The 71,117-nt window shown below is 45.7% G+C and overlaps 6 protein-coding genes across 6 annotated transcripts; 4 read left to right on the forward strand and 2 right to left on the reverse strand.

Annotated features, from left to right (window-relative positions):
• The first annotated feature begins 27,404 nt into the window (after window positions 1–27,404).
• On the forward strand, window positions 27,405–34,276 carry LOC136459019 (uncharacterized). Its single transcript, XM_066458920.1, has 8 exons — window positions 27,405–27,587; window positions 27,743–27,844; window positions 28,584–28,673; window positions 29,637–29,729; window positions 29,824–29,967; window positions 30,462–30,569; window positions 34,111–34,162; window positions 34,242–34,276. Exons 1-8 carry the CDS (start codon window positions 27,405–27,407, stop codon window positions 34,274–34,276), a joined length of 807 nt encoding a protein of 268 aa, XP_066315017.1.
• Window positions 30,863–31,852, reverse strand: LOC136487538 (beta-amylase 2, chloroplastic-like). The gene is given in 3 exon segments (XM_066484661.1): window positions 30,863–30,962; window positions 30,964–31,655; window positions 31,742–31,852. Coding segments are annotated over 3 exon segments (888 nt in total). The 5' UTR covers window positions 31,838–31,852.
• A 2,278-nt stretch (window positions 34,277–36,554) lies between the features above and the next one.
• LOC136487547 (uncharacterized) lies at window positions 36,555–41,675 on the forward strand. The gene is made up of 4 exons (XM_066484674.1): window positions 36,555–37,253; window positions 37,673–39,565; window positions 39,660–40,543; window positions 40,678–41,675. Exons 1-4 carry the CDS (start codon window positions 36,615–36,617, stop codon window positions 41,354–41,356), a joined length of 4,095 nt encoding a protein of 1,364 aa, XP_066340771.1. The 5' UTR covers window positions 36,555–36,614; the 3' UTR covers window positions 41,357–41,675.
• An 8,379-nt stretch (window positions 41,676–50,054) lies between these two features.
• LOC136487555 (uncharacterized) lies at window positions 50,055–51,330 on the forward strand. Its single transcript, XM_066484685.1, has 6 exons — window positions 50,055–50,114; window positions 50,231–50,261; window positions 50,360–50,500; window positions 50,969–50,994; window positions 51,074–51,147; window positions 51,270–51,330. The coding sequence occupies exons 1-6, from the start codon at window positions 50,067–50,069 to the stop codon at window positions 51,328–51,330; spliced, it is 381 nt and encodes a 126-aa protein (XP_066340782.1). The 5' UTR covers window positions 50,055–50,066.
• Window positions 51,331–52,171: 841 nt separating this feature from the next.
• On the forward strand, window positions 52,172–53,692 carry LOC136487566 (xyloglucan galactosyltransferase KATAMARI1 homolog). The gene has a single exon (XM_066484693.1). It carries the CDS (start codon window positions 52,172–52,174, stop codon window positions 53,690–53,692), a length of 1,521 nt encoding a protein of 506 aa, XP_066340790.1.
• Window positions 53,693–56,558: 2,866 nt separating this feature from the next.
• On the reverse strand, window positions 56,559–58,510 carry LOC136487576 (xyloglucan galactosyltransferase KATAMARI1 homolog). Its single transcript, XM_066484704.1, has one exon. It carries the CDS (start codon window positions 58,383–58,385, stop codon window positions 56,904–56,906), a length of 1,482 nt encoding a protein of 493 aa, XP_066340801.1. The 5' UTR covers window positions 58,386–58,510; the 3' UTR covers window positions 56,559–56,903.
• Between the last annotated feature and the right edge of the window lie 12,607 nt (window positions 58,511–71,117).

Below are 71,117 nucleotides of genomic sequence, written 5' to 3' on the forward strand. Positions count from 1 at the left end.
GATTGGAAATCCCAATCTCGTAATACAAGCAGAGACCCTGAAGGAAAGGGTGCACTGGAACCCCAAAACCCCGCTTGAAGAAATCCTTGAAAACCACAATCTCACCTGGTTGTGGATCGAGGAAGCTTTCTCCTTCCGGCGCACGCCATCCCGCGAGTGCCTTGTTGTGGAGCACTCCCATGGCGACGATGTCTTCGATGGTCTGCTCATTGCTCCTTGACTTCCACCACTCCTTCACCATGACTCCGCCTTTCTTCTGGGCGTCTCTCTTCGCCATTAGTCTGTCCTTACTAAGGGGGTGGATGCGGTGGCAAGGGGATTGGTGATGATTTTTAGAGGAATAGGGTTTGGCAAGAGGAAGAAGAAGGTTGCAGCGGCGAATGACAATGGGGATCGGTAAAAGTAACTTACCAGATCTATATTATAAATAACAAAGAGCTCCGTCGTTTCGTCCGCCCGAGATTCTTGGGAGACGTGCGCACACGCCGCAGACGGTTGTTCACACAACCTCGAGATCTATGCCAATAAACGCGCCCCATCGTTACCAGTGTACGCGCCTCTTCATTGATAGTGTAAGAGGGCCCACACTGACGCACCTCCATACAGGTGCCAAGCGACTGTTTGCCAGAAAAGAGCAAGAAGACAGAGTGACGTACTATACTCGTCTGCTTTTTTTGACCTGACGTATCAGACTGGACTTGATAGAGAAAGGAGATAAATAAATACACCAAATAATATTACAAGCGGCGTTCGTATTTTCGCTGCATGTCTTGTGCTCAAGGATAGATCAGACCACTACAATGCTCGGGGACTGCCCAGACCACTGCCATGCTCGGGGACTGCCCAGACCACTGCCGTTATCGTGGACTGCCCAGACCACTACCGTGCTCAGGGATTGCTCCGACCACTGCCGTGCTCGGGGACTGCTCCGACAATTTATGTGCTCGGGGACTGTCCCGACCACTGCTCGGAGAATGGTTTTCCTCGGCTACATGTGATTTGTACTCACATATAGTTGAGAGACATTTATTTAGACCTTGCTACAAGGCTCATACCTCGCCTTCCAGCAAGCTTGGGGACTACGTCGCAACGATGCACCTGCCGGTGCATCTCGTTCTTGTCTGTACAACGATAGGATTCTTAACTTCAGTGGAAATTCTTTTTTTAGACCCTGGCACCATGTGCCTGCGTCACCTACTACCAGGCTCGGGGACTAAGTGGGCACACTTCACCTTGCGGTGAATGTGTTTTAATCGACCCCTGTGCTTTGAATGATTGTAAGGATTATTAATGTGCTCGGGGACTGTCCCGACCACTGCTCAGAGAATGGTTCTCCTCGGCTACATGTGATTTGTACTCACATACAGTTGAGAGACATTTATTTAGACCTTGCTACAAGGCTCATACCTCGCCTTCCAGCAAGCTCGGGGACTACGTCGGTACGATGCACCTGCCGGTGCATCTCGTTTTTGTTTGTACGACAATTGGGTTCTCAACTTAACTGGGAATTCTTTTTAGACCCTGGCAGCACGTGCCTGTGTCACCTACTACCAAGCTCGGGGACTAAGTGGGCACACTTCACCTTGCAGTGAATGTGTTTGTTTTTCGACCCCTACGCCTCTGACGTTCAAGGACGCTATGCTTCAAGACCACTTACATTTCTTTTCAGAAATACAAGTGGGCACACTTCTCAGGACGGAAATCTTTTTCTTTTTTCTTAAGAGCACCATTGTTAACACCGGATTTTGGTCGACTCTGGAGGATGACAGGTGGACCCGCATGCGGGAAGAAGGATATTCGGCAAACAAAACGAGCGGTCGGCTAAATGCTTGTGCAGTCGGTTACTTCAGAAGGTGGTGACTCCATTCGGGAAAGCAGAAGATGGCAGGCAAAGCCAATCAAAAAGATGAAAGTTGTAATAATAAAGGACTCTAAGAGTTTAGGGCAAGGAATCGTAGTTTCCAAGTTTATTTAAGAATTCCTTTGTAAGTCATAGTCTTTTAGGACTCGGGTTTTGTCTAGGGTATAAATATTGACCCTCGACCATTGTAATAGGGGTTCACAACCAAATCAATACAACCGGCCCCGTGCCAACTTTCGAGTCCTTTTGTTGTGTCGTCGAGTTCTTCGAGAGGAGTCATCGATCCGTCGACCTCCATAAGTTCCGACAACCTTGTTATCATGTTTAGTATCATGCGGTGGATTTAGATGTGATGCAAGTAGTCTTGTTTGTTTTCAATGGTCGTGCGGCAGATCTTTGCTTGACAATCAAGAAGTCTTTGCTTATGCTTTGTTTATGAGTAGATACCGTGCGGCAGGCGTTTGCTCAATATGCTTAGTGAAAGTAAGACAGTTATCGGCTCTATTAGATACGGCAAAATCTAAATAGATTCATTAAGTTATCCTGTGTTGCATGTTTTAAATATTTTATATATTTGCAACACACTTCTGCCCAATCTAGATTGATATTGTTCAGCCTTCTCTTATGGTCTTATTCGCGCTTCAATGATCATTGCTTTTTCATATTACTTTTGCAAATAGATAACATGCTCATAATGGCTGAATTATTTTAATCTAGATTGTCACATGTCGTGGGTTCATGCATGTTAATTACGTTTAAGCTTTAACGAAACTAGGTGTCATGCGGCAGATGCAGGTTTTAGATTAGTTTAATCGTGTTTATTTGCATGTTCCTTCTTCATGGACCCCAACTCGGCTGGACTGCTGAGCTTGGTTATGCATTAACTCATAATTAATTTCACTTGTTCAAACATGTCTTCCCATGCACATGCATTCGGCAATCGGATCTTTACGTGTGTTTATCTTACGATCAGCTGAATGGTTTATAAACTTGCTGGCAGACAGCTTTCTATAGCTGTATGTCATTGTAAGTGGCTTCAGGGCCATATATATGGAACTGTCTGGTCTCACCCGACATGTTCCGGTTTGGCATTTAACTGTTTTATCCCTTGTTAGTTTTTTCAGGTCAAACTGACTGGCACGTTTCTGGATCACGAAGCACCCGAGGACCCGATTGAAGCCACGCTTTCCGGCTTGCTGTGTGTGAGGCATAGTGTGTCACATTTTGTGTTAACACACTTTTTGGCATGCCTGGTGGGACAATCTGTTAGTTCAAGATGGCGTCTGAGATCAACAATGATCATGTTCTGGATGTGAGCATGGCAGAATTGCTAGATAATTACAGGAATTTAGTGCTACAAGCATGTGAGCAATACCAACGGAAGTATTTGATGTCTTTTTCCAAAAACAAGAGCAACAAAGTGTTTCAAAAGCAGTCAATGCCAAGGGTTCTTCTTCCACATCAAACTGATTACACTGAAGAGAAGGATGCTCAGAAGATGGCAGCCCTGGTCTATAAAGCTATGGGAGAAACCATGACAAACCATCACACAGCTTTTCTGAATACCTTTCGGGCAATCATGATCAGTACTTTTGGTCCAATGATTGATAAATACTTTGAAGAAAATGTTGGCCCACTCAGTGGACCGACACTTTTCAATGTTCCAAAGCATCAAGAGAAGCCTATTGGAAAAGAAGTAGCATCGACTTCAAATATAGATGGATTGACTCACACTGAAAAGCAATCACATCCCACCTATGGCCAGGTGACATTTGGTACCACAGGAGAAGTGCCACCTTCAGCTTATAGAGTTTCTCCAGCATCAAACAGATTGCAGAAGAATATGTATGGAGATGGGTATCAAGAATTTACTGATTACAGTGCTATCAATGCTGTGCCAAATCCAGGGTATAGGAGTGTTTTAGGATTGCCTTCTGGAGTGCAAGTACAAGGAAATCAGGATTCAAGCATTGATGTTTTGATGCACAGGATGGCTGATATGATGCAGAATCAGTTCGGCTTGAAGCCAAAAAATCAATCCTATTCATACAAGTCTCCTTATCCAGAGTGGTACAACAGAGTGGCGTTACCTCCAAGGGTGAAGCCTCCAACAGATTTGACCAAGTTTTCTGGTCAAGATGATACTAGTACCATAGAGCACGTCAGTCGGTACTTAATGCAGCTTGGAGAAGCTGCTTTAGATGAAGCTTGGAGGATTCGATATTTTCCTTTGTCTCTTACAGGACCAGCTTTCACGTGGTTCACGTCTTTACCAGCTCATTCCATTGGTACGTGGGCAGAGCTAGAGCAGAAGTTTCATTCATATTTCTACACGGGTACTAATGAGAAGAAGTTGGTCGATCTCATGAGTCTGAGGATGAGAACAAATGAGACACCATTGGAATATCTTCGCAGGTTTAGGGAGACCAAGAATATGTGTTATTCTCTAAATTTACCAGATGATTAACTACCTAGAATAGCTATAGCAGGAATGTTGTCGAATATCAGGGAGAAGTTGTTCGGTATGGAGTTTGATGATCTTGGCCAACTTGCACAGCGTTTAGCAGCTATGAGTAATCAGGCCTAAGGATTCAGGAGAGATAATCGCTTTCAGAAGAACAATGCCACAAATGAGGTGTATCAAGGTTTTCTGGAGGAAGCGACTGAGTATATTGATGAAGATGAGATAGCTACAGCTGAGTTGAATTGGGCAAAGGAGCCTACTCAAGTTAGTCAACGCTGGTTGAAACAACAAAAGGGAACCTATGATTTTGATGTTACTAAGGCAGACAGGCTTTTTGCATTATTGATAAAAGAAGGACGCATCAAGCTGCCGAAGGACATCCTATGCTACGTCCTGAAGGAGTGAAAGACAAAAAGTATTGTGGCTTCCATAACACTAATTCTCACTCTATCAATGATTGCCGAGTGTTCAGAATACGAATCCAGAAAGCTATCCAAGAGGGACATTTGAAGTTTGATGGCAAGATGAGAATTGATGATCAGCCTTTTCCACAAAATATGATTTCTTTCTCTGTGAATATGGTCTCTGCCAATGATCTCAAAGGTAAAGGCAAGGTGAAGGTGTTGACTTCTGATAGAGCAAAGGAAAGTGGTGCTGTTGACCCGGATCGGCAAGTCACCAGTAGAGAGCTGCAGCAACGAGTTCGGTTTCAGAATAGCCGAACCGAGAAAGGTCAAACTTCCAAACCCAGAGTTACATCATGTATTTTGCTAAACAAGTGGCAGAGAGAGCAAGAGAAGGAATACTATAAGAAGCAATGGTTTATGGAAGAATGCTGGAGGTATGAGGAAGAGGTATACCGAAGGGAGCAAGAAGAATACATGACAGAACAAGAGTAGTCTCATTGGGGTTGTTCATTCTTTAGGCATTGTTGGAATGAAGGCTTGAGGTTGCCTGCTAGAAATAATTGTCCGGAGTGTAGTGTTCAGTACTCCGAGTATAGGCAATCTCGGGTCAACCGCCGTCCCGTCTATGAAAGACTTGGAACGAAGGTTCCTGAAGATGATCGGCGCTTAAAAATAGATGATTTTGAGAATCAGCAAAGGAAAAGATTTGCAGGTCAAGGTTGGATTCATGATAGGGTGCATGATGAAGAAGCTGATTCCTATAGATACGTATGGCAAAAAGGACAGTGGTGTCCTCCAGGTCTGAGGAAAAGTCAGAAAAGAAGAGTTCAACGGTTGAGGAATAGGGAGTTGGAACAGGAAGTTACCGAAACAAAGCAAATATGGCGTCCTAAGAAGAAGCTTGATGGATGTGGTCCTTCGGCTGATGCTTGCATGGCTTTCTTCCTCCCATCAGAGTTTATAGCTCCCGAAAGCCAAGATGTCCAAGAAGAGGTGTACTCTGATTTTGATGAAAGTGAATGTCAGGATTTGATGGCTCAGCTTGTATTAACACAGCAGGCTGTTTTTGACAAACCAATCAAGAATCGTCACTTGAGACCACTCTATTTAAAGGGATATGTCAATGGCAAGCCTTTAACCAAGATGTTTGTTGATGGAGGGGCTGCTATCAATATCATGCCTTATACTACCTTCAGAAAGCTTGGGATGACTAATGAAGAATTGTTGAAAACTGACATGGTGCTTAGGGACTTTGCTGGCAACCCTTCCGATACCCGAGGTGCTATCCATGTCGAGCTGACTATTGGGTCGAAAACTCTGATTACTACCTTTTTTGTCATTGATGGCAAGGGGGCATATAGTCTACTCTTGGGCAGAGATTGGATCCATGCTAATTGCTGCATTCCTTCAACCATGCATCAAATTCTCATTCAATGGATTGGAGATGACGTTGAAGTTGTACATGCTGATGATTCGGTAAGTGTTGCTGCCACAGAATCTACCTACTGGGAATATGAAGGCGTCGATTGTTTCTCTGGAAAAGTGTGGAAAGAAGGTCCTGTAAATGTTTTCAGCGAGGGCCAACAGCCGATCCAAGCAGTCGGCTCTCATAGTAATTTTTAATGGGAAATCCTGTCGATGGCAACAAAGGAAAGTTGAGACGTGGTTTTATGTCGGCTGATAAGTTGGAAGAAATTGATGTTGGTGATGGTTCTAAGCCAAGGCCGATGTATATTAGTGCAAAGTTAGACCCAGAATATAAATCAAAGTTGATAGATCTGTTGAAAGAGTTTAAAGATTGTTTTGCTTGGGATTACACGGAAATGCCTGGATTGGATGGTTCCATTGTTGAGCATTGATTACCCATTAAACCTGGATTTCGTCCTTACAAACAACCTCCACGGAAGATATACAAAGAGGAGGTATTGGCCGATGTGAAGAAGGAGGTTGAAAGATTAATAGAAGCAAACTTCATTCGGCCATGCAAGTATGCAGAGTGGATTTCAAATATAGTACCGGTATACAAGAAAAATGGAAAAATGAGGGTTTGCATAGATTTCAGAAATCTTAATAAGGCCACTCCCATGGATGGTTACCCAATGCCAGTTGCCGATTTACTAGTAGATGCAGCAGCAGGTTATGAAGTCATTAGTTTTATGGATGGTAATGCTGGCTATAATCAAATTTTTATGGCAATGGAAGATATTTCAAAAATAGCCTTCAGATGTCCTGGTCATATTGGTTTGTTTGAATGGATAGTCATGACATTTGGGTTAAAGAATGCCGGTGCAACTTATCAAAGAGCTATGAATTATATTTTTCATGAGCTGATCGGCAAGATTATAGAGATCTACATCGATGATGTAGTGGTCAAGTCTAGAAATCATGAAGGACATTTAGCCGATTTAAGAAAGACTCTGGAGTGCACAAGGAAGCATGGCTTGAAGATGAATCCAAACAAATGTGCCTTTGGAGTTTCGGCTGGTGAGTTTTTGGGATTTTTAGTTCATAAAGGAGGAATTGAAGTTGGGAAAAAGAGCATGGAAGCAATAGACAAAGTTGTGCCGCCAACCAATCTCATAGAATTACAATCATTGTTAGGCAAAATCAACTTTATAAGAAGATTCATATCCAATCTATTAGAAAGAGTTTTACCCTTTTCTCCTTTATTAAAGATCAAGAAGGATCAAAAATTTGTATGGAGTGACATACAACAAAAGGCTTTTGATGAGATCAAGCAATATATGAAGGCACCACCTGTGCTGGTACCTCCACAACTTGACAAGCCTTTTAAGTTGTATGTGGCGGCCGATAGCCTAACGATAGGATTGGCCCTTATGCAAGAATTTGAAGGAAAAGAAAGAGTCATAGCTTATCTTAGTCGAAAGCTGCTAGACCCGGAAACAAGGTATTCGGCTACAGAAAAACTTTGCTTGTGTGTGTATTACTCATGTACCAAATTTCGGCACTATTTGTTGAATGCCGAATGCGTGGTAGTTTCTAGTTTTGATGTAATCAAACATATGCTATCAATGCCAATTTTGAATGGAAGAATTGGCAAATGGATTTTAGCATTGTCAGAATTTAATTTAAGGTACGAATCGGCAAAGGCGGTAAAGGGTCAAATTATTGCCGATTTTATTACCCAACATCGGGATCTTTCTGTTGAGGCAATAAGCATTGTGCCTTGGGCCTTGTTCTTCGATGGATCATCTTGTAACAAAGGTGGTGGTGCTGGTATTCTCTTGATTTCCCCACAAGGAAAAACTTTTGAGTATGCGGTTCCTATTGAATTTCATGTTACTAATAATCAGGCAGAGTATGAAGCGTTGCTTAGAGGACTTCAGCTTCTTATAGAAGTAAAGGCCGTTGCTGTTGAAATCTTTGGGGATTCTGAGTTGGTGATTAATCAACTGAGTGGTCAGTATGAATGCAAGAACAATGTGTTAAGAGAATATTATGAGGAGTGTAGAGAACTTTTGAAGAATTTTCTGGTAGTAACCTTGCATCATATCCCTAGAGAGTACAATGAAGAAGCAAATAAGTTAGCTCAAGCTGCTTCTGGATATCGAGAGAGTCGGGAAGTTTTTGCTATAGAAGAAGGTGTTTTAAATACTGATCAAGTAGATGGTGATTGGAGATACGAAATTACCAATTATCTAAAAGGTCCATCTCAAAAAGTTTCCCAAAAACTTAGGTACAAAGCTCTCAAATTTGTGTTCCTTGATGATCAGTTATATTACAAGTCCATCGATGGAGTATTGCACAAATGTTTAAGTCAAGAAGAGGCCAAGAAAGTGATATATGAGGTTCACGAAGGATTGTGTGGTGCACACCAGTCAGCTTATCGGATGAAGTGGACAATTAGGAGAACTGGTTATTTTTGGCCGACTATGTTGGAGGATTGTTTTGAATATTACAAAGGGTGTCACAATTGTCAAAAATTTGGCAATATTCAAAAAGTTCCAGCATCTGCTATGAATCCCATAATCCAGCCTTGGTCGTTCAGAGGATGGGGTATAGATTTAATTGGTCAGATCAATCCTCCTTCTAGTAAGGGACACAAATTTGTACTCTTGGCCACGGATTATTTCACCAAGTGGGTTGAAGCTATCCCTTTGAAGAAGGTAACATCAGAGAATATGATTAGTTTTGTTAAGGAACATATAATTCACAGATTCGGGATTCCTCAAATTATAACAACTGATCAAGGAACTCAGTTTACTTCTTTAGAATTCTGTGACTTTGCCAAAGATATGGGGATTAAGTTGTATAATTCTTCTCCTTATTATGCACAAGCTAATGGTCAGGCAGAAGCATCAAATAAGATTATGATTAAAATCATCCAGAAGAAGATTGATGAAAAACCAAGGAGATGGCACTTGGTTCTTAATGAAGCATTGTGGGCTTACCGAATGGCTTGTCATGGGTCCACTCAAACGTCTCCCTATGAACTGGTTTATGGGCATCATGCTGTATTACCATGGGAATTACGGTCAGGTTCAAGGCGAGTTGTGTTACAGAAAGAATTGGTAGAAGAAGATTATAAGAATCTGATGATGGATGAATTGGAAGATTTACATTTGATTCGTCTCAAGGCATTGGAAAATATTGAGAAAAATAAAATACGCGTTGCCAAGTATTATAACAAAAGGGTTAGGCTGAAGCAATTCGCAGAAGGAGACTTGGTTTGGAAAACTATATTGCCAGTTGGAACAAAGAATAGAGCGTTCAGCAAATGGTCTCCAAATTGGGAAGGTCCTTTCCGAATAGTAGAATGTGTACCTAGCAATGCATACATATTGAAGACTTTATTTGGAGAGGAGTTTACCAGAGCTATCAATGGAAGATTTCTTAAGAAATATTACCCCAGTGTTGAGGTTGGTTCATGAATGTAGATCAGAAAAGCCGATAAAGGGAAAATAGCCTTTAGCCTAAAAAAAAGACTGAGAATAGCCGATATTGTTCATATCGCCTTTAGCACAAAATAGCCGATGCAGTTTGCATCGCCTCTAGCACAAGAATGTTTATGCAAGACCGGGGGTTTTTAGCATTTTTCTGACGGTCGCGGGCAGAATTTTGCTGAAAAGAATCAAAGAAATAAGTATTCTTCCAAAAGACAAGATTATTTATAGAAGTCCATCCTAATACAAACTACTCCTCAAATAACTTATTGAGGATGGACTGGGGGTTTGTGGATTCGGCAAGGGCGGCGGCATGATCATCGTAGACCTCCAGGCACTCATCGATGTCGTCGATCTCGTCCGGGCGTCCTCCAGCGAAGCCGACTGGCTAGAAGGAGTAGTCTTCGTTGGTTCGGGAGGTCATTGCCGCCAGCCCGAGAGAAACGCCAAGGTGCACACCTTGGATGATGGCCTGATCAATATGGCCGTCCACAGCATCAAGGCGTGCCTCGGATGTCTCCCCCTGGGCATTCACCTTGTCGGCAACCTTGTTCGCCGCTGCCTTTAGGCGGTCATTCTCCACAGAAAGAGCTGGGCAGAAAAAAAAAGATGGGTCAGCAAGCGGGGGAAGCCAGAATGATAAAACCAAATGAAGATATCAAACCGGTGATGGCGTCGCAGAGTTGCTTCCGCTGGTCCTCCCATTCGGCTTGATCGATGCCGAATTTCTTGGAGACATCGCCTAGCTCCTCCCGGGCCTCGTCCCTCTCCTGGCGAAACTTGAGCGCCTCCTCATGAGAGTACGGATGGTGTGCATCTGCTGGTTCCACTGGGCCCCAAGGATTGGAATGATAGGAGCTTGAAGAGCTGGAGGATCCGGAAGAGCCGGATGATGGAGTTCCCGGTTGAGCTGCTGTCACCGGAGGAAGGAGATGATATTGGCTGGAGCTGATGACCCTTATCCTGATGAATGAGGAAGAAAAAATCGAAACTAAGAGATGAACAAGAAAATCGCAAGGGGGCAAAAAGCCGAATCATACCCACGGCGCCGGCAGCGCGATGCTCTGCTTCCTTCTGCCTCTCCGTCAGCAGGACGCTTGCCACGGTCGCCACTGTTCGCCATTTGCTTTGGTGGAGGTTAGGGTTTTCTTCTGGAATGAATCGAACAAAGGAAGTGGAGGAGACAGATGTGAGAACGCTAAAACGGAGATAGCGATGAAGGCTAACGGAAGGGTCTATTTATAAGCCGAAGCGAAGAGTCGTGGCGAATTACACGGAGTCGTGGGGCGAGAATGCCGAACGATGGAGTAGGGTTTTTTCCTTTCAGCTGGGCCGCTACTGGGCTAGGCCAGGTATGGATTAAGTCGGACATCGTTCGACTATCTCCCTGATTTGTTGGAACCAGCATTGTTCGGCTATACCCTCACAATATTTAAATTGGATTCGTTCGGCTATCGGAAGAATGGAGACAATCGGCTACATTCTAATTGAGTAATTTAAGGGAAAATGGCCGATTGCTTTTTCAAACGAATAAAAAAATGTAAACATAAAGTTGATTGATCAAAGGACAAAGGATATCACACTTAAGTTTATTACAAGCCTAATGTCTACTTGTTCAGAAGCTGGTTGATTGCCTCTATGGCTTCTGTCCTGATTCGGCTAACATTATCTAGCACTTTCTGATCCTCATCTTCAGAACTCTGGATGCTGGATAACTTAGTTTTGATTTGCTGATCTTCTTTGATGGTCGAAGTTATCTTTAGTGAAGCTGCTTCTATGTTCTTCGACAAATTAGCTATATGGGCCCTGTGAGACTGAATTGTGGCATTCAGTTCGGCTAGTTGAGCTTCTAGTCTGCTTTTTTCATCCTCCATGGCTTTCAGTTCAGGCTCCAAGGTTGTCAAGGAATTTCTTGTAGTCTGGATATGAGAGTGAAGATCTTTAATCTCCAGCTTCTTCAAAGATCTATCCTTCTGCAAAGCAGCCCTCGAAGATATGTTCTTGGTTGCCCTTCTCACCATGGCAAAGTGGTCATCAAGATGGGCTGCAGATTCTAGGGGGACCTTGAGAGCAGAAGGGATATCTTGATCAATGAGTTAAAGGAGGTCTCTTATCTGGTCTGCATCCTGAACCAGACTAATGGTATCCTTGTTCAGCAGAATGATCACCTCTTTTAGACGAGCCTGATTTTCCAGCGATAAGGATTGTTGAGAAGTAATCTCTTCACCTTTCTCAATGATGTAGTCCTCAATAGAGAAGGAGTAGCTGGTGGTCGGTTTAGTGATGTTCTTCTAAAGAAGAAAGGAGGTGTTAGCCGATTGGGTGAATTTGCTAAAATATAGTGTAAGATAAGGCATTACCTGCTGAACTGATTGATCATCAGGATGGGTTATACCCTGGCTTGCTGGAGGACTTGGCTGAAGGTTCAGAAGGGACGGGTTTGGAGCTTGATCAGGAGAAGTTTCCCTTACTAGTTCATCTAAGATTTCATCTATTCTCAATAAAGTAAATGATAATGAGCATAAGAGATAGATGTTATTTAAAAAAAAAGAGAAAAAAGAGAATTGGTTGAACGATGTTACCTATAGTCTCATCAGATTTATGAGCCTTTGAACCTTCAGCTTCATGAGTCTCTGAAGTTTCACTGTCATGGATTTCTTCATTTTCGGTAGAAACTTCAGGGGTTGGTTCTACAGGTGCTGAGGTATTGCCTAGTATGGGAATTTCGACTTGTGGCTGCAATGGAAGTAATGAATGTAGAGGTGGTCAGGTTTACTGCTAAGTGGGGTTGTTAACCTGATAGAGAATAAAAGGTTCATACCTTAAGAGATAATTTGGCTTTCTTGGTCCTTGGTTTCTTGGGTAAGAGAAAATTTTCAGGTGTTTTCCTTTTGCTTTTTCCTCTTGAAGATGCAGCAGCTGAAGTAGCAGGAGTTCTCATGAGTGCCTTTAAAGGTACTGAATCCAAAGTTGCAGGAGTTTTCATGAATTCCTTTAATTTTGGAGCATCAAACCCCAGGGCAGGCTTGGGACTAGCCGAATAGTACTGGATTGCTTTGGTTGGGAGAGTAGACTCAAGATCCTGTGCATAACCAGATGTTAAAATAAGAAGTGAATTCAAGAGCAGGAAATGATGAGTATAATGAAATTACCTCACTATCAGAAGTAAAATCGGGCTGTAAGTTTTTGCATAAAGGATGAACTGATATATTGAAGATATGAGCATGCCATTCTTGCCACCAAGAGACAAAGAAGGGATGAGCAGCATCTATTAGCCCAAATGGAGATGGTTTGTATGTTGGCAATTCCCATCCTAATTCAAAGATTTTCTTGGCTTCCATTCTTTCTATTATTACTTCCCTTGACTTTATGATTATTGAGAAGAGGAATCTTGGGGGCAGCTGGCCACATCCTAATTGTCTGGCCACCATATTTGGATAGTAGAATTCATAGGTGGACTGCACTAACCTCCCATGATGAAATTTGGCTGGCAGAGTGCAAGGTTTGATAAAGGAGTTGAAGATCTCCGTGGATTCTTGACCTGAACAACCAATTTCATAGCTAAACTTGCAGGGCAAAGTCAAATTTTCATTTTCTCTATAAGGAAACCAGAGCACATTGCCGAATCCTTTGAAAAACAGCTTGAAGGAATGACCGATGTCTATGTCAATACTGATAGATGATGCTGCTTCCCCATAAGTCTGACAAGCCTTAACCTTTGCTGTACTGCCTTCAGCATAGTTAACTGAAGGAAAACTTAGATTGAAGAGGTTCACAGAGGTTATCTGATGCATGTATAGCTGGAGCCACATTTGAATTAGCCACCAGGGACCATTCACACAAGAGATTTCTCCACCTTGGCGCATCTGAAGAGTAATCTGATGCATCATATGATAAACAGACCCTAAGAGATATTTGCCTAGTGGGATCTGAGTGCCTGCAGCTAAGTCTTTAGCCATCACCATGTGATTCAGGGTTGGTTCATTGGATTTTCCACAGAAGATGAATCTGCATAGCCACATATTCATGAAGGCTTTCAACTCTTTGTCAGAGATGGTGCCAGATGCATTCATGTAGTTCTGGATGTATTTGACCCATCCACATCCAGAGCTGATGGCTCTTTGATTACTTTTGCTCTTATACTTATAAGGGTATACTGGTAGTGACACGTTCAAGCCAGTCATCATGAACACGTCGGCTAGAGTGATGGTCATCATACCATGGCCGAAAATGAAGGCGTTAATGGTGTCAGACCAAAAATGGGATGCTGCTATCAAAAGGGAATCGTTTCTAGGTGTTTCTGCTAAGGATAATTCCAGACAATGACTGATGTCTTGACTTTCCCAGTGGCTGCTGCTTTTCTCCAGCATTCTCCTGTACCAATTCCGCCATCTAGCGATTGGGGGAAATGGCCAATTCTTGAACGTGTTTGGCCATCGGTTTGGCAAGGTGATCCCAGATTTGAAAGGGATTCTTTGGGTTTCCTTCTCGATAATTTCAAAAGGGTCAGGATTTCCCATTGGACCGAGTAAATAGGAATCGGGGTTGGCAGCATAGGGGATCAAAATCTGATTCTTGTATTCCTTTAAAGGGTGATTGAAATCAAAAAGGAATAAGCCAAAAGAAGAACGAGAAGATCAAGTGGAAATTGCTGAATATAAGTGAAGTTTACCTCTGGAATTTCATCCTAGGTCGCCATTGAAGATTCGAAGTGGGTCCGAGGTTGCGCTGAAAGCTTGAAATTTTGGACAGCGGCTGCGGTGCTGAACGGTGCTGACCTAGGAGGAAGAAGGAGCTTGTGGTCAATTTCAGAATAAAACAACTTTTATCCCGAAATTGAGGGGGCATGTGTTAACACCGGATTTTGGTCGACTCTGGAGGATGACAGGTGGACCCGCATGCGGGAAGAAGGATATTCGACAAACAAAACGAGCGGTCAGCTAAATGCTTGTGCAGTCGGTTACTTCAGAAGGTGGTGACTCCATTCGGGAAAGTAGAAGATGGCAGGCAAAGCCGATCGAAAAGATGAAAGTTGTAATAATAAAGGACTCTGAGAGTTTAGGGCAAGGAATCGTAGTTTCCAAGTTTATTTAAGAATTCCTTTGTAAGTCGTAGTCTTTTAGGACTCGGGTTTTGTCTAGGGTATAAATATTGACCCTCGACCATTGTAATAGGGGTTCACAACCAAATCAATACAACCGGCCCCGTGCCAACTTTCGAGTCCTTTTGTCGTGTCGTCGAGTTCTTCGAGAGGAGTCATCGATCCGTCGACCTCCGTAAGTTCCGACAACCTTGTTATCATGTTTAGTATCATGCGGTGGATTTAGACGTGATGCAAGTAGTCTTATTTGTTTTCAATGGTCGTGCGGCAGATCTTTGCTTGACAATCAAGAAGTCTTTGCTTATGCTTTGTTTATGAGTAGATACCGTGCGGCAGGCGTTTGCTCAATATGCTTAGTGAAAGTAAGACGGTTATCGGCTCTATTAGATACGGCAAAATCTAAATAGATTCATTAAGTTATCCTGTGTTGCATGTTTTAAATATTTTATATATTTGCAACACACTTCTGCCCAATCTAGATTGATATTGTTCGGCCTTCTCTTATGGTCTTATTCGCGCTTCAATGATCATTGCTTTTTCATATTACTTTTGCAAATAGATAACATGCTCATAATGGCTGAATTATTTTAATCTAGATTGTCACATGTCGTGGGTTCATGCATGTTAATTACGTTTAAGCTTTAACGAAACTAGGTGTCGTGCGGCAGATGCAGGTTTTAGATTAGTTTAATCGTGTTTATTTGCATGTTCCTTCTTCATGGACCCCAACTCGGCTGGACTGCTGAGCTTGGTTATGCATTAACTCATAATTAATTTCACTTGTTCAAACATGTCTTCCCATGCACATGCATTCGGCAATCGGATCTTTACGTGTGTTCATCTTACGATTAGCTGAATGGTTTATAAACTTGCAGGCAGACAGCTTTCTGTAGCTGTATGTCATTGTAAGTGGCTTCAGGGCCATATATATGGAACTGTCTGGTCTCACCCGACATATTCCGGTTTGGCATTTAACTGTTTTATCCCTTGTTAGTTTTTTCAGGTCAAACTGACTGGCACGTTTCTGGATCACGAAGCACCCGGGGACCTGATTGAAGCCACGCTTTCCGGCTTGCTATGTGTGAGGCACAGTGTGTCACATTTTGTGTCAACAACCATACATTCTTCGGACAACTTACTTCTCCAGCAATGACGGTGGTCAGAGATGTCAAGGACTCAAGCCTTACTTGTCGGAGAAGGTTAAAATGGCGTGTCGCAGCATAATACATGGTGCTCGGGGACTAGCTGTGGGGGTATTAACCCCTATACCCTTACGGCTAAGCTTGGGCCGGCCCGGATCGATGGGTCCGGTCCACCAAAAGACGACGTGTGGCCCAGCCAACCTGATCGGAGTCCTGCATAAGGAGTCAAGGTGGATTTGGTGATTAAGTAAGATCCTAGTCGGTTAGAATAGGAATCCTTATCCGACCACATATGGCAATTGTAACTGGCTAGGATTAGTTTCCAAATCTGTAACCCTGCCCCCGGACTATATAAGGCGGGCAGGGGATCCCTCTAAAAAACATCTCTCATTGACATACAGCAATACAAATTAGACGCAGGACATAGGTATTACGCCTTCTGGGCGGCCGAACATGGATAAAACCTCGTGTCTGTCTTGCGTCACCATCTTGTTTGTGGCTTGCGCATCTGTCTGCCGACAATCTACTACCTTGGGCATACCCCTAGGTAGACTACCGACCATATTTCGTCGACACCTACTTTGTTGACTTGCCTTTCGATCCTGCATGCTGGCGAGGCGGGGGCCTCTGATCATCATCACCTGGGCCACCACCAACGTTCTTGGTGTGAGCCATCTGAACTGACAAGAGGGTGAACTGCCGCTGATGAAGATCAACTGTCAAACTGACACTCCCGAGGCTTGGCCTTGATCCTTACTCGTGAGCTTGGCTCCGAGTTGACTGCCAACTGCCACAAGAACCACAACGGAACCGACTCGCTGCACGATAGAATAGATGGATATACGAATAAATACAATATAACTAATAGATGTGAAAACCTAGGAAGCAAGCATGTAGGTACGAAATTGAGACGACGGGCAGGCTACCTGATGAATCGGCGATCCGAGAAAAGGAAAGACGTCACGCGGGGGAACCTCGAAACTGGCTTGGGTTAGGTCGAAAGCCCTGAATGCAATGGGGAATCAGTGCACTGCAATTTGATCTAGGTCACAATTGAAAAGATCAAGATTGAAAATGCCTTGCCTTACCAATCAAGGAGGTAGGGTAAGGGCTGGATCAATGGCCTTGAGAGCCCCTCGGTCTTGACTCCGGCGTCGTAGACACGCGAGAGGCGAGTGGTGAGGCTCGGCAGCGGGTCCCTCAGCGGCGGCATGGTGGAGAGCGAGGCTGGTGCAAGGAGCAACGGCACGAGGGTTTCGGCGGCGCGGCGAGCTTGGGACACAGCTGCTGTCGGCGAAGGAATGGGACTGAGGCGGCACGGCGACCTTGAGCGTGGGAGCGGCGGAGGTGGCGGCAATGATGATTAGGGTTAGGCCAAAACAAAACGCGAAGACCACGGTTATATGAGGGTCCCAAACGCGACAGAGAAGGAAATGAAAAAGAGTCCTGAAGCCGCACGAGATCCACTGACCGGACGCTCCGGTGGTAGTGACCGGACGCTACCACCCAGCGTTCGGTCGATTCTTGAGAGGTCCAATTCCTCTGGAATCGGGACCGAACGCGTCCAGTGGTCCATGACTAGACGCAGGTAGGGTCCGGTCAGTACAGCTTGTTCTACCTTCGATCGACCGAACGCTGGATCCCCTTCTGACCGGACACGCACCTCCATACAGGTGCCAAGCGACTGTTTGCCAGAAAAGAGCAAGAAGACAGAGTGACATACTATACCCGTCTGCTTTTTTTGACCTGACGTATCAGACTAGACTTGATAGAGAAAGGAGATAAATAAATACACCAAATAATATTACAAGCGGCGTTCATATTTTCGCTGCATGTCTTGTGCTCAAGGATAGATCAGACCACTGCAATGCTTGGGGACTGCCCAGACCACTGCCATGCTCGGGGACTGCCTAGACCACTGCCATGCTCGTGGACTGCCCAGACCACTACCGTGCTCAGGGATTGCTCTGACCACTGCCGTGCTCGGGGACTGCTCCGACAATTTATGTGCTCGGGGACTGTCCCGACCACTGCTCAGAGAATGGTTCTCCTTGGCTACATGTGATTTGTACTCACATACAGTTGAGAGACATTTATTTAGACCTTGCTACAAGGCTCATACCTCGCCTTCCAGCAAGCTTGGGGACTACGTCGGAACGATGCACCTGCCGGTGCATCTCGTTCTTGTCTGTACAACGATTGGATTCTTAACTTCAGTGGAAATTCTTTTTTTAGACCCTGGCACCACGTGCCTGCGTCACCTACTACCAGGCTCGGGGACTAAGTGGGCACACTTCACCTTGCGGTGAATGTGTTTTAATCGACCCCTGTGCTTTGAATGATTGTAAGGATTATTAATGTGCTCGGGGACTGTCCCGACCACTACTCAGAGAATGGTTCTCCTCGGCTACATGTGATTTGTACTCACATACAGTTGAGAGACATTTATTTAGACCTTGCTACAAGGCTCATACCTCGCCTTCCAGCAAGCTCGGGGACTACGTCGGTACGATGCACCTGCCGGTGCATCTCGCTTTTGTTTGTACGACAATTGGGTTCTCAACTTAACTAGGAATTCTTTTTAGACCCTGGCAGCACGTGCCTGCATCACCTACTACCAGGCTCGGGGACTAAGTGGGCACACTTCACCTTGCGGTGAATGTGTTTGTTTTTCGACCCCTACGCCTCTGACGTTCAAGGACGCTATGCTTCAAGACCACTTACATTTCTTTTCAGAAATACAAGTGGGCACACTTCTCAGGACGGAAATCTTTTTCTTTTTTCTTCAGAGCACCATACATTCTTCGGACAACTTACTTCTCCGGCAATGACAGTGGTCAGAGATGTCAAGGACTCAAGCCCTACTTGTCGGAGAAGGTTAAAATGGCGTGTCGCAGCATAATACATGGTGCTCGGGGACTAGCTGTGGGGGTATTAACCCCTATACCCTTACGGCTAAGCTTGGGCCGGCCTAGATCGATGGGTCCGGTCCACCAAAAGACGATGTGCGGCCCAGCCAACCTGATCGGAGTCCTGCACAAGGAGTCAAGGCGGATTTGGTGATCAAGTAAGATCCTAGTCGGTTAGAATAGGAATCCTTATCCGACCACATATGGCAATTGTAACTGGCTAGGATTAGTTTCTAGATCTGTAACCCTGCCCCCGGACTATATAAGGCGGGCAGGGGATCCCTCAAAAAAACATCTCTCATTGACATACAGCAATACAAATCAGACGTAGGACATAGGTATTACGCCTTCTGGGCGGCCGAACCTGGATAAAACCTCGTGTCTGTCTTGCGTCACCATCTTATTTGTGGCTTGCGCATCTGTCTGCCGACAATCTACTACCTCGGGCATACCCCTAGGTAGACTACCGACCATATTTCGTCGACACCTACTTTGTTGACTTGCCTTTCGATCCTGCATGCTGGCGAGGCGGGGCCTCCGATCATCATCACCTGGGCCACCACCAACATTCTTAGTGCGAGCCATCTGAACTGACAAGAGGGTGAACTGCCGCTGATGAAGATCAACTGTCAAACTGACACTCCCGAGGCTTGGCCTTGATCCTTACTCGCGAGCTTGGCTCCGAGTTGACTGCCAACTGCCACAAGAACCACAACGGAACCGACTCGCTGCACGATAGAATAGATGGATATACGAATAAATACAATATAACTAATAGATGCGAAAACCTAGGAAGCAAGCATGTAGGTACGAAATTGAGACAACGGGTAGGCTACCTGATGAATCGGCGATCCGAGAAAAGGAAAGACGTCACGCGGGGGAACCTCGGAACTAGCTAGGGTTAGGTCGAAAGCCCTGAATGCAATGGGGAATCAGTGCACTGCAATTTGATCTAGGTCACAATTGAAAAGATCAAGATTGAAAATGCCTTGCCTTACCAATCAAGGAGGTAGGGTAAGGGCTGGATCAATGGCCTTGAGAGCCCCTCGGTCTTGACTCCGGCGTCGCAGACACGCGAGAGACGAGTGGTGAGGCTCGGTAGCGGGTCCCTCAGCGGCGGCGCGGTGGAGAGCGAGGCTGGCGTAAGGAGCAACGGCACGGGGGTTTCGGCGGCGTGGGGAGCTTGGGACATGGCTGCTATCGGCGAAGGAATGGGACTGAGGCGGCGCGGCGACCTTGAGCGTGGGAGCGGTGGAGGTGGCGGCAATGACGATTAGGGTTAGACCAAAACAAAACGCGAAGACCACGGTTATATGAGGGTCCCAAACGCGACAGAGAAGGAAATGAAAAAGAGTCCTGAAGCCGCACGAGATCCACTGACCGGACGCTCCAGTGGTTGTGACCGGACGCTACCACCTAGCGTTCGGTCGATTCCAGAGAGGTCCAATTCCTCTGGAATCGGGACCGAACGCGTCTAGTGGTCCATGACCGGACACAGGTAGGGTCCGGTCAGTACAGCTTGTTCTACCTTCGATCGACCGGACGCTGGATCCCCTTCTGACCGGATGCACAAACGCAGAGTCCGGTCACTCCTTCAGCAGCAGTTCACCTCCTGTGAACTGACCGGACGCTGGGCAGCAGCGTTTGGTGCAGCGTCCGGTGCACCTTTTCCAGCAAGTCTTCAAAGTCCCTTCGCGCTGCTTGTTCCCAATCAAGTCCCAACTTGAATAAGATCCAAATAAACACCAATTGGGACTGGTGTGAGTGACCTCTCTCAAACCCTCATATTTTTTCAAAATATTTTACCTTAGGCTATAATTCTTTTTAAGAAAATAGGCAACAAGAGGGCAAATGGAACAAAACGACAAACTAACATACATGCATATGCAATACTTGTAAGTAAATCTAGTTGCTTGTCAAGTTTGATCCAAGGTTAAGCTTCTTCACACGCTTTTCGGCGGTTATCTTAACCATGTTAGACAAGCCCTATATGCATTGCCAAAAAAATAAAACATGTTGTATATTACAATGAATACAAGGGACAACACAAGCTCAATTTTTAGTGAAGTTGCTAAAGTCAAGTACATTGAGCTCGTTCCGCAATTTACAAAATATAGCCTCATCTAGCGGTTTAGTGAAGATATCCGCTAATTGATCTTCGGTTCTTACACTTTCTAGTGATATATCATTTTTAGCAACATGATCTCTTAGAAAGTGATGGCGGATATCTATGTGCTTGGTGCGAGAGTGTTGAACTGGATTATTTGCAAGTTTTACCGCACTTTCATTGTCGCACAAAAGAGGTACTTTTTCTAGAACTACACTATAGTCTAGCAAAGTTTGTTTCATGTATAAAATTTGTGCACAACAAGCACCCGCGGCAATGTATTCCGCTTCAGCGGTGGATAAAGCCACACTATTTTGTTTCTTGGAGGACCAAGACACAAGTGATCTACCAAGCAAATGGCACCCTCCGGATGTGCTTTTTCTATCAACTTTGCATCCGGCGTAATCCAAATCAGAATAGCCAACTAACTCAAATATAGCTCCTTCGGGATACCAAAGGCCAATGCTTGGTGTGTGCTTAAGATACCTAAGGATTCTTTTTATGGCAATTAAATGTGTTTCCTTAGGACTAGCTTGAAATCTAGCACACATACACACACTAAACATGATGTTGGGCCTAGATGCGGTTAAATATAACAAGCTACCAATCATAGAACGGTAGAGAGTTTGATTAACCGGGTTACCTCCCTCATCTAGATCGAGATGTCCATTGGTAGGCATAGGTGTCTTGATTGGCTTACATTCATCCATCTTGAATCTCTTGAGAAGATCTTTTGTGCATTTCTCTTGAGAGATGAAGATGCCTTCTTTCATTTGCTTGACTTGAAAACCAAGAAAGAATGTAAGCTCACTAATCATGGACATCTCGAACTCCTTTGACATCAATTCACCAAATTCTTTGCATGAGTCTTCATTTGATGATCCAAAGATGATATCATCAACATATACTTGACAAATGAAGATATGCCCATCAAGCTTCTTGGTGAATAGTATGGTGTCGACCTTCCCAATGGTGAAGCCCTTCTCAATGAGAAAGTCCCGAAGGCGCTCATACCAAGCTCTTGGGGCTTGCTTAAGTCCATATAGTGCCTTGGACAACCTATAAACATGATTAGGATATCTAGGGTCTTCAAACCCGGGAGGTTGATCAACATAGACTAGTTCATTAATAAAGCCATTTAAAAATGCACTTTTCACATCCATTTGATATAGTTTCATTTCATGATGTGATGCATATGCAAGAAGGATACGGATGGCTTCTTCCCATTGAGCAACTCATAAGGTATCTTGCTAAGGAACTTTTGAAGGAATAGGCGGTTTGATGCATAGCATGCGGTGTTGATTGCTTCCGCCCATAGAGCTTCGGGGGTGTTGTACTCATCTAGCATTGTTCTTGCAAGAGTGATCAAAGTCCGGTTCTTCCTCTCAACTACACCATTTTGTTGAGGAGTGTAGGTTGCGGATACTTCATGCTTGATCCCAACTTCATCACAATAGGCTTCAATGTTTGTGTTGTCAAATTCTTTCCCATTGTCACTTCTAATCTTTTTGAGCTTCACTTCAAATTCATTTTGAGCTCTCTTGGCAAACTTCTTGAAGCAAGATGCAACTTCGGATTTGTCATGAAGAAAGAACACCCATGTATACCTTGAATAGTCATCCACAATCACAAGACAATAGAGATTTCCTCCTAAACTCTTGTATGTTGTTGGTCCAAATAAATCCATGTGTAGGAGTTCTAGCACTCTTGTGGTTGACATGAAAGCTTTGGTTGGATGAGTGTTTGCAACTTGCTTGCCGACTTGACATGCACTACAAAGCTTGTCCTTTTCAAACTTCACATCCTTCAACCCTCTCACCAAATCATTCTTCATAAGCTTCTTGAGTGAGCTCATCCCAACATGAGCAAGTCTTCTATGCCATAGCCACCCAAGAGTTGTTTTGGTGAATAGGCAAGTCTTTAAATTTGCATCTTCGGAGGTAAAGTCAACTAGATATAAGTTGTTGTATCTAAATCCATTGAATATCACTTGATTGTCATCTACCTAGGATACAACAACCTCCTTCTCGGTGAATAAACATTGGAATCCAAGATCACATAATTGTCCAACGGATAGCAAGTTGAAGCTCAATGAAGCAACATATAGCACATTAGAGATGGAATGATCATTTGATATTGCCACTTTGCCCAATCCTTTAACCTTGCCCTTTGAATTATCTCCAAATGTTATTTTCTCTTGCCCATCTACCTCTTCATCTAGTGAGGTGAACATACGAGGATCACCGGTCATATGTTGAGTGCAACCACTATCAATAACCCAATGACTTCCACCGGTCTTGTAGTTCACCTACACACATGAGATTCAAACTTTAGGAATCCAAACTTGTTGAGGTCCCTTCACCTTCTCAACAAGTGACTTAGCCATCCAAATCTTCTTAGGCCTACTCTTGTTGGGGGGGCCTAAGAACATGACTTTCATCTTTCCACTAGAATCTTTTCTAAGCATGTAGTGAGGATTGAAAGCAAAGGGTCTAGCATGCTTGGGCAAGGGTTGTGGCGGTGGAGTTTGACACTCATGAGCAAAGTGGCCTTCTTGTCCACACTCAAAACATCTCTTAGGCTTTGGCTTTGGCTTTGATTGTTGTTGTTGAGCTTGAGCCTTTTTCTTCTCTACACTTGCCACATATCCAATGCCACTTCTATCCATCTTCATGACGGTGTTCATGAGTAGCTCACTTTGGAGATGCTTGCCTCTAGCAAACTTGCTCAATCCCACCTTGAGATGCTCTTTCTCCATCTTGAACTTCTTATTCTCTTCCTTGAGAACATCATTGTTCTTCTCTTCCTTGAGCTTCTTGTTTTCTTCTTTGAGCTTCTCATTCTCAAGGATTAACTCTTTGTCATGATCAAGAGTTTCTAGCACAATGGTGTTGTGGCTTTTCATCTTTTTAAGATCTTTCATGAGCTTCTCATTATCACTCTTGAGCTTGACATACTCATTATAGTCATTGCACTCAACCACTTGCTTGGCTTTGCTACTAGATCCATGCTCAATGCTCTCATCAATTAAATCATCATATGAAGTAGCTATATCAATCTTGACAACATGGTTAGTAGCATCATGTGGCTCATTTGGTAAAAATTCTTGAGCAACAACAAGAGTATCATGATTAATCTTAAGAGTAGTGTATTCATCTTTTAGCTTGTTGTGGCTAGTGATGAGTTCATTGTGCACCCACTCAAGTTTATCATGTTTATCTTTGAGCTCTTTCTTGGAAGATTTGAGCTCCTTGAGTTTGGATGATATAGCATCATTAGTTTCTCTAAGCTCATCATTAGCCTTTTCCAAAGTATCACACTTAGCTAAGAGTGAATCATTTTTAGCATCAAGCTTTTCATTTGTAGCTCTACTCTTTCTAATGATCTTAGTGTATTTTTTTAATATTTTGACAAGATCATCATATGTAGGTGAGTCATCATCATCGCTATTGCTATCATCATCACTAGCATGCTCATCATCACTACTATCATCACTCTTAGTTACCTTGCATTCACCTTTGGCCATAAGGCATAGGTGTGTAGAGGATGATGGCGATAGTGGCAGTGAAGATGCAAGATCAATAGCAATGGCGGCCACCTTTTCATCATCACTATCTTCATTGGATGATCCACTTGATGAATCTATATCCGTGAGCCAATCACCGACAATGTAGGCCTTTCCACTCTTCTTCTTCTTGTGGAAGTCCCTCTTCTTGCCATTTCTCTTCTTGTATGGCTTGTTCTTTTTCTTCTCGTCTTCATCTTCATTGCTTGAGTCATCTTTCTTGCCCTTGTTTTTGTTCTTGAACTTGTCTTTCTTGGGCTTTGTGCATTGATGAGCTAGATGACCAAGTTCGCCACAATTGTAGCAATCCATCTCGGAGATTGGCTTTCTTCTTGAGCTAGTGAAGAACTTCTTCTTCTTGCCGTCAAACTTGATGCCACTCTTGTTTAGCTTCTTTAGCATCTTAGGGGTCTTCTTCACCATGAGAGCAAGACTTTCTTCATCATCTTCATCACTTGAGCTCTCATACTCAAGTCTTGCTTTGCCCCTATCTTGGCTAGCTTTGAATGCTAAGTCCTTCTCTTTCTTCTTTGTAGAGGATGAGCCATCTTGTGGCGTGATGTGCATGTATATCTCATGAGCATTGATCTTCCCCAAGATTTGTGTTGGTGTAGCGGCGGAAAGATCACCTTGATGTAGCACGGTCACAATGTGCCCATATTTGTCAATGAGGAGGACACTCAAGATCTTTCTCACAACGTCGGATGGTGACATTTGAGTAAGTCCAAGTCCATTGACTTCCTCTATAAGAACATTTAAGCGAGAATACATCTCATTAGCACTTTCTTTGGGAAGCATTTCAAATGAATTTAGCTTTTTGATCACAAGATGATAGCGTTCCTCACGCTCACTCTTGGTTCCCTCATGGAGCGCACAAACGTCCGACCATAGTGCATGGGCGTCTTTGTGGTTCCTTACACGATTAAACACATCTTTGCAAAGGCCTCTAAAGATGGTGTTGCGAGCCTTTGCATTCCATTTTTCATAATTTACCTCATCGCCTTGTAGGTCAGTAGCGCTTTGAGGTTTTGGGAAGCCTTGCAAGGCGGCTCTAAGAATACCAACGTCCAGAGCTTCTAAGTATGCTTCCATGCGAATTTTCCAATATGGAAAGTCATCTCCCTCAAAGATAGGAGGAGGTCCATCCCCGTGAGACATCTTGCTCTAAGCGGTTAGGCTTAAAAACGTGAGCACGAGGCTTTGATACCAATTGAAAGGATCAAGATGCCCAAGAGGGGGGGTGAATTGGGCTAATTCTAAATTTTCTTGCAATAATCAAATCCTACGGATAGCCCAATTAACCCCTTGTGCCTAGAAAAGTGTTTCTATCAAACTAATGCACAAAGGACTTACAACCTATGTTCCAAACTTACTCTAGCATGGCAATTCTATGAATGTAAAGACAAGTATTTAATTGCTCAAAGTAATTGCTCAAAGTAAATGCTCAAAGTAAATGCTCAAAGTAAATCAAGAGAGAGAGGAACGCGGCGATGTTTTGCCAAGGTATCGGAGAGTCGCCACTCCCCACTAGTCCTCATTGGAGCACCCGCGCAAGGGTGTAGCTCCCCCTTGATCCGCGCAAGGATCAAGTGCTCTCTACGGGTTGATTCTTCGACACTCCGTCGCGGCGAATCACCCAAAGCCGCTCACAACTTGGGTTGGGTCACCCACAAGCTCCGCCGGGTGATCACCAAGCTCCCAACCACCACCAAGTCGTCTAGGTGATGGCGATCACCAAGAGTAACAAGCACGAACTCTCACTTGACCACTCAAAGCCTAATGAGAAGATGGATGCACACTTGACTACTCTTGATTCACTAATGAGGTTACTCTCTTGGATTCTCAAATCTCAATCATCTCACTAGGACCTTGCTCTTCTTGGCACTCATAAACGTGTTTCTCAGCTATTGGAATGAGCAAAAGTAACTCCACACACGAGTGGAGCTTCTATTTATAAGGCAGCCTGAAAAACGAACCGTTATGAGCTTCTGCGGGGTGACCGGACGCTCCGGTCGTATTGACCGGACGCTCTGGTCAGTTCAACCCGCGAGCCAGTGAGATTGTGTTGACCGGACGCTGGCAGGGTCCTATCAGCACTGACCGGACGCGTCCGGTCGCATGAAACCCTCACTGGATGCTTACTGGACTCGACCGAACGCTGAACCCTCAGGGTCCGATCAGTACTGACCGGACGCGTCCGGTCGTAGATTCCCTTCACTGGAACCTTACTGGAGTCGACCGGACGCTGCCTTTCAGCGTCCGGTCACTTGACCTCTCCAGCGTCCGGTCGCACCGAACGCTGTCTGCTGATCAAATGAACTGACCGGACCCTGCGGCCAGCGTCCGGTCGCACCGGGGCCAGCGTCCGGTCAGCATTTGATCCTCCATTCACTTCCAACTCTCGATCATATGTGAATGAAGTTTCCTCCAAAGGATCTCAGGCATTCATAGGAGCTACCTAGAGCTAGTTTTAACAAGTGTGCACCACACCTAACTCACTAGACTCAACTAGGTCAAGCTACCCGTCCATACCCCCCTTAATAGTACGGCCAAAGGAAAAACAAAGTCCTAAACTACTCTAAGTGTCACTCCAACTCCAATCGACACTTAGAACTAGTCATCCTTAACCTTGTCGTCCATCCTTTGAAAACCGAAACGATTCCCATCGTAGGGGCATGACAACTTTGATTGCCCAATCGATCTCCATTACCATGACCTAACTTAATTGCCTCTGCAAAACACACGTTAGTCATAGTAATCTTGTATTGTCATTAATTACCGAAACCCAACTAGGGGCCTAGATGCTTTCAAGTTCAACCATCTATCACAGTATGCTGGGACTCACATTGATACTGAGGAGAAGAAGAGGGATCGTTTTTATCGCGGACTCTCTTGCAATCTGTAGAAGGAGCTGTATATAAGAAACTATCAAACTTTTGGTGCTATGATGAATGCTGCTATTGCCATAGAGGGACTTCAGCGTGACTCTCATGCTGAGTGGAAGCGCAAGCGGGTGATTACTGGGTCTTCCAGTCACCCCCAGGCTCAGAAGGTACAGGTTATCAGGCGGGTGCCTTATCAGTCTTCAGGTGGGCAGTCGTTCCGCCAGCCTCAGCAGACCTACCAGGCACCTCCCATTCACCAGGCGGGTCACTATTTGGCACATTGGAATCTTTTAAAAATTACTGAGTTCACGGGTTGTCTGCTAGGATATGGATATTTTCTTGTTGGTATCTTCTGCTCACTGAAGTCTCATATTTTCCAGTATCCTTTTCTTTGCAGGACATACTTGGTTCTAGTCCAAATCAACTGGCTCCAAATCATATAGGCTTCCATAATGTTATAGCATCTCAGACTGGAGCACAATATGTTGATCTGAACCATGTAAGTATTGCAAGAACTCAAATATCAGCAATAAAATCAACATCATCCTCATATTGGTGTCTAATATGATACACAATCCTCAGATGCCAACTAAAGGCAGAGTGGATATGAAAAAGAGGAAGATTAGAATTCTCTAAGGCAGAGTGGATATGAAAAAGAGGAAGATTAGAATTCTCTAACACATGCATTTCCCCTTGTAATGGTATTTCACATGGCTGGCATCGTAAGTTCATAAACCATAAATAAGCATGTACTCCATCCATTCTAAATTATAAGACGTTTTGGCTTTTCTAGAATACATTGCTTTTACTATGTTTCTAGACATAGCGTATATCTAAGTCATAGCAAAAGCTATGTATCTAGAAAAGCCAAAACGTCTTATAATTTGGAATGAAGGGAGTATTTAATTTCCAAAGCAACTTGCCTAGCAAATCGGCATATGTCTGATGTGAAATGCGTATTAACAAATGAAACTGTGCATGGATTTTGTATATGTGAATCCATGCTTGTACTGATTTACACAAACTATACATGTACATAAGAAATTTAGAAATCCATGGGAGATGAACTTGACCTTTAATCTTAGGAAAGTTGTTTTTTTCCCTTACTGGCATGGTGTCTCAAGCACTATTATCTCAATGTGCCTATTCAGTCATAAAAGTTTATTATGTACCTCTCAACTCACCGCTTGTGTTAGTATTGGCATTTGCTGTATGTGTATGATGAGCTTATGCTGCAGGAAGCCAGATCTAGTTCCTTCGGGCATATCTCACCAGCAAATTTCAATCATATTGGAGCTGTTGATGCACAACCTATCTCAAAACAATACGTAAGATCAATCATGTTTGGGCTAATTACTTTCCACCTTTTCCACAATACTTGCACCTATCAGTCTCTTCAGTTTCCATGCAACTATTTTATTGAAAATATTGTCTTGATTATGCTCTGTATCAAGTAAACTAAACAGTATTGACTCAGTATGATTCTATGGTGAATACTCTTTAACTTTGTTGTGCGATAATATGAACCAGACTTTGTTGTGTAACAATATGAACCAGACAGGTCTTGAACCACATATCTATTGCCACTAAATTTGTATTCGGCAACTTAAAAAGAAAAACTCTCTGAACTTGGAATGGTAGCATTTTATATCCAAAATCAAGATGCAGTTCATGATTTAGAGAAGAATTTTTGAACCTTCTGTACTCTGCAGTCCTTTAAGAAAGCTAGTTCAAAATCTAGGTTTCAGGCTTTTGGTTGATTTCTTCTTTTCCTTTACGTTTGAGGCTCTGAGTCCTGGTACTTTTCTTGTCCTCTGGAGACTTATTGTATATTATTTGTGCCGTGTACTTTTCACTGTACTTAGAAAAGACTGGTGCATTAATAATCTATATGGGGGGAAAAAGGTCAGTACCACAAAATCAAACAGAGCAACAACTTAATGTAGAACAACAAGGCTATCAACCCTTTATACCTTTTAAATGATATTACTTTGTGCTGTTGAGGGAAAGTGTTGCATGTGGACAAATTATGGTAATCAAACAGATTGCGAGGCTTGTTCATTTAAGTCTGCATTCTTGCATACAAAAGATTCTAGCTAAAAGAGACTTATGGTAGTGCTAGAAACAAATTACAATGCAAGGCTCAAGTACTGATTTATCTTAGCTACATGTTTTTATGCACTTGCATGATTCAGATTCATGTCTTGTGATGCTTCCCAGTTCCCATCATACATGATATTTATTTTCATGCATAAGTTGATACTGGGTTTTGCACTTATCTGGTTATTCAGATGGTGGGTATTCTTCATTTTGATGGTGCTTCAAAAGGGAACCCAGGAAAAGCAGGTGCTGGAGCTGTGCTTATGACTGAAGATGGTAGAGTGGTATAATCAAATACTTAGTGCACTTAAAAAATTTATTGTTTGCGGTTGCTCCATCTATCTCTGGGTTCACTGATGTTATCACATAACCTTGAAGATATCTCGGCTTCGTGAGGGTCTTGGTGTCGCTACTAATAATGTTGCTGAGTATCGGGGCCTGATCTTAGGACTGAAATATGCGATTCGGCATGGATTCAAGAGAATTAAAGTACATGGGGACTCTCAACTTGTCTGCAATCAGGTATGGCTTTTTTCACTATAAGTAATATAAGTAATCAAAGCTTCATCCCTTACTTTACTTGGTTGTCTAGCTTCTCTGTTTTGTCATGATAGACATTTCATCCTGCTTAAGGAAAGAGGCAAGTGCAATTTGGAAAAAAATAGCAGAAGAGCAACCTGTACAGATGTGTTTTTTCTTTACATACTATTCTACCTAAAAATAAAAATAGTGTTTCTCTTGTTTCACTCTACAGAAATACAGTAACTGAGCAAAGCTAAATAACGTTGTCAATGTTGTCTTAGCATTGTTCTTTGTGCAATTTTATATTCTGAAAGTATGGAACATGTGCACAAGTACTCTCGACTTAGATTGTCGAATCATTTATGCCTTTTCTTGAGAACTACATTCATTGTGCAATTGATAATGTTCCTCTCCAAATGAAATATTGGACCAGAGAATTATGGTATTAAGAAATTGTTGTTGCTGCTTCTTACGGCCTTCTCTACCCTAAATAGGTGAATGGTGTCTGGCAAGTGAAGCAGCCGAACATGATTGAGCTGTGCAAAGAAGCGAGAAGGCTAAAAGAAAACTTTCATTCCTTTGATATCATCCATGTTCGACGGGTATGCAGTGCATTTATAGTTGAGTTAAATGCACCAGAGATCCATTAACTTATGAGGAAGTTTCAGTTGAGTCCATCAACTTCCAAAGTGGCTTTTTGGGTCCATAAACTTTTAAAATGATTCACTGCAGTCCATACCTATTTATTTAACCTAAAATTCAAAACACATTTGTAGAAAACCCCTTCCCACACGCATGCAGTGCATGCGTCGCCGGGTTTAGTGCTTTACTTGCTCGTGCCTTCCTCCACGTCCGACCATCTCGGCAGTGGGTGGGAACGCCGGCCACCTGCACATCAATCGGTGAGCGCGACGGCGGCCTCGTGCACGAGCGGCTGGGTGGCGTGCGCGACGCCCTCGGCCTCGCGCTCCACCTGCTCCCGGCACGCCTCCCGCGCCCGGCTGGGACATGCGCTTGACGAAGGCGGCGAAGCGGCGCCAGTTGTCGGGCTGGAACAGATCGGGCCCCATGCGCAGGTACGTGAACGCCACCATGCGGTCCTCGGCAGCCCTGTCGGCGGCCGTGGCCACCACCTGGTCGTGCACCGTCTCGTCGTAGCGTGGCAGCGCGTTCTCCCCGGCTAGCCCGACACCGGCCTCCCGCGCCGCGGCGGCCACCTGCTGCACCAGCGCCTCGGGGCGGCACTGCGCGTCCTGCGGCTGCTCGTGGTCCCGCATCTCGACGCACGTGAAGTTGAGCACGGCGCCGTGGCGCGCCAGCATGCGCGCAATGGGCGCGTACCCGTTGTGCTGCCGGGTGTTGTAGTACCCCGCCGTCAGCTCCGCCGCGTGGGACCGGGTGCCGTAGTGCCAGTGGATCCCGGCCACCTTCACCGAGATCTTCACGCCAGGGGACCCCGTGAACACGCCAGTTGCCGTCGACAGGATGCGCTCGCCGTGCTCCAGCAGCATCTGCGAGTACCAGCTCATGAAGAACTGCCCGTACTCCGTGCTCCACCCGCACTCACGACGGAAGAAGCCCGTGTCCTCCGGCCAGTCCTTGTAGCCGCCGGAGTCGCCAGGACCCGCGTTGCCCCACTCCGGCTTGCCCACGGCCTCGGCGGCCGCCTTCAAGCTACTCAACATGTACTGCATGAATGCACATGGATATCGCAGCAGGTCAGTTACAAGCTCTGAGAGGGGTACAAAAAAACGAACGAGCACGCATGCTGTACCCTGTCATAGCACTGGAACTCGCCGATGCCAGGGAAGGACCAGGTGCCGTTGCTCTCCGGGTAGGACTGGTAGCGCAGCTCGCCGGCGGGGCCCATGCCGACCTAGACCTCCACGATCGTAGTTCCGGCGGCCGCTTCGGTCGGTGTAGGCCAGGTCCTGGTCCTTGTCCATCTCCTCCACAACCCATCTCGGGAGCGGTATGCTGCAACGTCCAACGGCAATTAAGTAGTTCGTCAGTGTCTAATTCACAAACCTTGTCGTCGACCTTACGTTCAGTCCACATCCACTAGTGTGTAGTGGATGCAATTTTCGGACTTTCCAGAGTAGAAAAAAGTCCAGTTAAAAACAAAGGAAAAAGTGCAGAATGATGGAGCCCAAGACGGAGTGGCGCTCGCTCGTGATGGTGCGGCCAGCATGGTGGCCCGGCAGGACCCCGAAGACGCGTCCATGTCCAGCTCGCCATTTCCATCCGTCCCTCCGCCGGGAGCTCCAGCATGACGCCCTCCTTGCTGTGCGGAGCGCTGGAGGCCTTGCCGAGCTCGAGCGTGCGCTGGTCCGAGATGAGTGCCAGCTGCAGAGCGCGGCCAGGAACTGGAGCTCAGAGCAGTAGGACGCCATGGCGATCTCGGCGCCCTTGAAGCCGTAGTCCAGGCTCGGGTTGCGCCCTCCGGACAGGTTGGACGGCAGGCCGTTGTTGTAGAAGTCGTTCACGAGCTCCGAGAACTGCGCGAACATGAGCTTGCCGATCGCTGCGATGACAAGCCTGGTGTTGTCCATCGACAAGCCGATGAGCGCGTACCTATCCTGCTTCGGCTTCATCAGGGGGTCCAGCCGCCGAGCTTCTTGGCGAGCATCATGTAGGAGCTGCCGTCCAGGATGTGCTCCATGATGGCCGCGGACTCGATCTGCCTCGGGTGGTGCTTCAGCTTGTGGGTCAGGTGGTCGGTGTACTTGGGCTTGCCGTTCATCACCTCGCAGAACACGGCGGACATGACCTCGGCGAGGACGTTCGCCTCGAAGAGCACGATCGACGCCAGCCCAGAGCCGACGGCCGTGCCGTTCACCATGGCGAGCCCTTCCTTGGGCTGCAGCTCGAAGAAGCCATGCTGGATGCCGACGATCTTGAACGCCTCCGCGGCGTCCACCTTCTTGCCGTCGGGTGCCACCGCCGTGGAGTTGGTCCGGCCGGTGACGAGTCCCGCGATGTAGGAGAGCGGGACCAGGTCACCCGACGCGGTGATGGTGCGAACTGAATGAACTGAATGAACTGATCAATACCACCTCAAATATACAAGCTGAAACTCAATCTTCGGCTCCCTCAAACTATCAAACCAGAACGATCCAGTGAAAGGTGTAGTAACAAAAATTGTAGAGCTAGAAGCGATCTACAAGTTTGTTTACATGACTTTGGGATTATTCGGTTCGGTTTGCAAACTACACCCTCAACTGGTACTTCGGCAACAACCGAGAGCGCCGTGAAGAGCTGCGTGCACGCCGGCAACACCAGCAGCGTGCTCGACCAGCACCGACCGCATCTTCTGCATCAGCGGGTAGTTGGCGCTGCAGGGGTCGTCCACGTACGCGAACACCGCCTCGCGGTCGATCGCCGTGAGCAGGTCCTTCTCGCAGAACCGCGCGCTGTGGAGGCCCTCCGTGGCGCTGGTGCTCAGGGTCTTCTTGGCCACCATCATCACGCAGCTCTTCACGGCGCTCTTCAGGTTCTCCTCCAGGTGGCGTAGGTCGACGGTCTGGCACAGCGCGATCAGGAACGTCGACGACATGAGCTTCAGCACGTCGACGGCCTCGGCGGCCAGATGCAGGGCTGCACCTTCACACTCGGCCTCGGCGAGCCCAACCTCGCCGGCAAGCCCGTGCTCGAGTACGACCCGCACGAGCTGCACGCGCTCGAGCCCAAGCCAGCGCCGGAGCCATGCATGCATCTGCATGCGTGTGGGGAGGGGTTTTCTGCAAATGTGTTTTGAATTTAAGGTTAAATAAATAGGTATGGACTGCAGTGAACTATTTTAAAAGTTTATGGACCCAAAAAGCCACTTTGGAAGTTGATGGACCCAACTGAAACTTCCTCATAAGTTAATGGATCTCTGGTGCATTTAACTCTTTATAGTTTTATATAAGCTTGCAGACTCTTTGGTTTTGCATCATAGATATTGGTCAAATCAGATACTCTTCGCACCACAGTTGATGTTATTTGCAAGCACTGACGACTTGTATATGCTTTAGTTAAGCAAGCTACCACAGCAATGGTTGCTTTCATCAGATTGAAAGAAAATAAAAAAAGGAAGCATTAGTTTCTATTGTTCTGCTAAGTGCTCTGCTGATTTTACCCCTTTCCTGCTTCTGAATGAAGGAGTGGAATGCTGAGGCAGATCGCCAGGCGAACATTGGTATCACGCTTGCAAGTACACAACATCCATCATCCCTCAATTCCAGTTCTCTTTTCTTGCTTTCATAAAAATCACTGGCTACACTACATTGCAGGTGGCGCCGTGTCTGAGGAGCGTGGTGACATCTGATACATCAGTTACCAACTTATGTAGTTAACTATAATTAGCTGGACCTTTGCCTTTCCACCTTTGTCGAGCTGCTAGCCTGCTCAACAGCAGGAGCTGAGGTGATGACTTGCCGTCTAGTAGGCACTATATCCAATTACTTTTGCACTAGTTGGACCCATTTCACAGTCGAGCTGCTACGGAAGTCTGATTTTCTATATCCAGTTGAAGGTGATGCATGTTTAGGGATGGGTTAGACCTTGATACTGAGTGCTGGGGTACTGGGCCCACTTTGACGAACCCAGTAACTACTGGTGTAAGCTTCGGTCCATGGACCCTCTCGTGGGGCTCGTTTTGGTGCATCATGTAAGGTAACACTATGGGGCCTCAATTTGATGCTAGCGTAACTGTGCATTGGAAGCTTTGCCCTCAATTTGAGGTTGCTCGATAAGTTGAGGCCGTGTTTAGTTTCAAAAAGTTTTCCCAAAAAATGCTACAGTAGCTATCACATCGAATTTTGCGATACGTGCATGGAGCATTAAATGTAGACGAAAAAAAAACTAATTGCACAGCTTGGTTAGAAATCGCGAGACGAATGTTTTGAGCCTAATTAGTCCATGATTGAATACTAATTGTCAAATAAAAATGAAAGTGCTACAATAGCCAAATCTCCAAATTTCGTCCAACTAAACAAGGCCTGATATGGGAATGGAGAATTTTCATTAGTCAGCTTTAGATTTTAGATTTTGGATTTGAAGCACTCTTTGCTCCAGCATCCTTGACAGTTGACACTCAGCATCCTTGACACTTGGTGTACAAGTACATTGATTACTTGTTTGTTTCGAAACAGAGTGCACAGGTGACGGGTGCTGCAAATATGCCACATCGTTTGGTAGGGGAGGGTTCCGAGTTCCGACGCTGGGTGATGGTGTTTGTGCCAACTGTTGAGCCCTGAACGAGGCGTGCGATGTGCTTATAATAAATTACTTATTGAAAGACCAACAGGGCTAACATTTATGTTGATCAATTAGGGATGTTTGGTTTAAGAAATCATCATATCCTGCATCCCGAATGAGATCACTTACGACGTTTGGTTCATGAATCAGAGTTAGGATAGGGAATGAGGGGTGGAATAGATTTGAAACCGTGTTTAGAGAGAAGATGGGTGGAGAAAGGTACTCGTATATACTAAGCGCCTGCTGCTAGCTGTAAGGACAGAAAAGATGGAAGATGGGTGGGGAAAGGTGAAGAGACTTCCTTAGGTAGCTCCAACGTGTATACTGAGCGCCTGCTGCTAGCTGTAAGGGCAGAAAAGATGGGTGGGGAAAGGTGAAGAGACTACTTTAGGGTAGCTCTAACACGTATACTAAAAGCAAGACTAAGAGGGTGTTTGGTTTCTGGAACTAAAGTTTAGTTTATGTCACATCGAATGTTCGGATGCTAATTAGGAGGACTAAATATGAGCTAATTAAAAAACTAATTACACAGGAGTTGACTAATTTACGAGATAAATCTATTAAGCCTAATTAAGCCATCATTAGCACATATTTACGGTAGCACAACATTATCAAATCATGAACTAAATAGGCTTAAAAAATTCGTCTCGCAAATTAGTCGCAATCTGTGTAATTAGTTATTTTTTAATCTATATTTAATACTCCATGCATGTGTCCAAACATTCGATGGGACAGGGACTAAAATCTGGACTAAGGAACCAAACACCCCCTAATAATATAGCCTGATGTTAGCTGCAAGAATCTTTACAGTTTATCTCTTTGTCTACTCATATAGCAAGGCTAATAATATAGCCTGCTGCTAGCTGTAAAGATCTTTATAGTCTATCTTTTAGTTTACTCATATAATAGTTAATTCTTCACTATTAATACGTGGTATCTGTCACTCTCATATAGTATAGAGAGTAAGGCCATGTTTAGATTACAACCCGATAAATAGTACCACTTTCGTCTTATTTGGCAAATATTGTCCAATCGTGGATCAACTAGGCTCAAAAGATTCATCTCGTGATTTTCAACTAAACTGTGTAATTAGTTATTTTTTTTACCTACATTTAATACTCCATGCAAGCAGCTAAAAATTGATGTGATGAAGAGAGAGTGAAAAAACTTTGAATTTGAATGGTATCTAAACAAGGCCTAAGTTAATATATTCCTCCGCGTTGCCAAGTTGTGGCCTTATTATATTTCATCCTTTTGCCTCGTCAGAAATTGCGAAGAAGTGCCTTCCGCTGTAAAGTCTACACGACACCGCGTTATCAAGAGGCAACATACTAGCATACTGTTAACAAGACCTAGATCCATCCTTCCTTCTTCCAGCCCACTCTCTCCTCCTCGAAAAGCACTTCATGGCTAATCCATGGGGATTTACATGGGTGCAAGCAGGCATCGCATGGTGCTTAGCTGTGTTAACTTGGTTCCTGGTTCCTAGTAGCATCAAGTTCCTGAGCGGATTGTTTTTCGACCTTAGCTTTGACGCACCAAGAAAGCTCCGGGAGCTGGAGTCTTCCACCGTTCCAATACTGAAGGATATGCTGACAGATGTAGAGAAGCAGAGGATGATGAGATCTATAGGAGAGGGATCTCAAGCTGATTTGAAGATGCTCTATAAACTTACAACTGATCTCAGTTCTGCCTTGGAGGAAGCAGAAGACATCCTGGACCTCATCGATTATCACCGCATCGCGGAAAGAGTCAACAGAGGCAGAGGCACCAGGTTTGGACGATGCGAAGTCCTCAGCCGAGCTCTGCTTCTGCGGTGCTTGCGGTTCGTGGGTGACACTCTCCGCAAATCAAGTGGTTCCGTGCTACCAGTTTCCAACGCACCCTCCATTCCCACGCTACAAAGCCACAGTGGCTGGTCCAGGCTTGTCTTCAACTTCAGCAACTGTTACCAATCCATACTCAACTGGTCAGCCAATGCAATTGCCATTGCTCGTTTTTGCCTGGGCTGGTCATCTGAAGTTGTTGGCATAAAAAGTAACCAGGTAATGTCTGATCCTCTGCGAACACCCTATAGACCTAGATAGGAACAGGAAAGATAATGAGGATTAACGAAGATGAGGTGATGACAGAACTCTATCAAAGTTAAGTGGATCGAAGCCTTTATTTTAAAGAATCTGGAAAAGGGCAATCAAGATGTTCTCTATTCCTCATAATAATGTGATAATTTGTGGTTATGTTCTTCAATTAATGTGGGATTAGTACAGTTAATCATTGTAGCACTACTGATTATCATTTTTCATTTGATACAACCTATCTGATGAACACTTATTGGGGTAGTCATTTGTAAAAAGTTGATTGCACATGTTCTATGATGGCACGTTGGTTGAAATGAGTACTACATGCGTGTACTAGTCAAATATGTGGATAGGACAATCATTTGAGACTGGCTTGTCCCTTGCAGATGAATGACATTGCAGTAGAGTATTTCTTATCTACTATTGACAGAAAGAGCTTGAGGAAAAGAATCGAGAAGATAGAAGATATTGTCCATGCCTTGAAGACATCACATCTGTTGAGTCAACAAAGCAGCAGCAGTGAAATTCCAGTCGTGGATACTATCAAGGGAAGCAGCAGCAGGCAGAAGGAGATTCATAACTTGTACATGAACATTGAACGGGTGATATTTGGTCGACACAAGGAGCGTGACCTTATATGTAGAATGCTTCGCGAGGGATCAGACGCTTATGGACCAAGCTGCAGTACAAGAAAACCTTATTCTGTGATTGGCATATATGGCATTTCAGGGTCCGGGAAGAGTACCCTGGCACGATATGTTTGTGGCTTTGAGAAGGGCGCCGGACATTTCAATCCTATCATTTTCATTCATGTGGGGAAGATATTCAGCCTGGGTGATATATTTCGTGATATGCTGGAGCAGATCACCCATAGCCGGCCATCTAATGACAGTCTTAGAAGTCTAAAAGAAGAGTTGGGGAAAGCATTGAAACACAAATGCTTTCTGTTGGTACTGGATGATCTTTGGGTCAATTATGAGAATCAGCAGGACAAAAAAATTCTCCTTGATACGCTCAGTGTTGCACTGAGTGGAAGCAGAATCCTGGTTACTTCTCAAACAAAAGATGCAGCTGCAGTTCTAGATGCTCAGGTGCAAATTCTAATACCTGATTTAGATGAGGAGCAGTACTTCTCAATGTTCATGCATCATGCACTACAAGGTGCAGATGATGGACGTTTTCGAAGTCTTGGGAGGAAGATTGCAAAGAAGCTACACCGCTCGCCTATTGCAGCAGTAACAGTAGGAAAGCAACTTAGTATGAGTAAAAATATCAGTTTCTGGGAGAGGACAGCGCAACTTGACGTGCTGAATATGACCATGGGAGCTCTGTGGTGGGGCTATCAGCAACTTAGTTTTGACATCAGGCGATGCTTTGCATTCTGCAGCACTTTTCCCAGAGGATACGAGTTAAAACGAGATGAGTTAATTCGCATCTGGATAGCACAAGGGTTTGTAACCAGGAGTAATGCAACAGAGGAACTGGAATCTGTAGGACAGCGCTACTTTGACGAATTATTGTCAATCTCGTTTCTGCAAGCACAAAGAATTGATGTACTTGATACAGAGATCGTCACAATTCATGATCTGGTGCACGAGTTGGCAGACAGGGTTGGTGGAAGTGACTTCTATAGAATTGTTTGGAATGACTCGCCGCAAGACATTCCACCAGAGGTCCGCCATCTTTTTGTTGGGACCAACAATAGAGCAGATATCACAGAAAAAATTCTGGACTTGGTAAATTTACGGACCCTGATCATTGTGGACGAGTCCTACGACCAAGATCCGAAGAATTTCTCTGCACCAGATGTGAAGCACAAGGAAAGGCTTCAGGACCCCTTGATCAACGAAGAAGTTTTTGAGAGCATGTTCAAGAGGCTGAGTAAACTGCGGGTGCTGATCGTTATGACAAGACATTACCATAAACAAATGTTCTCGGTCCCAGCATCTATTGATCAGATGAAGCATCTACATTATATTACCTTTAACCTGTTCAGTTCCCGTGGCATTGTTGAGCTGGTTTTCCCAAGCACATCTAGCAAGCTATACCATATGCAGACCATAAATGTCGTTCCTTTCTGCAAGGTATCCTGTCCAAGAGATATGGCTACTCTCATCTATTTGCGGCACATCACTGTGTCGCTATCTTTCCCAAGCCCTGGCAGGATGACGTCACTCCCACAGTTGAATCAGTCCAAGAAGAGCATGTTCCAGATTGAGCATTTCGCAAGGAAGGATGAAGCCACTGTTCCCCAGACCAGAGACAGCTCGTTTCAGTCGGTAAGTCTGTTGGCCGCCTTTCCTTTTCTAATCCTAATCCATAACCAATTCTAATAAAGCCCTTACTGACGCTTCTTAACGTTTTTGAATTCAGCTGGAGCATCATCTAGTTGTGCAGCCATGGTTTCTGGTAGTTACTGTTAGCATACTCGGATTGGTGTTCTTGGCTCACACCTTTGGTGCAATAAATCTGGATCTGGTGTTGAATACTAGTTTGGGCATGAGAAGGGGGGGTGGCAACAGAATGTCTAACAATTTTGATCCGTCTCATGGTAGGATGTTACTTGCTATTAACCAGGATACAGAAGACAAATCTAGTGTTGGCGTTGATACGAGAATGACTGAAGGGGATGCTGATGGCCCTTGGAAGGATCAGAAAGCATTGGCACCTTGGATCTCAAATCAAAAGAGTGACCAATCAGGCAAAGGTTCTGAGGAGACTACAAACAAGCTAAACGGAACAGAGGGACCTTATCTGTCAGCACGCAAGACAAGCAAAACTTCCGTGATTTTGTGGGTTGCCATACCTTCAGCTATCTTGTTCTGCTGTACTGTAGTTCTGCTTTGGTACAAGTGTGGGAACCGTTTGCAACAAAATGAGCCCCTAGTTGAACTTGAACTCTGGCAAGTATCGGGACCTATGAAATACCAGTACAACGAGCTGGCGGCTGCCACAAGAAATTTCAACGACGAGAACAAGCTTGGGGAAGGAGGTTTTGGGCCGGTGTACCGGGGCATCTTGAGGAACCACCCTGTGGCCATCAAGAAGCTATCTGTACAACCATCGTCCTGGCAAGGGCAGAGGGAGTTTTTGTCAGAAGTGAATGTCATGACCCAGCTGAGGCATAAAAACATTGTCCAGCTCCTCGGCTGGTGCAGCAGTAATAGAGAGCGCCTGCTCGTTTACGAACTGGTGGCTCAAGGCAGCCTTGAGAAGCATCTTTACAGTGTCGGTACAATTTTATCTTGGCAACGGAGGTACCCAAATTTGCATAAGCAGTCTATCTAACATCATCTCAGTAGTTTCATTAAACAGTACGCGAGAATAATGTACACCATCCTTTTTTTAATTTGCCTGATAAGTTCATCACCAACCTTTTTTGCCCTGCTAGGTACAAGATTATACTGGATTTGAGCTCTGCTTTGTTCTACCTCCATCAGTGCTGCGACAAATGCATCGTACACGGAGACATCAAGCCTGAAAATATCATGCTCGATGCCTCATACAGCGCCAAGCTTGGTGACTTCGGGACGGCAAGGCTCCTCGATCGTGAAGCCGATCCACGAACAACAGAACTTATTGCAGGGACACGTGGATACATTGACCCAATGTTCATCAACAACCGCGTGCGTTGCCCGGAGGCAGATGTGTACAGCTTCGGTGCTACCCTCCTCGAGATCGCTTGTGGCAAGCGGGCATCGAGGCGGCAGTCAGATGGAGCCTCCGCTCTTGTATCCTGGGTACGTGGTTTGTATGATCAGAGCATGATTCTTGATGCAGCAGATGAAAAGCTGAACGCCGAGTTCGACCAGAAGGAAATGGAGCATGTGCTTGTTACGGGTCTCTGGTGCGCACTACCAGAACCGAGCCAGCGACCGTCCATTGCGGAAGCTATGGATGTTCTGCGTTTTCCAAATGCAAGGTTGCCGGTGCTGCCACAAAGGCGTGATCCACAGCTCAATCGGATCATGGAGGATCTGGTCAGTGATAGTTCTTCCGTGGATGCAGTAAACGCAACTACCTATCTTACTTCTAGGGCGGATACAGCTTATCTGCTTGGTGAGGAATGAGGAACTGGCTCTGTTTTGATGGGTTCATCAGTTGTTCATAAAATCCAGTGTGCTGTATCTTTTCAAAGCGCTATATTACCCAGGACACGCTCCGTTAATATTGGAGTAAATTGTTACTAATATTCATGTTTTGGTATGATTTTCAGAGTAGTACTCGTATGGACTCAGTTGAATATGATGTGAAACTGTGCTTTGGTGTAAGCTTCGGTCCCTGGACCCTCTCGTGGGGTTCGTTTTGGTGTATCATGTAAGCTAACACAATGGGGCCTCAGTTTGATGTGAAACTGTGCTTTGGAAGCTTGCCCTCATTTTGGGGTTGCCCGGGCCTTGTTTAGATTGCAAGTTTTTTCACTCTCTCTCCATTACATCAAATCTTTGGACACATGCATGGAGTATTAAATGTAGATAAAAAAATAACTAATTATATAGTTTGATTGTAAATTACGAGACGAATCTTTTGAGCCTAGTTAGGCTATGATTGGACAATAATTGTCAAATATAAACGAACGTGCTACAGTGCCGAATACTGATTCCTAACTCCAATCTAAACAAGACCTCGATGAGTTTGATCTGGGAATGTAGAATTTTCATTAGTCAGCTAGCCTTTAGATGGCTATTTAGATTTTGGATTTGAAGCACTCCTTGCTCCAGCATCCTTGAAACTTGATGCACTCCTTGCGGCTTTAAGCTTGAGAAAATGGTCACATCAATGTGCCAATCTTCCATGAATGTTGTGTTGGGCGATGGCGTGACGACAAAGTTCTGGGTGGATCCATGGCTGCCTCAGGGATCGATCTAGTCTCTACAGGGCCATCGGACGACGTCGCAGACAACCATCGGTCAAGGAGGCCCTTCACCAGCGGACATCACGGGGGCCATAACCACCCAAGTACTCTGCGACTATGTCAGCCTATGGGAGATCCTAGAGCATATCCAATCGCAGCCAACGGCTTTAGACCGCCATCTGGAAGTGGACGGCCAACGGTGAATACTCGGCATCGTCGGCATATCACTCTTCTTCATTGGCAGAACCTCGATGCAAGGAGCAAAGGAACTTTGGAAGGCTGCCGCACCGCCCAAGGTGAAGTTTTTCTTATGGATAGCGGGCCTGTTCGGCAGGACTAAAAAATAAGCCAAAATCCTGTTCTGGCTGATTGTTGTGAGAGAAAATACTGTTCTGTCGGTTACGTGAACAGTGCTTATGTGAGTTGGCCAGCCAGCCAGGCTCAGCCCAGCCAGCCAGCCGAACGAAGCCAGCGTTGCATGGTAGGCTCTGGACGGCGGTCGTCGGCAACGGCATGGACTGCAAGACTCAGATTCTTGCGCTTTATGCTCTCAAGGGTGCGAAAACACTGATCACCTGCTCGCGTCTTGTGTTTTCACGCGCGAAGTATGGTGCCGAGTCTTGCGCCACACACATCTCTACTGGACGGCTCCGACGGCGGATAACGAGCTCCTTCCATGGTGGTTTAGAGCAAGGACCCTGGTGCCGCAGACTGATGCTAGAGGTTTCGATTCCTTGCTGCTCCTCGTCTCCTGGGAAGTCGATCTGGAAAGTCGATCTGGAAAGAGTGAAACAGGCGCATCTTCAACAGAGTCAGCATTACTCCCACAAACCTGGTGGACGTCGTGATCCAAGAGGGCTATGCGTGGATCCAAGCTGGCTTCGCGGCACTATTGCCCTTCATCGTTCGGGCGCCGGAATGACGTGATCAGGATGCTTCAGAAGGTTGCAAATTTGAGAGAAATGCAGGGTGTGTTTGGTTTCCTGGTCAACTTCTAGCCTGGCTAGAATCCTGGCCTGGGCAGTCTTAGCCTGCTCCCACCAAGTCAATTCCTGGTTGTTTGGTTGTCGGTGTTGTCTAAGTCTGGCTAGCCCCAGGGTGTGTTTGGTCGTCTGGTTTGTTCTGATATAGTCACATTTTCTCTGAATTGGTAAGGCTAGCCCTATGAGGCATTTTGACGAAGAACATGGCGTGCTCCAGGTACGCATCGAACGGTGCAAGTTAATTGGTCGTACCCAACGAATCAGAGAAATCGAGCTGAATGAGACCACAAGAGTTTCACAAATCCAATCTACCGAGCAAGAAAGCACGAGCTATCTTTTCAGTAATCAGAAGATAGACACAAGGGAATGGAATGGCGTGGTAACAGGCTTCTCCAGAGACCTGAACTGCCCTCTGAACTTTTTTTTTCAGGCCTCCGCAAACCTTCTTTATCAAACACAACACACGCCACTGGTATGCAATGTGCATTTGCCATGGCGGCCAGGAAAGAAAGCACTTGGTCGAAGACAAGGATCGTTTCAACCTTGCACTTGCACACAGATTTTTTTTTTCTTTTTTGGAAGTAAAAGGAGTATTAATTGATCAATCTAAAACGCGAAGCATTTTACAGTCTCAATCAACAATGCGTCTCGAGGTAGCAACACTTTGAGTCAATTACCAACATTGCGGCATTTCCACAAACACATAGCGTGCGCTGCCATGGATCGTGAGGCAGCAACAACAGAGGAAGACACGACCTCATTCATGATCTACCGTAGAACAAAAACGCGGAGAAGGGAGCCCGCTACTGGTCCTCGGCGGCGGCAGCGGGCGCAGGGTGAACGGCGAAGATGCGGCTGAGGTGGGACGCGAGGGCGCCGGACGAGTCGGCGTCGTTCGCCTCCCTGCGGAGCGCGTTCTGGAGGTCCCGCGCGCGGAGGTGAGGAGAACGGGACCGGAGCTAAGCCAAGCCTGGCTCCCAAAAATCGACCGGAGCCTGGCTAGAGGAGTGTGGGTGGTTTCCCGCAGCCTGGCTCAGGCAATGAAACAACACGAAGGTGGATTACTTGAGCCTGGTTGGGAGTTGGCCACCCAACCAAACAGGCCCGTAGCGTCTGCCACGAGCGTCGGCACGCTGCAGTGCACATGTGTGTTTTGTTTCGTTTCTTTGTCACTGCATCCGTCGTTGGCCCATCGCTGGCGGGTTTGCAGGCTACGTTGCACGGATACGGATACGAGTATCAGATACGATACGTATCGGATACGTGGATACGCATTTTGCTAAAAACTAGTGACACGCGGATACGGCTAGTATATTTATAAAACCAGTAATTTCATATATTAATAACTCAACAATCATCACGTGGGTTCATCTACTCGTATTAACGAAATATTAGACAAGAAAAAAATCAGAGAACATATATATAGTAAATAAAACTATTGTACTGTACTACTGTGTCTTGCCTGACAACCTGAGCGTCGAGCGTCTTGCCACACAGCCTGAGGGTTTGTTTGGAACGCAAGAATTTCACAGGAATCACACAGGAATTTCACAGGAATCAGTTCAATTTCACAGGAAAAACGCAGAAATAGAAAAAAAATCCCGCATTCCAAACTGGCCCTGGGTGGAGTGCCAAGTGCGGCTGCAAGCAATCGAGGCGTCATCAATACGATGGGGAGGAACCGAGGAAGTGCTGGCTGCTACGTTCACGCACGATGTTGGGCCTTCACAGGCCGTATCTAATTTGGTCCATACGTGTCCGATACACGTATCTGAGTGAATACGTATCCAATATTTCCAGTACGGCCTGGATACGTATCCGAGCCGTATCCAAGACGTATCCGTATCCAATACGTGTTGGATACGGGATACGGACCCCTACTGAAGTATCCGTGCATCGTAGTTTGCAGGTGACGTTGTAGTTTTAAAACTTTTCCACTCCTCTTAGACTTTATTTGGATGCGTATGTATTCATTTCAATCCATATGTGTTGAAGTGGATTGAAGTTGAATTAAACTAAGTTTTATTCTAATCTCCACTCCAACACATGTGGATTGGAGTGAATACACGTACATAAAAAAAAGGTCTTAATGAAAAACACGCTTAAGCGCGTTCTTGAAAAAAAAGTGTTTTATAAACTTATTATAAAGCTAACATTGACGTTGATCAATTAGGGATGTTTGGTTTAAGAAATCATCATATCCTACATCCTGGATGTAGGGCTATGTAATAACAACTTGATCAAGCCCTAGTGAGGAAAGATCAATCAAGCCGAATTTAAGGGCACGTGGCCCCGTTCGCGTGCCCTTAAATTTGGCTTGATCCGCTTCTTTTTTCATCCGCAACAGTGTTTTTCTCTCACAAATTTCTCCAGCATTCCTCCGAACCATCCAAATTCCTCTAGAATTCCTTCAAACGAACAGGCCCTAATGGGCAATGGCCATGCAGTTTCGATTTTTTATTGAAAGTTAGTTTCGAAGAATTTGTTTCCCTCTTCAACAGATCATCAACCTTCAGGCAGGCCGGCATTGCAAATTGCATCAGATGGCATTGGGCTGCAAAATCAGCTTACAAGGCTTCAAATGCTTCATCAATTTCATAACGCTGAGTCTAATTTGGAAGGCAAGGGCAACTTGGCAAGGGCAGGCACAGTTCTAGGATTCGTTCAATTCCTTCAAGCGAGTTAAATTTGGAAGGCAAAAGCTGAAAAAAAAAACGAACTCTTTGCATGGACTGCCATGTGCCCATGTGGAACGAGATCCTCAGGACAAATAATTTGGCAATACGCTGATGGGCTCATCTAACAGCCCGTGTTCTTCGTAATGGGCCCCTTGAAACCGGGTTTACATTCATGGCTGCAATGGGAACAGACTAATTTGCCACTTTGCACCAAAGCCGTTCGAAATCGATTCGATCGAGAAATGATGGGAGGCGGCGGCAAAGTTTGGTACGCTCCTCCTTTGATTGGTATCACAATTTACATCACGTGTAATATCTGAAAGAAAAGAAATCACTGCATCTTGCCATCTTCCAAGTTCCAACGTAGACTACAGCCGTGAGAGGCGCTTGTGGGCCGTGGCCTTGCATTTCTGGCTAGCTTTGTGTTCCAGTGTTTGCTTGCTTGTGCCATGGAGATGGAACTTGAACTTACGAACACAATACATGGAGGAGATCCATCAGATCCCAAGGTACAGATTGCAGTGCCATCAAAACAGGACACTGAGAAAATGTCCAAGGTTTCTACAAGAGAAACTAACACCTGATGACAAGTGAGTCATTCTGTGGCCTGTCTAGCTAGAGAGTGTAACATTGGAGAATCTGTCAATCTTGTGAGTCATGTGTCGGATATTCATGTTGAGGCGTTGGAGCTCAGTGGTAAGGTGCTTGATGGTCCAATACTCCAATGTGGTAGCTTGGACAGATCATCTGAATTGAGCAATCAGAAATCTCACCATAATCGCACTGTCTGGCTGACCTCTTGGAGAGTTGGAGGTGCAGTAGATATGCCACTTTTGCAGCAAGAGAGCAGCTTCAGCCATGAGGAGAGAGGAGGCAGCATCCACATCTGTGCCTTTTATATAAAAAAAATCTTGTGCCGTTAAGCTACTCCCTCAGTCCCAGAAAGAATGCAAATCTCGCTATTGGAGAATAATTCAACTCAGTTTTCCATTAATCTCAAGAGGTGTTTATATAGAAATACATGGGGATGTGAAAGGATAGAGGGAATATGAAAACAAAGAGTCTAACTAATCAAACACTTATATTCTAACACCCCCCGCAGTTGGAACGTCGACACTAGCATGGAGTGGAGGCATTCAAATTGGAGCGAAACTGTGTAAAAATGGATATAGGAAGACTCTTGGTGAACACATCCGCATACTGGGAGGTGGATGGCACATGAAGAACGCGTATCTCTCCGGTAGCAACCTTGTCCTGGACAAAATGTAAATCAATCTCAATATGCTTGGTGCGCTGATGTTGCACCGGATTGGTTGAGAGATAAATAGCGCTAACATTATCACAAAAAAACACTGAGGAACACCGAGGACAAAAATAGAGCCCCTGAAGTAATTGCCGAAGCCATGAGATTTCAGCTACAACATTAACAACGGCTCGATATTCAGCTTCAGCACTTAACGAGAAACATGTACAGTACTCCACGGCTCGGCTTGGGTGCCCATGTGGCTTTTATCATCCGTCAGACACTATTACTCATAAAAAAGGAACGTTAGAAGCTTGACTATTTCAAAGCTTTGGGTTCCATGTTCCAATTGCAATAGATTATTCAATAGTACAAATGACGATCGATCGATCGCTCTGTTTCGTTGGCAAAGGTAGCAAGTCAACCGGAAAGTTGCTACTCACCACAATTTTGACTATAATAACTTCTCCCGAGGAATTAATGAAGCCCAATTATCAAGGAAGTTAGACAATAGGTGGTGGTGGAACAAGGTTAAAATCGACCCAGACCATATACTCAAGGGATGCTCACAGGCGGTCCGTTTGATCGGATGCCGCCTTCCTAGGCCTACACGGCCTATCAAGCCTGCCTCCTCTTCTTTACGTCTTCCACATCTCTCTTATAAAAATATCTATCCACTTGCTCGCCCATTGCACGTTTCATGGAGCTGTGTGTCCATCCGTTCGCCTCACTCATCATTTGCCGTCGCAGCCAACTCCCCACACACGCCCACCCTGTGTTGTTCGCTTCTCGCTCCTGCCAGTCGCGCGCGCCCACCTGCGCCTCTCACTCCTTGCTCCCACAGTCCCACCCGCCGCGCGCCCACCCGCGCTGCTCGCTCCTACGCCGTCGGGCGCACCGCCGCCTCTGCTAATGCTCGTGGTGCCGTCATGCACCTCAGGTTGGTCCCTGCCCGAGCCAAGGGCACCCATGAGCGCGTCCCATGCTGGTGGTGCTCGTGCCCCGAGGCCGGAATTAACCAGCCCCGCCCCCCCCTCCCATATGTTGCAAATGTAAGTGTTTCAGATATATGTTGCAGGTATTTCGTATGGATATTGCAAAAGTAGAACGGGATGTTGCATATGTTGCAAGTGTTTCAGAGGCATGTTGCAAGTGTTTCAGAGACATGTTGTAAGCGTTTGTTCAAAATATTTCATCTGTTTCAGACGTATGTTGCAAGCATTTTTTATTTGGATGTTGTACATGTTTCACACCTATGTTGCAAATAGTATGTTCGAAATATTTCAGCTATTTTAGTCTTATGTTACAATAACTGTTTTTATGTTGCGTATGTTTCACACACATGTTGTAATTATACGTTCCAAATGTTTCATCTGCTTCAGTTGTATGTTGCACCAAGTGTTTCATGTTGCAGAGGTAGAGCCTCAGGGGGGCACAGCCTGGGCGCCTGGGGATAGGGCGTGACGATCTGTGGGCCGACAGTCAGGGCGCGCAGCGCACCTAGGATCCTATAGATGGGGCATGCTCGTCCTCATGCCGGCTCTCGGGCCCCGCCCGCCCAGAGATAGAGGAGGGGGGTAGGGGGAAGGAGTGGTGGGCGCGGCATTCCCAGCGAGCGCGTGGGCGTCCGGACTCGCGGTCGCGAAGAGAGAAGAGGGGGCCAAGGGGGAAGGAGCGGTAGGCCGATATGTGCAGATAGGAATACTCCACCACAAATAAAATTAGCCATTCACAGCTACTTGCAAGGTCTACCCTAACCTCATGTTTAGTTTACTACCACTATAATACCGTTGACAGAAGAAAAACATGTGCGGTACTCCACGGCTTTTACTGCACGCTCGGGCACGGGTTCCCCGAAACCCGTGAACCTATCAGCCTTTCGGAGTGGTGGGTGGGTGAAGCGGATCTGTGTGGAGGCGAAGCGGTGGAGCGCTCGTGCTCGTCAGGGGAGGTGGAGGTTTGGAGGCGCTCGTGCTTGTGCCTGTGACCGTCGTGTTCGTCATGGGAGGCAGACGTATGGAGGCACGAGCGGCGGAACGGCGCGGCAGCCGCTCATGCTCATGCTCGTCAGGGGAGGCGGTGGACAATATAAGTAACTTCTTCCGAGGAATTAATGAAGCTCATTTATCAAGGAAGTTGGACAATATGAGGTGGTGGATAAGGTTAAAACCCTACTGCATAATAAGAGGATTAAGAGCAAGGCTAATAATATGGTCTGCTGGTCCACTTGTCTCTCTCATAAAGTTTCTTGGTTCTTGTGTCTAAAACAGCTGTAGACTTACATCATGTTTCTCCTCTTTCCCCTCCACCTCAGCATATAGGCTACTTACAATCCTTTACTATACTTGCTCTAAAAAGGTTTTAAGAAGCGGTCATATTTGGTTTTCAGAGGCGGGATGTCCACTCGCCTCCAGGCTCCAGCACAATATCGTTGTTAATCAAGAACTCCAGAGACAGGTGAAAATGTCCGTCTCTGTAAATCCAGGAAAAAATGGCACCCAACAGCTAAGCCCTGCCATCAAGCCCACCTCTGAGCCCACTCCAAGGCTCCAAGCCTGTTGGCCTTCCTTTCCCGTGCCACTGCCTCCAAAGTAAATCCGTCGCCACCATCATCCTCGACGAATCATGGCCCTTCCGGGGCAGCCATCCACCTCCTTCAATGGAGATCTTCTGCTGCTATCGTCCATCTCTAAGCCCATAGATATGAGATAAGAGAAAGAGAGTGTGAGGCTTGCAGATCTTAGAGGAGAGGACTTGATTAAAATGTATCTATTTGCTTATCGAGTAGATATGAGAAGCGCTTCCCAGCTGATAAGCTATACAAATAGAGTAAAAACAACGGGTAAAATAAGTTGGTCTGATCTAGCTTCTGCTTTTAGTATAAATGAGAGCGGTGAGAATAAGTGTGGCCAGAATAAGCTGCAGAAAAGCATAGCGTTTGGTTGTTGACTTCAGCTTATTTTAGCCATAAATAGCTTATAAGCTATACCAAACAGGCGTAGTTGTCAGAAGGTCCTGAACATGAGGCTGTTTTCAAACGACAATACTGGAAAAGCATGGAATCAAAGTGTAAGCCTTAGATCCATCTTGGCCTAATAGAATAAAGTTGGCCTACTTGAGAATGTTAATTATTTCCTGCACTTTATATGAGCTTTGAAGACAAACAAGCTTTTTCCTCCCTGCAGGTTATGCAGCGTAACTTTGAAGTGCTATTAGGTAATATGATGATGCAACCTTGCCCATGTGTAAAATATAAACAGACTCCATTAAATCTGTTATTAACTACTCCGTTTCTAATCTGATATCTTATTCGATCAGTCAGTTCACCTTATATGGCATCCTGAAGGGTAATAAGCCAGATTTTCATGTGGCTATGCCACCTGCAAAAGCGAAACCATTCTATGCTTCTCTAATCGAGAAAATTCAAAGGTCATACTCGGCTGATTCAGTGAAAGGTAAAAGATATACACAGTTTGCCAACCTGAATTCTTGATTATCAAATCAATGTTCCTTTTCCTTCTGTTAACATGGATCTGCCTATATTGGGATTTGCCTGTCATGAATGATGCATTGGTTGTAACTTTCCCATGCTCCCCGACTCCCCGTGGTCCTGTATTGAACATTCTTCTCCGCTGGATGTGCATTTCATCTTCTCGATAGTCACTCCTGTTATGTTATACCGATAATATACCTATTTCTTTAGTGATGTTTTGCAGATGTTCTGCTCACTTGTTTATTTTGCTGAATATTGCCATGCGTATGTCTATGCTCTCCATACTCATAATACACGATCTTACACTTGTTACTGCAGGTGTTGCTACTATTGCTCTTGCACTACGTTCCATCTACATCTAAACATTTCTGCCATGAGTCACTGTATCGCATGAAAATAAATGTGACGATGTTCCTACTTTGATGGGAAGATGGCGTTTTTGGAGCGATGATGAAGGTGTCTGAGTGAAACATGTTATTTGCCTTCATAGCGTTTGACCTTTTTCAGAAAAAGGGTAAATTGGAAACTATTGCAGGTTTCTTTGGTGAATGATGGCCCCGTGACAATGCAAATCGACTCACCCTCACTGCAATGCGCTGCTCAGTCAAGGTGAGTTTGTTCAAATTGTCAAGTTTATTTTGATCTTTGTTGAATCGTATACTTGCTAGCTAGAATAGCATGCATGGTTATATAGACTTGTTTGATTTATTCGTTTTTATGCACTTGAACAGCAATGGCGATGATGATTTGGTTACAGATGGTGAAGCCAGAGTACCTAAAGAGACGTGTTAAAATTCTAGGTTGCCTGCTGGCCTTGGTGTAATGTAGCCTTTGGTGAATATAAGGTCTCCATCACATCTTTCTCATTCAGAATTTTGACTTTGTTTTTTGGTGCAGTTGGACTGAAAGCCCTCCTGCTGTGCAATTGGTATGAGCTTTGTGTCCATCTGGCACGTTGATCACAAAGGAAATTCCAGAATCGAAGTTGACATAAGTCATGTGATTTACCATTATTAAAAAAAAAACAGTCCTAGCGCTTTGCCGTTGGCTGCCAGTTACAGCACTGCTTCAGTCTGTGCAAACATAGCCTATTGCGCAAATGACAGAGCCATATATTTGTTATCTTATTCATTTTTCTTCTGTGGGATAATACTCTTGTTAACATGAGAGCTATACATGATGAGCTTGTCGCTGCTCAACAATGTAATTCCTAGGGTCTTATTACGTAGTAGCAATCATCAGTACATATCTGGATGAAGTTCAGATGAAGAAGTGGAAGGCATTCCTGATGTTGGGCCTACGAAGTACGCAGAGAATTTTTTTTTGCCCCTGCCAAGCCCAGTACGCGGCCGAGGCCGTGGGGGAGCAAGAGCAATACGCGCATCTATGGACCTGACTCTGAGTGGGTGAATGAGCCGTGTGCGTGGCTGTCGCTTGCTAGCAGCACAGTTGTAATCCTTAAGAGGAGTGCGTGACTTGTTATGCCAACAACCTAAGCCTTTCTCTGTTCTTGGATCCCATTCCCATGCTGTTCTTCTAGCCGTTTCCCCATTCTCTACCCGCTACGACGACCTGCTGTGTTAACACACCTTCTCTGCAAACTTCCCTGCAAACTTCCAGAACAATGCCACGCATGGACGCCGCCAACAAGCACGATGCTGGCGGCAGCGGTGTGCTACGGCCGTCCCAGATATGCCACCTCGTCATTATATCTACCGCCTTCTGGGCCTTGGTGTTCTGTTTGCACTCCGGCATGCAAGGGGGCGGCGGCATGGTATCTAAGTTGTTCAAGGCATCAGCGCTGTCCCATCCCAAGCTGTCCAGCAGCATCCCCGTCAGCCGCCGTCGCCCTCCATCGGAGCAACCGCCGGCGTCGGTGGCGCCGGAGAACCGGTCAGTGGTAGCACCGGCGGCGGATCATTGTGCGGGACGGTACATTTACATGTACGACCTGCCACCGCGCTTCAACGAGGACCTCGTCCGTGGCTGCCGCAAGCTTTCGCCGTGGACGGACATGTGCTCGTACCTGGCCAACTGCGGCATGGGCCAGCCCCTGGGCGACGAGGGAGGCGTCTTCTCCGCCCGCGGCTGGTTCGCCACCGACCAGTTCATGCTCGACGTCATCTCCCACTGCCGGATGAAGCGCTACGAGTGCCTCACCGGCGACTCCTCCCTCGCCACCGCAGTGTACGTGCCGTTCTACGCCGCCCTGGACGCCGGGAGGTACTTCTTCAACAGCACGTCGACGCGGGACGCGCTCGCTCTGGACCTCGTCGACTGGCTGGTGCAGCGTCCGGAGTGGCGCGCCATGGGCGGCCGCGACCACTTCATGGTGGCCGGGAGGACCTCGTGGGAACTCGAGCGGAAGGCTGATGTCGACGAGGAATGGGGCAACAAGCTGCTCAGCCTCCCCGCCATCCGAAACATGACGGCGCTCATCCTGGAGACGAGTCCCTGGAACCGTAGCGGTTTTGGGAACGAGATGATGCAGAGCTGGAGCAGCCTCGCGATACCATACCCGACGTACTTCCACCCGGAGACGGCCGCCGACGTGGTTGCCTGGCAAGACAAGATGCGCAAGGCGGAGCGCAAATGGCTCTTCTCGTTCGCCGGCGCGCCGCGGCCTGGGAGCAAGAAGACCATCCGCGCGGAGATCATCCAGCAGTGCGGCGCGTCAAGCCGCTGCAACCTCTTCGACTGCGGCAGCGGGGCCAGCTGCTACTGGCCGGGCGGCGCCACGCGCGTCTTCGAGGGCTCCGACTTCTGTCTGGAGCCGCGCGGGGACACCCTGACGCGGCGGTCGACGTTCGACGCCATCCTGGCCGGCTGCATCCCGGTGTTCTTCCACCCCGGCTCGGCGTACACGCAGTACACGCTGCACTTCCCGAGCGACCCCAACAAGTACTCGGTGCTCATCATGCACACCGACGTGACCCGCCGGAACGTCAGCATCGAGGAGACGCTGAGCAAGATCTCGCCGGCGGCGGTGAAGGACATGCGCGAGGAGGTGATCCGGCTCATTCCGAGGGTGGTGTACGCGGACCCGAGAGCAACGCGCGTGGATTTCAAGGACGCGTTCGATATAGCGTTGGAGGCTGTCATTGATCGGGTGGCTAAGCGGCGCCGGAGCGCGGCCGCTGGCCGGGAGCACTGAGACGCATCGTCGGCGTCGTCAACTCGTCAAGTGCCTTGTGTGTCATTTGTTCATGCATGTAGTTTTCTGCTGTTTGGTTCATATGTTAATAAGGTTGCGAGTAGGCAAAAATATACGCGATTTAGATCCATAATACACGACTGTTCACTACGCTATCCACACCCTGGAGCGCAATTCATTAGAATGTAACCATGGTTTATCAGTCATGACCCAACAGCAGCTGTAAACCGAATACTATGTGTCTATGTGCCAACTTTTTTGCTGATAATCAAATGTGCGCCATCAGTACTGTGCGTTCCTCCGGCTGTGTCGGTATACGAAAATACGAAAGATTAGGATTGTCTAATGTTCATGATCTAGGTGACGTGTCCATAGCTAGATCTATCCCAGCAGATTTCACTAATATATAGAATGCTGGTGGATGTCAACCGTGGTACGCGATCCAAAGCTCGATCTACCGCCAACAGATTTTATTAGAACACTTGAAGGTGGGCAGCGCGTAGGTGGCGTCCAAGTAGGTGCTAGGTCCTTTTTTTAATTTCAGTACACACTCTCTGAAATACTCATCACCGACACACACAACCTCCTCGTACAAGCACTCCCTCCCAAAATAAGTACTTTCAAACTATAAGACGTTTGGACTTTTTAGATATAATTGTTTTTAGTGGACATTCACACGTAGTATATATCTAAGTATATAGTTAATAAAAGCTACGCATCTAGAAAAATCAAAATATCTTATAATTTAGAATGGAGAAGTACACTTCTATCATTCGCTAACGGGATATAGGTGAAAGGATTAGGCAAGGCCTAGATGGAGATGAATAGGCCTGTAAAAACTTTAAAACTTGTCAATGCAACAAACTAGCAGTATGTGGAGGTTCTGTGGATTCATGTGGATGCGGAAGTTTCGAGCAAATCTACGGAAGTTCCGCGCATCCTAGCTTGGAACTGATATAATTGAATAGAATTGAAACTTACATTGAGTTAAATACCAAGCCTTCCATTAGTATGATCTTCCTTTTGCACCACAGACCTACAACTACAACTTACTATACAAGTACATTAGGTGTAAACCTTAGAATTGAATTCAAACAAGAGTGAGAGTACCACAACAATAACAACAACAACAACCAAAGGGGCAAGACACAAGATTTAACCCAGGGTTCATTGGAGCCATGAAAGGCTTGTCTATGTTCTCGATGTTGAGAAAGCCACAAAGACTTTGCATTGGGTATCTTCTAACCCTATCCTCTTCTCAAGCGAGTCACAAAGCTCAAACTTGAGGGTTCCACGAGCTTCTTGAAGATGTTACGGAGCCAATCTCCAAGAGTAAAAAAAAATACAAATCTACAGCTATGAGATGAACCAAGTGCTCAAAAGCTAGATCTCTTGCTCACAAGCTCTCTAATCCCAATCTCTCAAAGGGTTTCACAAAGAATCAAGAGGGGAGGTTGGGGGAGCCTACAATATATGGTGAAAGAGAGACTTGTTTTCGTGTTGGTGGAAAGTGAATGCAGAAATGGCCATAGGGGAAGAAGGGGATAGGGTATTTATGTCCCTCTCCTTTTTCAAACTATTAACAATTTAAGTGCGGAAGTTCCACACTCAAACACAAAATTTCCGTGCTCAACCGCGGAACTTCTGTGGAGGCCAGAACAAAATATACAAAACTTCAGTGTATGTAATAACAGTGTGAACCATGTTGTAGATTTTGACGAGTCAAATATTTGGCATTCATGACTTTTGCCATGTGAATTTGGTTGTTTGATGTGGCTATTAAATATGAATTTAATGCCACAATTTACTTTGGTCAATGGTTAAGCGTGCAATCTAAGCAACACCGCAAGCCTTACAGGACTGTGGAGATGAGGGACTTAGCACCACCAAGCCGCCACACACTGGAGCAGCTTCCGTGGCCTGTCCTTCGTAAGTTCAGGTTACAGGAGAACCCAATTCCGGCGGACAGATACAATCTCCAGTTCGTTTTGCTTCCAGCCATTTTCACGAATTTCCCTTCAAAATCTGCTAATGATGTTTGATTTCTCCCCGCACCCCAAAGCATCTCTAACACCAGATCACCACTGCCTGAGGACATTGAAATAGCAGATGATTAATGGTCTCCACTTTTTCACATAATTTGTAGTTCTTAGAATTTCAGGGCACTGATCTGTGATGGCTAAGGCTGGATAACGAGCCGGCTCGGCTCATTTGGGCTCGGCTCGTTCTTGCTCGTTAAGATAACGAGCTAGCTCGGCTCGGCTCGTTATCCTAATGAGCCAGAAAGCCAGCTCGGCTCGGCTCGTTAAAAGCTCGAGCTGGCTCGTTAAGCTTGCGAGCCAGGTATAAAAAATACACAAAATATAATATTTGCATTTATCTAAAGTTTGAGAATAATAATAATACAAAAGAAATGCATCTAGACCCGTTACCAGTCAATTTATATGGTATAGACCAGTTATCAGTCAATTGTAAAGTGTAAGACATGAAGTAATACAAAAACTAATACAAGTTTTGATACTTTTTTTCCTGAAAGCTTGGCTCGTTTAGATTGCGAGCGGCTCGCGAGCTGGCTCGAGTTGGCTCGTTATAGCTAACGAGCTAAAATCTTGGCTTGGCTCGGCTCGTTATCATAACGAGCCGAGCCGAGCCGAGTCGAGTCAGCCACGAGCCGAGCGAGCTAACGAGCTTCGAGTTTTTCGTCCAGCCTTAGTGATGGCATATCATCCATGGAAAGATTAGAACTTCCAAAGTACAGTAACTTTGGTCTTCCAATTGTGTTGCGGCGGGATAGGGTCCGCATCCGTGGCGGCTTCAGCCAAGACGATCGGGGGCGAGAAGATTTCAAATTTCAGATTGCAGGCAAGTGTAATATAACTTATATCAGCATCACCCTTTTTTGTTTTGAATGAACAACAAAACCTGACCGAGGTAAAGAAAGAAAAACGAAGGAATGCCCAGGGCTGCTCCGAGCGCGCCACGACGCCGCGGATAGCCATGTCGCACCGTAGCTATATACGTGCTGAAGTGCACCGTGCACACGATCCTAAACTGAAGAGACAGGCGTTGAAGACTCCCAGAATCCCATTCAAATGCTCCTAGTCTAGGTACGAGCGCGCACCGTCGCGATCGAGGAAGGTTCACGTGGCGGTGGCGGAGCCCAGACGCCGAGGCCATTCAATTTCCTCCTAACCGGCCGGCCACCGGTCCATCAGCGTCCGTCGACATCCCCTCGCCGCCGCTTGGCCACCCGATCAAGGACGACGTCCACTGCAATGTCGAAAGCGTCCTTGAAGTCCACACGCGTCGACCTCGGGTCCGCGTACACCAAGCTCGGGATGAGCCGGATCACCTCCTCGCGCATCGCCTTCACCGCCGCCGGCGGGATCTTGCCGAGCGTCTCCTCGATGCTCACGTTCCGGTCCGTGACGTCGGTGTGCATGATGAGCACCGACCACCTCTCGGGCTCCGCCGGGATGTGGTCCGCGTACTGCGTGTACGCCGAGTCGGGGTGGAAGAACACCGGGATGCACCCGGCCAGGACGGCGTCGAACGTGGACCGCCGCGTCGTCGTGTCGCCACGCGGCTGGAGGCAGAAGCTCGAGCTCTCGAAGACGCGCATCATGGCGCCCGGCGCGGCCTCGCACTCGGCCCCCTTCTTGCACCGGAACATCCCGCAGCGGCTCGACGCGCCGCACTGCTGGAGAATCTGCGCGCGGACGGTCTTGTTGCTGCCGGGCCGCGCCGCGCCGACGAACGAGAAGAGCCACCTGCGCTCCAACGCGCGCGCCTTCTCCTGCCAGGCGCGCACGTCGGCGGCCGTGGCCGGGTGGAAGTTGGTCGGGTAAGGCACCGCGAGGTGGTTGGACCGGTTCCACGGGTCGATCTCCAGGACGAGCGCCGTCATGTTGCGGACGGCCGGGATGTTGAGCAGTTTTGTGCCCCAGTCGTCGTCGCCGTCGGTCTTCCTCAGGAAGTCCCACGCGGTCCGGCCGGCCACCAGGAAGTGGTCGCGCCCGCCCGTGGCGCGCCACTCCGGGCGCCGCGCCAGCCACGCGACGAGGTCGAGCGCCAGCGCGTCCCGCGTCGCGGTGCTGTTCCAGAGGTACCGCCCGCCGTCCAGGCTGGCGTAGGCCGGCACGAAGATGGCGGACGCACGGGCGGGGTCGCCGGTGAGGCAGTCGTAGCGCCTCATCCGGCAGCGGAAGATGACGTCGAGCATGAACTGGTCGGTGGCGTACCAGCCGCGGCCCGGGAAGACGACGCCGCCCTCGTCGCGCAGCGGGCGGCCCAGGCCGCAGTTGGCCATGTACGGGCACATGTCCATCCACGGGCGGAGCGCGCGGCAGCCGTGGACGATGTCGTCGTTGAAGCGCGGCGGCAGGCGGTACACGTAGATGTACCGCCCCGCGCAACGGTCGGCGGTCACGTTGGTCCGGTTGTCCTCCGACTCCGACGGCGGCGGCCCGTGCGAAGCAGGGGGGTGCTGGCCGACGGTGACGCTGGACATCAGGGTAGGAAGGGGGAACGCCGAAGGCGGGAACAAGATGGACGCCACGGCCCACAAAGTGGTGGCGGCAACGACGAGGTAGCAGATCCGCGACGGCCAGAGCACGCCACCTGTGCCGCCATCAGGCTTGTCGGCGCCGTCTTTCTGGAAGCTGAGTTCTAGGGTGGTGGTGGGCTTCATCATTGGCCGGTTTGGGAGTGGAGTCCGTATCCGTTGTTTGCACTTTGCAGCCAGCCAGCTCTCAAGCACCTCGTGTTAACTGTCAATCTGTCATTAACTAGCACAGGGGCGTGATTTCATTGACGTGATTATTGCGAATCCACTGTACCGGGTCGCGTGCTCGCGGGGATTTTCTTTTATAAATTACTGGCAAGTCAATCAGCTCGAGACTCGTCGGTTTCCCAAATTTTCACCCAAAATTTGCCAAAATTATTTGAGAAAGTGCATGTACATTGGAGGAAATAATAATCACAAACAAAGTGAACCGAAACACTGTTTTGACTAATTTGCTCTGAACGGAAAAAAACAAGCTGAAAAATTCTGATTATAAGACGAACATAGAGAAAAGAAGACGAGCGCGCGCAGCTTTCGAGGAGTGCTAATCTGCCTCTGCTAGCGCTGGTCGCCTGGTCCATAGAAAGCAGAGGCCAGAGAGTCCGGTCCAGCGAACCGGGTCCAGCATTCACGGGCCACGCCAGTCGGTGTGGCCGCGTGGTCGCATAAAGCCGGCAGAGGATTGGCACATGGCGTGCGTGCATCAGCAATTCAGCAGCATCGCGGACCGTTCCGGACGGCACCGCCACGCGGGAGAGCTACAGTGCTACACGAACGACCCAACGCGCGCTGCTTTTGGTTACTGACGCATAGACACACGTTGACGAGTGATTGAACGACCCAACGCGCGCATCGTCTTCCTCGCACCTACCTTCTTCTTCCTGACGATTCGACCAGCGGCGAGCGAGGTGGTGGGGAACATCCGATGAGCGGAGCCAGCGACGGGGCGAGGGGTCCGTCTCTTCTTTCTTCGATTGAGATTAGAGGAGGACAGAGGCCGATCGACGAGTGCAATTGGTGGCGGGAGCACCGGTGGTGGACGAGGCCGCCGCCGCCGCCGAGGTAGGGCCGATGATGAACGATTCCTTGAATCGATTAGTGGAGGGTGGGGGAAGGTAAGGTGGGGCTAGGCGACAAGCCATGCAACTGTGGCAGAGGAGCCGCTGGCCGGGGACGTGCGTTGGATCGATCTAGGAGGAGGAAGACGAGATGAGGAAGAGAAAGAAACGTGGACACAAGCGTTGCGGGCACGTAGGTGTCAACTAAGAGAAAAATTATCTGCACCGGTGATGTAGAAAATCTCCTGTGCGACACTGTTTTGTTGTTGTCTACGTGTCCTGACTCAACTTGACGGAGTGTTACATTCCACAGAAAGATAGGGCAACAGCTTGGACCATGCAGGTGGCATGCAACCATGCGCGATGGTGACCAACGGATCAAAGATCAGACGACATCAGATCCATGTTGCACGGGAGATTTTCTGCATCACGAGTGAAGATAACTTTTTTTCCATTACTAGGTTCGTGCCTATACGTGGCTACGGGACAGCTAAACTTTTGTATTAAAAACACACGGATCGTACGATAAAATAACAATACTGTGAAATTAAATAGCGGCGTTAAAGTGACATTTAATCTAAAAAGGAAAGTTCATGTCATTGACACAGTCCTAGAGAGCGCGGCGTCGTAGGCTCACAAACTCTACTGTATAGACCTTTTCCGTGATGCGGCTAAAATAATGTTTTATATCGACAAGAAGAAATCTCCAATATCCATTTATTTCGTGCGCCAATAAATCCTTGAATAAGTTCCGCTGCATCTCCATACCATCCTGTATATAGGTTTAAGTATATATGTCCGTGCGTTACAACGGAAAAATAATACCAGAATAATGTAAATATTAGCACATGTTGTACCATTATAAAAAAACGATATTTGATGTTTCTAATATTCCGTTTGGAGTCAATTATCAATATTACACGAGGATCCTTGAAACATGAACAATGAGAATAAATTCAAATTTACATGTTAGTGCTCAATGAAATTTAATGGATGGCACTGCTCAATGAAACTTTTGAAATGTTCAGAGTACATACATGAACTGCCGATGGAAAATTCAAGAAAAAAAAACTAAATTTTAAAGATTCTTGATGCTAACATGTTTAATATTCTTCAAATCAATATGCGTGACAATTTTAAATCTGATCCTGGCTTCCTATCAGCCCAATGATTTAATAAGAGATTAAAATACAACTGATCTCACAAGGACACCGATAAGATTTAAAGATTATAAACAATTCAGTGAGATAGTATCAAGTAGTCAGTGTTCAGAGAGATTCATCTTATTGATGGATAACATTTAATCCAACATATGCATATTTATACCACTTTGACTATTGCAATTCGGATCTCTGTTGCTATATGATTGCTGTGGTGTAATATCTAGAACTACCGCCTACAACCTCTGATAGAGCACACGGACTAAAGTACTGAACCTCTCTGAATTTCTGAATATCCAAAGCAAAGAAATAAATACACTCTGAACTTCGATAAATAGTCACCTCTAACTGTAAGTTGTAATAAAATAAATGACTCAATTATTATGAAACGACCACTTCAACACAACATCATATATTCATTACACACTGGATATTCAGAGTTCCAAATGCTCTGAACATTGAGACCACCAAAAAATCTTTGAAAAACTATTCTAAATATGCATACTTAAATAATCTTTCCATATTTCAAAATTAGACGCAAAGGTGCAAAGTACTAAAGGAAAGAATATTAATCAGTTTTAGCGTGAAGCTATTTAAGTTGAGGGCAATCATTCCATATACTCATGTTGCAAATTATCTCTACAACCAATTGAATGTGTTAGCCTAAGATCAGTGGTACACTGAACCCCTTCTCAATCTCTACAATTATTTGAGATTTTTAAAGACATTTATATTTTTTCCATGGGCTAAACATTCAGAGATCAAATTGTTAAATATCTATAACACTAATTGATCTGACAGACTGCTGAATCCTATTTTGCACAATGCAAACAATTTTGACCATTTTAGGATTATACATTTAGACAAGTTTGCATCAATCAAAATTCAGAACAAACCATAAGATTCCAAATAAAAGGTTCAGTTAACACACAAGAGGCAAACATCACCACAAGCAAGATCTTAAATGTACGCAAGTAATTTGTTCATATTATTACAGTAAGAACTTAGTTTAGTATAGGTAGATAGATACATAACATCTTCAGCTAAAGATCATTGAGTAAACTGAAAGTAATATCAAGAAAGGCTAACTAAACTCATTTACGTCATCAAGGTACTAAAGATCAAATTACCTAATCAAAGCATGGAAACGCATGAAACATCAACTCCTACTGTATTCACGCATGTTTAGAAACTTCAATTGAGTCAGGTGTTTAACAAATTTGAGCAATCCCTCCCATGGAAAAATGAAATCAGGTGTAAATTGTAACCATAAATAAAATAATAGCACCATTAGAACATAGCATCGATTGCATGAATTCAATAACCTGCATTAAATATGATCGGCAGCGGCATGTGGTAAATAAAGAAGACGTCCTCGCTACGCTAACAGGATCATCGCTCCAGTTCCTAGACCCTGGAAAAAAACGAAAGGGGCGGTTGGACTCAAGATGAAGAACGCGAGCGTGCCTTTGGGCCGCTGCCTCTTCCCGTCATGGTGCACTGCGGGCGTGCCTTCGGACTTGTAGAGGGATCGAGGTTATCATGGTCGCCCTTTGCATCGACATATAGTAATCCTTGGCCAGCTCTTAGGCATGACCCCCACATCATAGGAGCTCCTTCTATCTCCTCTGTTTCCTCTCCTCCGTGACCCACTCTCCTCGTAGGAGGACCGCGATGAAGGCACCAGCTCGTACTTCGCAGGAGCAGGCTGCAGCGACGTGTCCTCATTGGATTTGCGCTTCCCTATTCGATGGTGAGGTAGCGTGCGAGCGATGGCTATGTTTGCGTGAGGTTTCTATCGTTGGCTGATAGTGTGGATGGCGAGGTTTCTATTCTGGGGTGGCATTTAGTGAACAGGGATCCCGTGGGGCCATCGAATAGTGGCATTTTGAGGGAAGTTTCTATGAGACGTTGGGCTTTCCTTGTGTGCACGATGCGGGAGATGTCGTGGGATCGCAGGCTACAGGAAGAGCGAGCGGCTTTGGTGTCGCACTTGTGGACGGAATAGTTATGAATGTTTTAGTTGTAGAGAAGAGAAGTAAGGGGGCTCATGAATGAAAGGGGTCAGCCGGACGCCCGAACAAGGTGGAAATGGTTGTAGCCCAAACTCACGGAGGTAAGTACCAGACCAATTTTGTTTGGCCAAAGTGTTATGCTTGTTTTTTAAAAAAGGACCAAAGTGTTAGTTTGGGCACATTCACCTCTGTTTAAATACTTTTTAGTACTCATCATTTTCTTCGGATATAGTACAAATACAGACAATATTTTAAATCAAATACAAATATAAATGCAGATATATCAAATACAAATACAAACAATTTTTTAATATCGCTCTTTGTAGTACATATATGAAAATTAATTGTGTCCAGCACTATTTACACCAAACTTATCACTTATGCGATGTGCACTTATTTGTATCGGCAGCACTAGCGTCCGGATGTCCGGACACATGCGTCCGTCTAGACGCTCGCAACTCCTTCATCCCGTCCGCTCGGATTCACGCGTCGGCTGCGCTAGCTCTGTGACCCACGCTCGTATCCGAACCGCCCACTTCAGATCCGTTGCCCACGCTGCTCGTATGACTCGCCCTGCCTCTTCCACACCGCCGCAGCGTCCATCTCTTCTAGGCCACCTGGAAGACTCACCCCCGCCTCTTCCACAACAACACCGCACGACCTGTGCCTCCTCCCCGTACCGCTGCCAGCTGCCAGCGGCCTACGCCTCCTCCACGCGTCAGTGACCGTGGCTTGGCCCTGCCCGCCCTCATAGACACCAACGCCGATCGTCTACACTGGCAACATGAAACACTCGAATGCAACATACATTTGAAACAGATAAAATATTTGGGACATACGCTTGCAACATGTGTGTGAAACATATGCAACATCCAGATAAAATAATTGTAACATGGAAGAACACTTACTGCAACATAAGACTGAAACAACTGAAACATTTCAAACATACTGTTGCAACATATTTGTGAAAACATATACAACATCTAGATAAAAAACGATTGCAACATACGTCTGGAAACAGATGAAACATTTTGAGCAAACGCTTGTGTCACGGGGTCGGAACCGCGATAAGCATTGTTGTTCGAGTTGGTGTCAGAGTACGTATTTTCGGTGGCTTAGGTGGACTCAAGAACATAAGAATCACAGAGAGGATGCAACGGTTTATCCTGGTGTGGGCCAATCGATGCCCTATGTCCAGCAGCTGATGATCCTTATACTCAAGAGCACCCAAAATCGAGGGGTTACAATAGAGTGTATAGGAGGAAGGAAGAGATTTGGTAGGGGGTTAGCTCGGTGCTAATCCTGAGGTTGCCTCGCCGCTGGTGGAGTCTTCCCCTCGTCAGAGAGGAGGAAGATGATGGGTGCGGTGGAGGAGCTTTCGGTGCCCCCTCTCTCTGGGTTGCTCTGCTCTCGGTGCTGAGCAGGAGCGGATCGATGAGGAATGGAATGATCTATCTCAGATCGTTCTCCCCCTCCAGGATCTGACCTTACCCCTTTGTAGGATCACTGGTATGCCTAGAGGGGGAGAATAGGCCTATAAAAATTCAACTCAAACCAAAGTCAAATTCACCCATAGCACTGCCGCTCTGTGAGCGCGGCACAACCGCACCTGTAGGAGAGATTAGTTCACAGTTCAAAATCTACCCAACAAAATTTAGATCAGGTAGATTTCTTAGCTTTCTGCAGGGTAGTAGATCACAGATTGATGACTAAAAGTGGTGGGAACACCACACACAAGTAGATCAACCTCAAACTCTAGAAATCACCTCAACAACAACAAGAACACAAGTGTAGCAACACAAGCACAAGATGACACAATGATTTATCTCGTGGTTTAGCTTGCCACCAAGGCTTGCCTATGTCCATGTTGTTGAGGTATACCACTAAGGCTTAGGGATTTGCTACCCTACCTCATTCTCAAGTCAAGAGAGTGAACTCTTGAGATGAGGGGTGATTTTACTCGCTGCAAGAGGTAGTTACAAACCTCCCGGGGCTGCCACACAAGTTGTCAAGCTCCACGAGCGACGCTCTAGCCGGCTAGGAGCCAAGCTCCAAGAGTAACAAACACAACCGCCGGCTAAAATGTGAACCAAGTGCTCTTTAGAATTTGGGAATCAATGGAGATGCTCTCTAATCAAATTTTGGACCCTTATCCCTCAAGATTGATGGGAAATCAATAGATTTGCTTGGAGGCTTGTGGTCAACAATGAAGTGAGAGAGAGAGAGAGAGAGAGAGCTCCTGCTCTATTTTTGAGCGTCTGAAGTGAGGAAGAAGAGAGCTGGTTAGTTCCTGTTGGGAAGGAAGGGAAAAGGTATATATACCCCCCATCCCCCAATGGTCACTTGAAATCGCAGATAGCCATTGGGGAGAAAAGGAAAAGATATATATACCCTCAGCCCTCAATGGATACTGCACCCAAGAGATCAGGCAAGACGAGGTCCGCGGCCTCAAGGTCGGGCGAGACGAGGTCACGACCAAAGGGTCGGGCGAGCCAGAGCCCGCAACCTTGGGGTTGGGCGAGACGGAGCCCGTGACCAAAGGGTCGGGAGAGCCGGAGCCTGCGACCTTGGGGTCAAGCGAGACGAAGCCCGTGACCAAAGAATCGAGCAAGCCGGAGCCTGCGACCTTGGGGTCGGGCGAGACAGAGCCCGCGACTAAGGGGTCGGGCGAGTCAGAGCTCGCACCCAAGGGGCCAGGTGAGTCGGAGTTCGCACCCCGCAAGATAACAAGGGTAATAGTGAAGTGAACTATCTTGGCTGTGAATTTGAGGATGCATGTGGTTGTATGGGCACTTTGTAGCACATATTAGCTTAAGCATTGTGTCCTCCTTTATAGTACGTATTTTCCTATACTCAAATTCAATGTGTAAAAGAATTTAAACCTCCTTTGAGTTTGAAGCCATCTACACTTGTAATTGGGGACTCCTTCGTTTCGTGTAGCATCCTCGAATATAAAATCCCTGCTTGTCATCTCGATAAATCTCATTAGTTCTCTAATTGCGTTGTCATTATCACCAAAACCCATAATTAAGGCTTGATTGCACTTTCAATCTCCCCCTTTTTGGTGATTGATGACAACCCAATTAGTGCTTATAAAAGATATGAAATAAATACTGAGACTTTCGAGCCATGGGTGTAGAGCCTCCCCCTAAGTATATGAATAGAGAATTGAATTCTCAAATTGGCATAAGAAGCCAAGATTCACATTTTAGTGAAAGTGATGGGGCTCCCCCTACATCCATGCCCCTATGGGGTGCTGCATACTGTGTTAGGTATATAAAACGTGATGCAAATGACAGTTTATGCACAACATGATTTGCTGTTGCAGCTGGGTGCGGCACTGCTGCACTTGCTGTAACAACATAGATCAGAACAGACACCACATAGCATGTGATACATATAAAGATATACATTCTAGCACAATTGTATCACAAGCGACATCATAGATTAATATATGTCCATATCCCACACAAAAAGTCAAATAGTAGTATTATTTCACAATTTAGAGTTTTGAGCGACTCTCAAACTTTCCACCTAGTGAAGACTAACACTCATTGAATAGGACATGAAGCGCAGCTACTGTGAAAAGTTGTTGATCCCTCTAATTTTCCCTCTAATTTTCTCCCCCTTTGGCATAAAGCACCAAAAAGAGAAGAAAAGAAGAACGATCAACACCTACTCGTCATCTCCCTAGATGTCCGTCCAATCAATATCATCACCTCTTGCAGCAGTCCCGGCACCACCATCACAATCGTCGTCGTCAGAGTCAATACGTGCACGGCCCTGACGGTGAGTAGTGGAGTTGTAGCGAGTGGAACGAGTGGAATGCCTCGGTTCCTGTCTCTAACGGTATCCCTCTAGGGTCTCATCCTAATCTGCTGCTCGTCCCTGCTACTGCTCCTCCTCCTCCTCATCCTCATCATCTGAATCTGTGTTGGAGAGGCTTGGAAGGTCATACTGTGGAGGAGGTGGAATAGGAGGAAGTGATGGAAGGTCCTGTCCATGCTACTGACGCTGCTTAAGCTGTGTCTCATACGCTCTGTCAACTGCATAGGTGCACTTGTCGAAGATTGCCTTCAACCACTTGCCAAACTTCTTCATCTTGCCTCCTCTGTGAGACTTAGAGCGGGAAGACTCAGAGATATCTACATGAGCATGAGAGCACCCCACTCCCTAAGTAGATGTAGCTGGCTGGGTCTTCTCAATTTTGTAGACGGTGTGCATCCCATCCTTCGAAAAATAAAATCTAGTGACCCTCTCAATCATTAACATGAGGTAAGGGGCATAGGGAAGCCTCCTCCTCCCATCCTCCACTGCAAATCTCAACTCAGTCCACATGAATCTAGGGACATTGAACCTATCCCCACCTGGAGCAAATCTAGCCAACACATTTCTCACATAAACATTAATATCTGAGGCTGCTCCATCCTTTGGGTTGATGGTGTTCCTAATGAGTTTGTTGAGGATATAATAGAAGCTGTGTAGACCACTCCTCTTGCCATCTACAATCCTTCTATCTCTCCACATGTAACTGATGTCACGGATCTTAGCTCGAGGCTCATCATGAATGTAAGTATAACCTCTGTGCTCCTCCCCAAAGCCAAGAATCCGGCTAAAAGTGACAAAGTTGACTCGGTAGTGCCAACCATCAGTCATCCAGTGAATCTCATCAGAGGTTCGGTCATAGAAGTATGTGGTATGAAACTATGCAAGGACCTCCTCATTCCAGTTATACTGGAAACCCATGATGTTTGAAAGCTGGAACCTATCACAAATTTTGATTACCTTGTCAAACTCAGGCTCCTCCTTCTCCTGCATCTCATCCCAATCAATATACTGCATCTTGATGATCTTGGTTTTCTTGGATGCAAGAATGGCAGTGGCATAAAAGTTGGAATGAAACTCATTCCAAAATCTGTAATCAATGCCCAAATCCTTACGCACTGCATAGGGATTGACCCCCCTTGCCTCTTCCACCAGCTGCCAACTCTTGGAATAGATGACAACAACATGCTGGCGTGAGTCATTTGGAGGTCTCATGATGATTTCACCCTCAAAATCTCTCATGTATCTGCCATCAAATTCAGAGAGATGCTGTGGGGTGTTAGGAATGGCATTAGTGGTACAACCTGTCATCTCCAGCCTCTCCTCATCTTTAATGTATTGCACGCGCCTCCCCCTGTCACCAAGTCCCCTTAGAGTTGCATTACTACCTGCTGCTGTTGACCTCCCTCGACCACGGCGAGGTGGATCCTTGTCTCTTTGCTCATTGATCTTCCTTTTCCCCTTTCGGTCATTATCTCCGTGCGCCATCTTCTCAACCGAGGAATGGAGAGGAGAGGAAAGAAACTGCTCAGGCTAGTGTAGCACCTGGTTTTAAGAACCAAAACCAGATACGCACCATATGTGAGCCCAGGAAGTCAAATCTCACATATAGCTACAAATAAGGGTAATATCAAAAGATAATGCTCAATATATAATGTACTTAGTATAAAGGATTTAACCTTAGACAGCAAACAACGGAAAGACAACTCCGATCTTCGGGTGAAGACTCCAATTCCATAGGGACAACTGACTCGTTGATCACAAGCCTAATTTCTCCAAACTCTAGCAATCTAGTACCCATCAGAGATTTTTATCCAAATAATTGAAAAATAAAGCAAGCGTAAGTATATGTCGTACTCAACAAATATAACATGGGGTTCATGAGGCTCAAAAGGCTGACACTGGTTTAACTGCGATTAGCTTTTAATGAGTCATCTTTTAGCAATTGGGTGGCAACAAGTTTATTCACAAGCCCATATAAACACATGATCAGGTAAACATGAATAATGAATAGCATAAACAGTAATCATTAGTATCATTAATGTTCATCATCTATTCCGTAAATATTCCAAGGCTGCTCGTGACCGTCAGCATGACTGATATACCAGTTTTACACTCTGCAGAGGTTGTACACTTTCACTGTGAGTTGTGATTTACTCTTTCGCCCGAGGTCACGAGCCTCTTAACCCACTACCAAGGAAGGTTGGCAGGGTTCACTATGAAGCCTTTCAATGGTTCGTCTAACAAGTTAGGGCCATTAGATTCACTCGACAAACAGATATAGGAACCCCCTGTCGAATGGCACAATTCCATCACGACTATACACATAAGAGTAGAGGCTGTCCTATACCCAATTCATCAAGCCATTCTTACACCAATAAAGGTAACCTCTAACAAGCTAGAAAATGTCCTCATACTGAGCTAAAGCCAGAGCCATGTAGCCCTCACTATAAGTCCCAGATGATCACTTACAGATAAGTCCTTAGGGAGAGGAATCTAGAGCACCATAAAAACAGCCCAATGCTCTAGCCCCCTTGTTTCATGTTGCTAAAAAGCATCTTTTAATGCTTATTGCATATACCATCTGTCAAGTTACAAGATCATGGTTTTAGTTGAGCACTAGCATCATACTACCCAATGCAATACCGAATAGGTATCAAGGTACTGGGTAACAAAGCACTAGGAAATCCTTAGTGGCAGTCAAGGTAGACACATGCAGTATGAATTAAATGATTAAAGGGAATAGGACAACAAGGAAGATCCCATATTATACTTGTCTTAAACACTTGCTCAACTCTCATACCATCAACTTTCGATCATCACCTTTGAATCTTCAGTGTCTAGAAACGGTTCTTGTCTACTTGTAGAAAGCACCACACATAGGCAATCATACAAACAACAAATAAAAGCAACTAAGAACAGCAGAGCAAGAGCTTTAAAATAGCGTGCTAAGAGAGAACTCGCTGCTACGATCGAGAGAACGCAAGAAACGACAATAACGGAACTATCGTTAAAAAGAAACAACTAATGAGAGTTTTATATTATAAAAGAAAAGAAAACAACTGGAAGCTTGATTTATTATAATTAAACAAAACCATTGAAGAGTTATTAATTCAGATTAGACAAATTAAAATTTAATATAAAAACCGAGTTGAGGTTAATCATATTTTATCTTATAAATATTATCACATAAGTTGTTAAACAAGTTAAACTTTATCTTTGCAAAAGAAAAGAAACACTTGAGAGCATCTAAATGAGTTTTATATGACCATGTTTAGCCTAAACAAAAACATATTTAATCTGACGTTAATCAAGTTAAGAGTTACTTACAAAAGATCGATATTATCCTATTTTGCTTTTATTAAAAAACATGTTTGCATAAACATTAATCAATTTAATATTTTAAATTATAAAATTCACAAGTATAGCACATGAAGACATCAATACTAGTACGTAGATTAAGCCAACAAAAATCTAACGTAATTTGAATGGACTAACATGAGGCCACGTACAATTATGATCAGTGCTTGTGAGTAGAAAAAGTACGTCCAGCACTTGGATAAATATAGCAAAAAAATATTGAACTTGTATGGAGCTGGAATAGGCGGACTGAAAATTGCTAACAAATAATATGATCACGATCTGCTCTAGGAATAGATTGTAAAGATGCAGACGGCGATTGAGTGTATGATTTGTAGATAGCTAGTATACTCACATGTGAACGGTGGGTAGTTGTGCTCCGCTCATATGTAGATTTGCACGTAAGCATGCATCTGGATGTGTGCTTGCTATGGCGAGAATAGAGGCATGAGCCTGGCTTGCTCGATGATGGGGAGCAGCTGGCAAGGACGACGCTGGTGCCTAGAGGTGGATGGCCGGCGCGCAGAACAGCAAGCACGACAACATATATGCAGGAGTTGATTTCCCGACAAGCAGGGTGGCTAAGCTGGCCATGGTGCTTAGCGGTAGGACGAAACAAGCAGGCCTGAAAGTTGAAGTTCAACATAAGCAGACAGATACACCTTGATGAAAACAATGAGTGCTGGGTCACGAAAGAGGTGTCCTCACCAGAGGCCGATTGTGCCGCAGATGAAACAATGGTGACCACCAGGGCTCTGACTGGCGACCGGACGGACTCCATGTCAGAACGAACTTTGCCGATGAGACGAGAATAGTTCATGATAGCTACATGACCAGATGTTGGAGGAAGCGCATAGAGGAAAATTGAATTTACTATCTTAGGATTCCCAAACTAGAGCCTCCCCTTAAGGTAGTTTTGGTGTGCTTTGTCAAGGGGTTGATACATATATATAGGGAGAAAAACTCTCCACATCCACGTCAACCAGCGATATGGTGCTAATTGACGTTGCACCATCCACCTGCACTAATGGGCCTAAATAAACATTAAAGCCCATTAATAAATAAAGACATGTGCCTTTAGGATTTATTAAGATTATTGCACATGAGCTTTGAGCGTTGGAAAAAATGAGAGATTTATTATTTTCGGAATTCATTAATTTGGTGGATAAAATAATTCCAGAAAAGTCTAGAACTATTATTTAAGCCGCGAAAAATACTTTGAAAGCTCTGAAAATTCAGGGAAAATTCCCAGAGATATTATGGAACATGAGGAACCTAAATAAAGTATGTGGAGCCCATGATAAGATAATTTGGAGCATCTAAAAATTAACATATGCTCACGGACAAGTAAGAACAAGTTCTAGAAAAAGCTGAAAAAATTTTGGAGAAGTTTGTAGAAATTGATTGATGGTCGAGGAACTAAAAGGAGTGATTTGCGTTATA

This window comes from Miscanthus floridulus, chromosome 1 (genome assembly GCF_019320115.1).
Source record: "Miscanthus floridulus cultivar M001 chromosome 1, ASM1932011v1, whole genome shotgun sequence".
NCBI lineage: Eukaryota > Viridiplantae > Streptophyta > Magnoliopsida > Poales > Poaceae > Miscanthus > Miscanthus floridulus.

Excerpts from the sequence above, each read along its gene's own strand:
- LOC136459019 (XM_066458920.1), top strand. The coding sequence starts at position 27,405 with ATGATGAATGCTGCTATTGCCATAGAGGGACTTCAGCGTGACTCTCAT. Across the intron at positions 27,588-27,742 it reads AGCCTCAGCAGACCTACCAG|GACATACTTGGTTCTAGTCC; the intron begins GCACCTCCCATT and ends TTTTCTTTGCAG. Across the intron at positions 28,674-29,636 it reads AACCTATCTCAAAACAATAC|ATGGTGGGTATTCTTCATTT; the intron begins GTAAGATCAATC and ends CTGGTTATTCAG.
- LOC136487547 (XM_066484674.1), top strand. The coding sequence starts at position 36,615 with ATGGCTAATCCATGGGGATTTACATGGGTGCAAGCAGGCATCGCATGG. Across the intron at positions 37,254-37,672 it reads TTGGCATAAAAAGTAACCAG|ATGAATGACATTGCAGTAGA; the intron begins GTAATGTCTGAT and ends TGTCCCTTGCAG. Across the intron at positions 40,544-40,677 it reads ATTTTATCTTGGCAACGGAG|GTACAAGATTATACTGGATT; the intron begins GTACCCAAATTT and ends TTGCCCTGCTAG.
- LOC136487555 (XM_066484685.1), top strand. The coding sequence starts at position 50,067 with ATGAGGCTGTTTTCAAACGACAATACTGGAAAAGCATGGAATCAAAGT. Across the intron at positions 50,115-50,230 it reads GAAAAGCATGGAATCAAAGT|GTTATGCAGCGTAACTTTGA; the intron begins GTAAGCCTTAGA and ends TCCTCCCTGCAG. Across the intron at positions 51,148-51,269 it reads CAATGCGCTGCTCAGTCAAG|CAATGGCGATGATGATTTGG; the intron begins GTGAGTTTGTTC and ends GCACTTGAACAG.
- LOC136487566 (XM_066484693.1), top strand. The coding sequence starts at position 52,172 with ATGGACGCCGCCAACAAGCACGATGCTGGCGGCAGCGGTGTGCTACGG.
- LOC136487576 (XM_066484704.1), bottom strand. The coding sequence starts at position 58,385 with ATGATGAAGCCCACCACCACCCTAGAACTCAGCTTCCAGAAAGACGGC.